General features: G+C 38.5%; 1 protein-coding gene across 3 annotated transcripts; it reads right to left on the reverse strand.

The window, feature by feature from the left end:
• Positions 1-833: 833 nt before the first annotated feature.
• On the reverse strand, positions 834-36,630 carry LOC145738102 (circadian clock-controlled protein daywake-like). Of its 3 annotated transcripts, none has more exons than XM_081992965.1 (4): positions 36,309-36,608; positions 5,436-5,676; positions 1,468-1,601; positions 834-1,174 (listed from the first exon to the last, which is right to left on the reverse strand). In XM_081992965.1, the coding sequence occupies exons 1-4, from the start codon at positions 36,478-36,480 to the stop codon at positions 870-872; spliced, it is 852 nt and encodes a 283-aa protein (XP_081849091.1). In that variant the 5' UTR covers positions 36,481-36,608; the 3' UTR covers positions 834-869. The 3 variants fall into 3 exon arrangements, with proteins under 3 accessions (XP_081849091.1, XP_081849092.1, XP_081849093.1); XM_081992966.1 differs by lacking the exon at positions 36,309-36,608 and adding an exon at positions 13,585-13,752; XM_081992967.1 differs by lacking the exons at positions 834-1,174; positions 1,468-1,601; positions 5,436-5,676 and adding exons at positions 26,545-26,946; positions 32,744-32,888 and having other exon boundaries at positions 36,309-36,630.
• Between the last annotated feature and the right edge of the window lie 35,459 nt (positions 36,631-72,089).

Raw genomic sequence — 72,089 nt, forward strand, 5'->3', positions numbered from 1 at the left:
GATTCCCCGTCCCCGAATTAGTCGAAAATGAATGGTCACTTGGGGGGTCCAAGTTGAAAAACAAAAAAGTTGTGTGCGGAAAGTGTTTTGCTCGCACTAAAAACCAACTTTTTTGCTATTCAAGCTAGAACGTTCATCTTACCGTCATTTTATGCTAAAATTTCCTAGAAAACACTCTGGTGAAGTCGGTTTGGTTATATCTCAAAAACTAACCAAGTTAGAGCAAAAAATTAACTTTTTTATGTTTCATTCGCAAGGAACTTTGTCAGGTTAGGAAATATGGGAAATTTTACTGCGGATTTGGAATCAGCGACCCCAAATTAGTCGAAAATGAGTGGTCACTTGGGGGGTCTAAATTAAAAAACAAAAAAGTTGCGTGCGAAAAGTGTTTTGCGCACACTAAAAACCAACTTTTTTGCTTTTTGAGCTAGAGCGCCCATCTTACCGTCATTTTATGTTAAAATTTCCCGGAAAACACTCTGGTGAAGTCGGTTTGGTGATATCTCAAAAACTAACCGAGTTAGAGCGAAAATTTCACTTTTTTTTGTTTCATTAGCTAGGAACTCTGTCAGGTTAGGAAATATGGGAAATTTGACTGCGGATTCGGAATCAGCGATCCCAAATTAGTCGAAAACGAGTGGTCACTTGGGGGGTCTAAATTAAAAAACAAAAAAGTTGCGTGCGGAAAGTGTTTTGCGCGCACTAAACCCAACTTTGTTGCTTTTTGAGCTAGAGCGCCCATCTTACCGTCATTTTATGCTAAAATTTCCCAGAAAACACTCTGGTGAAGTCGGTTTGGTGATATCTCTTAAACTAAGCAAAACACAAGAAAATTTCAATTTTCACCCATTTATTCGGAACAAATCGTATCAATCGATGAACAGTTCATCGTAAGTGAACCGTTCGGTGATCGAGTTGGCTATTTCGGTGAATTTCTGCGCCAACGACTCCTCTAGAACCGGTTTGATCTCGTTGACGAACAAATCCGAATTGTCCCGAACGACCTCGTTGGTGGCGCGCGACAACGTCGGATTTTGGCCGACAAACAAGTTGCCCAAATGCAAATGGCTGCTTCCGATGTACAGGGTGAGCGTGAATTTGCGAAAATGCAGATGGCGCTGTCCGTTTCTGGTCACCAAGTCACCTTTCATCGCGCAATCGAACTTGTAATCCGCTGAAAAATGGAGAAAATCATTTTTTTTTGGTGATTTCTTGAATCTACGTGAAATTTGCTTTAAAACGAGGTGCAACTCGATTTTTGACAGAAAAATCAAAATGGCGTCTTTCGGACGCCATTTGCAATTTCCGCCATTTTGGCGTGAGATAACCCCGGCTTTATGGTACTCGTTTTCGACTAACTCGGGGACGGGGAATCCATTCCAGCTGTCATTTTTGACATATCTGTCACCCAGTTGGAGAAACGTCATTTTTTTTTTTTTTTTTTTTTTTTTTTTTTTTTTCACTCACTGAAATTTCCGGTAATCGGTCCTTGGCCCTTGTACTTCAGTATTAGCACGCTCATGTCAATGTCGTAGTCGCCTTTGAAGTAAATCTGAGGCACGTTGACGCGAAACAGGAAACGGTTTCGTTTGAGGTTGGATCTGCAACAAAAATTCGACCATAACTCACATTCTAAACGTCCGATTTGTGTGATTTTTGCGTCAGATGGTAGCTTAGACTGTACTCAATCCACAGTAAAAAAATCAACACAATCAAGCTTAATCCAGGGGCGTAGCAGCCCTAGAAACCCAAGAAAACAGCAAAAACGTGAAATTCAGTGTCCGCGAACGGCAAAAACCTCATAACTCACATTCTAAACGTCCGATTTGAGTGATTTTTACGTCAGATGGTAGCTTAGAGTGTACTCAATCCACAGTAAAAAAATCAACACAATCACAGTTAATCCAGGGGCGTAGCAGCCCTAGAAACCCAAGAAAACAGGAAAAATGTGAAATTTAGTGTCCGCGAACGGCAAAAACACCATAACTCACATTCTAAACGTCCGATTTGAGTGATTTTTGCGTCAGATGGTAGTTTAGACTGTACTCAATCCACAGTAAAAAAATCAACCCCATCACAGTTAATCCAGGGGCGTAGCAGCCCTAGAAACCCAAGAAAACAGCAAAAACGTGAAATTCAGTGTCCGCGAACGGCAAAAACGCCCTAACTCACATTCTAAACGTCCGATTTGAGTGATTTTTGCGTCAGATGGTAGCTTAGACTGTACTCAATCCACAGTAAAAAAATCAACCCCATCACAGTTAATCCAGGGGCGTAGCAGCCCATGGAACCCAAGAAAACAGCAAAAACGTGAAATTCAGTGTCCGCGAACGGCAAAAACACCATAACTCACATTCTAAACGTCCGATTTGAGTGATTTTTGCGTCAGATGGTAGTTTAGACTGTACTCAATCCACAGTAAAAAAATCAACCCCATTAGACTTAATCCAGAGGCGTAGCAGGCTTAGAAACCCAAGAAAACAGGAAAAATGTGAAATTTAGTGTCCACGAACGGCAAAAACGTCATAACTCACATTCTAAATGTCCGATTTGAGTGATTTTTGCGTCAGATGGTAGTTTAGACTGTACTCAATCCACAGTAAAAAAATCAACACAATCACAGTTAATCCAGAGGCGTAGCAGGCTTAGAAACCCAAGAAAACAGCAAAAATGTGAAATTTAGTGTCCGCGAACGGCAAAAACGCCATAACTCCCATTCTAAACGTCCGATTTGAGTGATTTTTGCGTCAGATGGTAGTTTAGACTGTACTCAATCCACAGTGAAAAAATCAACACAATCACAGTTAATCCAGGGGCGTAGCAGGCTCAGAAACCCAAAAAAACAGCAAAAATGTGAAATTCAGTGTCCGCGAACGGCAAAAACGCCATAACTCACATTCTAAACGTCCGATTTGAGTGATTTTTACGTCAGATGGTAGCTTAGACTGTACTCAATCCACAGTAAAAAAATCCCTACTATCAGACTTAATCCAGAGGCGTAGCAGGCTCAGAAACCCAAGAAAACAGGAAAAATGTGAAATTTAGTGTCCGCGAACGGCAAAAACGCCATAACTCACATTCTAAACGTCCGATTTGAGTGATTTTTGCGTTGGATGGTAGTTTAGACTGTACTTAATGCACAGTAAAAAAATCAACACAATCAAGCTTAATCCAGGGGCGTAGCAGCCCTAGAAACCCAAGAAAACAGCAAAAATGTGAAATTCAGTGTCCGCGAACGGCAAAAACGCCATAACTCCCATTCTAAACGTCCGATTTGAGTGATTCTTGCGTTGGATGGTAGTTTAGACTGTACTTAATGCACAGTAAAAAAATCAACACAATCAAGCTTAATCCAGGGGCGTAGCAGCCCTAGAAACCCAAGAAAACAGCAAAAATGTGAAATTCAGTGTCCGCGAACGGCAAAAACGCCATAACTCCCATTCTAAACGTCCGATTTGAGTGATTCTTGCGTTGGATGGTAGTTTAGACTGTACTCAATCCACAGTAAAAAAATCAACACAATCAAGCTTAATCCAGGGGCGTAGCAGTCTCAGAAACCCAAGAAAACAGCAAAAACGTGAAATTTAGTGTCCGCGAACAGCAAAAACGCCATAACTCACATTCTAAACGTCCGATTTGAGTGATTTTTGTGTGAGCTGGTAGCTTAGACTGTACTTAATCCACCGTAAAAAAATCAACCCCATCAGACTTAATCCAGAGGCGTAGCAGGCTCAGAAACCCAAGAAAACAGAAAAAATGTGAAATTCAGTGTCCGCGAACGGCAAAAACGCCATAACTCACATTCTAAACGTCCGATTTGAGTGATTTTTGCGTCAGATGGTAGCTTAGACTGTACTTAATCCACACTAAAAAAAATCAACACAATCACAGTTAATCCAGGGGCGTAGCAGCCCCAGAAACTTAAGAAAACAGGAAAAATGTGAAATTTAGTGTCCGCGAACGGCAAAAACGCCATAACTCACATTCTAAACGTCCGATTTGAGTGATTTTTGCGTCAGATGGTAGCTTAGACTGTACTTAATCCACAGTAAAAAAATCAACCCCATCAGAGTTAATCCAGGGGCGTAGCAGCCCAAGAAACCCAGGAAAACAGCAAAAACGTGAAATTTAGTGTCCGCGAACGGCAAAAACGTCATAACTCACATTCTAAACGTCCGATTTGAGTGATTCTTGCGTTGGATGGTAGTTTAGACTGTACTCAATCCACAGTAAAAACATCAACACAATCAAGCTTAATCCAGGGGCGTAGCAGCCCTAGAAACCCAATAAAACAGGAAAAATGTGAAATTTAGTGTCCGCGAACGGCAAAAACGCCATAACTCACATTCTAAACGTCCGATTTGAGTGATTTTTGCGTCAGATGGTAGCTTAGACTGTACTCAATCCACAGTAAAAAAATCAACACAATCAGAGTTAATCCAGGGGCGTAGCAGCCCTAGAAACCCAAGAAAACAGGAAAAACGTAAAATTCAGTGTCCGCGAACGGCAAAAACGCCATAACTCACATTCTAAACGTCCGATTTGTGTGATTTTTGCGTGAGGTGGTAGCTTAGACTGTACTCAATTCACAGTAAAAAAATCAACCCCATCAGACTTAATCCAGAGGCGTAGCAGGCTCAGAAACCCAAGAAAACAGCAAAAACGTGAAATTTAGTGTCCGCGAACGGCAAAAACGCCATAACTCACATTCTAAACGTCCGATTTGAGTGATTTTTGCGTCAGATGGTAGCTTAGACTGTACTTAATCCACAGTAAAAAAATCAACACAATCACAGTTAATCCAGGGGCGTAGCAGCCCTAGAAACCCAAGAAAACAGGAAAAATGTGAAATTTAGTGTCCGCGAACGGCAAAAACTCCATAACTCACATTCTAAACGTCGGATTTGAGTGATTTTTGTGTGAGCTGGTAGCTTAGACTGTACTCAATCCACAGTAAAAAAATCTGCTTTGTCAAGCTTAATTTACGGTCGCTAGAGGGCGCCAAAGGCGCACCCATCACCTTTCCGGTGCACCAACTCACTTAACCTCAAATAACTCGCTTATTTGACACTTGACGTCAAAATGTCACTGAAGCAAATCGACAGTACACATTCTAAGCTATCCAAATATGTGATTACTTCAGTTGATCGGTTAAGTGGTTTGGCCGCTAGAGGGCGTCAAAGTTGCTTCAGCAACTTTGATCGAAAGTGCACCGACTCACTTAACCTCAAATAACTCCCTTATTTGGGACACTTTGTATAGACTTTTATGCATCAATGGAAAGCCCATGAAATGGGCTTTCCATTGATGTATAAAAATCTATGGGTTAGTGGCACGGTTTGGCCGCTAGAGGGCGTCAAACTTTGTTTTCGTCATATCTCCTAAACGGTTCGAGATAGAAGGCTGAAATTTGGCTTGTAGGGATGGGCGCTCACTTTAAATCGATAATTTCGAATCCGGATGGTCCCCAGACCTGCGCATTAGTGATGTTTGCGTCGATTTTCGCCTGATTCGGTCCACTTTTCAGCCGAATCTCGTCCAATCGGAGCGGTTCGATTGGGGGCACGTTCAGCTCTGGAATTCCACTTTTCAGCTTGGAACGCAATCGTTCCACGGAATCGACGATGCATCGATCGATTTCCGGCTCGTTCCTACTGCACGCGCGAATGTACGGCGCTGAAACAAAATGTCTCAACTTTGACATTTTTTTCCGCCAAAACTACGACAGGTACGGACTTGAAATTTTGCCTGGAAATACACCAGGGCCGTACCTATGATCGGTAAAAATTTCAGGTCCGTACTGCAAATAGTTTCGGAGATATTCAATTTTTAAGTACTCGCAGCCCTTTTCGATGCACACACTTTGACAGCCGCGTAACTCGATTATTTTGACAGTTATCGAGCTGATTTTTTTGACAGATTGTAGCCTGGAGTGTCTTCTACAAACTGTCAAAAGAGAAATTTTTCCGTAAAATGTCAAATAACCGAGTTATTGACAGTTGAAAAGTGATTAACCAAAATTAAAAACTGATTAGTCTGAATATGACAGTTGTCACGTTGACAGCTTGTAACTCGGTTATTTTGACAGCTAGCGAGTTGATTTTTTTGACAAATTGTAGCTCAGGGTGTCCTCTATAAATTGTCAAATGTCAAATTTGTCCGAAAAATGTCACCTAACCGAGTTATTGACAGTTGAAAAACGATTTGACAGTTGTCACTTTGACAGGTTTGCAAGTCGGTTATTTTGACAGTTACTGGGTGGACAATTTAAAGAACTGCAATTTAGTCGACGTAACTGTCAAATTGACAGAATTGCGAGCTGTCAAACTCGATCATTTCAGTTGAAAGTATGGAATTGACAGGCGCTTCTTTGAATGTCAATAACTCGGTTATTTTGACAGTTATCGAGTTGATTCTTGTGACAGATTGTAGCTCAGAGTGTCCTCTACAAACCGTCAAATGAGAAGTTTTTACGAAAAACGTCAACTAACCGAGTTAATGACAGTTGAAAGGTGACTTGACAAAATTGACAGTTGTCACTTTGACAGCTTGTAACTTTGTTATTCTGACAGTTACAGGGTGGTTAAAAAAAGCAAATTAAAGCCTTTTCAATTCTCTTTCGATCACTTTCTATAGTAATTTTCCGAAAAACGTCAAATAACCGAGTTATTGACAGTTATTGAGTTATTGACAGTTTCGCCACTTTCCCCTTTTAATTGCGGCACGGTTGCGTCACGCGTGACCCAGGGACGGACTAGTGAAACTTTAAAAATTCATAACTTCCAAACTAAGACAGGTACGGACCTGGAATTTTCACGAGAAGACACCGCAGGGTGTTGGCTGTGACCGGTAAAAATTTCATTGAAATCTCTCAGAAAACGGGCACGTACCGACCGAAAAACCGCGGTGATGTCCCTGAGTTGGCACGTGCACCCTGCCGGAATTTCCCTCACTACGTCCCTGTTTTCTGAGCAATTTTCGTGAAATTTTTACCGATCACAGCCAACACCCTCCACTACCTCCATGCAAAATTTCAGGTCCGTACTCCGAGTAGTTTCGGAGATATTCGTTTTTAAAGCACTCGCCGCACTTTTCAGTGCTCAGAAGACAGTTTGAGAGCCGCTGATGCTTTTTTGTGGGCTTCTGAGCGGTTCAAAACCGCTTTTTCACTCTTCGATAACATTTTAAGCCTTCTGAGCTGCGAAAAAAACCGTTTTAGAACCTCCTGTAACCCTCTCGAAGCTCAGAAGACAGTTTAAATGCAAAAAAACAGTTTTAAAACTTCTGGTGTCATTTACATGCTTCTGAGTGGCAAAAACAGTTTGAGAAACCCTTGAAACAATTCTGGAGGCTCAGAAGACAGTTTGAGCGCCACTGATACAATTTACTTGGCTCAGAAGACCGTTTTCAGAGTCACTGACTGTATTTTTGTGTTTCTGAGCTATTCGAAATTTTGGAAACTTCTGGTGGTACACTCGAGGCTCAGAAGACAGTTTGAAAGCCGTAGATGGCGTTTTGGTGTTTCTGAGCCACCAAAAACAGTTTACAAAGCTCTGGTAACATTTTGAATGCTCAGAAGACATGTTGAATGCTTCTGAGCTGCAAAAAACAGTTGGAGAACCTGTTGTAACACTCTCGAAGCTCAGAAGACAGTTTAGATGTAGAAAAACAGTTTTAAAAGTTCTGATGTCATTTACATGCTTCTGAGTGACAGAAACTGTTTGAGAAACTCTTTAAACAATTTTTCGGGCTCAGAAGACAGTTTGAGAGCCGCCGGTAGCATTTTGGTATTTCTGAGTCACTAAAAACCGTTTGAGAACCTCTGGTAACATTTTTGTTTCTCAGAAGACAGTTTTAGAGCCGATGGTGGTTTTTTGGTGCTCCTGAGCCATCAAAGACAGTTTGGGAACTACTTTCTACGATATTTCATGTTTCTGAGCGGAAAAACAGTTTTTAATTAATTTTTGACTACTTTTGTGTTTCTGAGCTACTGGAAACCGTTTGTAAACTTTTGTTAACATTTCTGTTGCTCAGAAGACAGTTTGAGCGTTTTTGATCAAATTTTGGTGTTTCTGAGCCATCACAAACTCCTTTTTATGACATTTGATGTTTCTGAGCGGCAAAACAGTTTGTACATTTTTTACTATTTTTGTGTTTCTGAGCAACTAAAAACTGTTTAGAAAGCTCTGGTAACACTTTGAATGCTCAGAAGACATTTTGAGTGCTTCTGAGCTGTTAAAAAAGGTTTTCGACTTTTTGATATAATTTTGAGGTTTCTGAGCTGCAAAAAACCGTTTGAGAACTTCCTGTAACACTTTCGAGGCTCAGAAGACAGTTTAAATGTAGAAAAACAAATTTTGAACTTCTGATGTCATTTACATGCTTCTGAGTGAGAGAAACTGTTGAAACAATTTTTCGGGCTCAGAAGGCAGTTTGAGAGCCGCCGGTGGCATTTTAATGCTTCTGAGCCATAAAAAACAGTTTTCGATTTTTTTTGAGATTTTAGTGTTTCTGAGCCACTGGAAACATTTTAAGTTCTTCAGTGGTTTTTTAGTGGATCAGAAACATCAAAATACCGTTTGTAGCACTAAAACTGTCTTCTGAGGCATTAAGGTAACATCTGAAGTTCAAAAACTGTCTTCTGAGCTACAAAAGTAGTGACAGTGACGCACAAATTGTCTTCTGAGTCTAAAAAATTTGTTTCAAAAGATTGTCAAACATTCTCACACAGTTTTAGTAGCTCAGAAACACCAAAATGTCATCAGAAGCTCTTATCCAGTCTTCTGAGCATCAAATATGCCACAAGTTCTAAAATTGTCTTCTGAGCATTAACAATGTTACCAGAGATTCTCACACGGTTTCTAGTGGCTCAGAAACACCAAAATTTCATCAAAAGCCTTCAAACTGTCTTCTGAGCAACATAAATGTTTATAAACGGGTTTCAGTAGCTCAGAAACCAAAAAATAGTGCAAACTGTTTTTGCCGCTCAGAAACATCAAATGTCATAAAAAGGCGTTTCCAAACTGTGTGTTATGGCTCAGAAACACCAAAATTTGATCAAAAGCGCTCAAACTGTCTTCTGAGCAACAGAAATGTTAACAGAAGTTTATAAACGGTTTCCAGTAGCTCAGAAACACAAAAATAGTAAAAAAATGTAGAAACTCTTTTTTCCGCTCAGAAACATCAAATGTCATAAAAAAGCGTTTCCAAACTGTTTGTGATGACTCAGAAACACCAAAATTTGATCAAAAGCCTTCAAACTGTCTTCTGAGCAACAGAAATGTTAACAAACGGTTTTCAGTAGCTCAGAAACAAAAAAATAGTCAAAAATGAATTAAGAAATGTTTTTTTTCGCTCAGAAACATGAAATATCGTAAAAAGTAGTTCCCAAACTGTCTTTGATGGCTCAGAAGCACCAAAAAAACACCATCGGCTCTAAAACTGTCTTCTGAGAAACAAAAATGTTACCAGAGGTTCTCAAACGGTTTTTAGTGACTCAGAAGCATTAAAATGCCACCGGCGGCTCTCAAACTGTCTTCTGAGCCTTCAAAATTGTTTAAAGAGTTTCTCAAACAGTTTCTGTCACTCAGAAGCATTGAAATGATACCAGAAGCTCTAAAACTGTTTTTATGTTTTTAAATTGTCTTCTGAGCCTCTAAAGTGTTACAGGAGGTTCTCAAACGGTTTTTTTGCAGCTCAGAAACCTCAAAATTATATAAAAAAATCGAGAACCTTTTTTAACAGCTCAGAAGCACTCAAAATGTCTTCTGAGCATTCAAAGTGTTACCAGAGCTTTCTAAACAGTTTTTAGTTGCTCAGAAACACAAAAATAGTAAAAAATGTACAAACTGTTTTTGCCGCTCAGAAACATCAAATGTCATAAAAAGGAGTTTGTGATGGCTCAGAAACACCAAAATTTGATCAAAAACGCTCAAACTGTCTTCTGAGCAACAGAAATGTTAACAAAAGTTTATAAACGGTTTCCAGTAGCTCAGAAACACAAAAGTAGTCAAAAATTAATTAAAAACTGTTTTTTCCGCTCAGAAACATGAAATATCGTAAAAAGTAGTTTCCAAACTGTCTTTGATGGCTCAGAAGCACCAAAAAACCACCATCGGCTCTAAAACTGTCTTCTGAGAAACAAAAATGTTACCAGAGGTTCTCAAACGGTTTTTAGTGACTCAGAAGCATTAAAATGCCACCGGCGGCTCTCAAACTGTCTTCTGAGCCTCCAAAATTGTTTCAAGAGATTCTCAAACAGTTTCTGTCACTCAGAAGCATGTAAATAACACCAGAAGTTTTAAAACTGTTTTTCTACATCTAAACTGTCTTCTGAGCTTCGAGAGGGTTACAAGAGGTTCTCCAACTGTTTTTTGCAGCTCAGAAGCACTCAAATTGTCTTCTGAGCATTCAAAGTGTTACCAGAGCTTTGTAAACAGTTTTTTGTGGCTCAGAAACGCCGAAACGCCATCAACGGCTCTCAAACTGTCTTCTGAGCCTCGAGTGTACCACCAGAAGTTTCCAAAATTTCGAATAGCTCAGAAACACAAAAATACAGTCAGCGACTCTGAAAACGGTCTTCTGAGCCAAGTAAATTGTATCAGTGGCGCTCAAACTGTCTTCTGAGCCTCCAGAATTGTTTCAAGGGTTTCTCAAACTGTTTTTGCCACTCAGAAGCATGTAAATGACACCAGAAGTTTTAAAACTGTTTTTTTGCATTTAAACTGTCTTCTGAGCTTCGAGAGGGTTACAGGAGGTTCTCAAACGGTTTTTTTTGCAGCTCAGAAACCTCAAAATGTTATCGAAGAGTGAAAAAGCGGTTTTGAACCGCTCAGAAGCCCACAAAAAAGCATCAGCGGCTCTCAAACTGTCTTCTGAGCACTGAAAAGTGCGGCGAGTGCTTTAAAAACGAATATCTCCGAAACTACTCGGAGTACGAACCTGAAATTTTGCGTGGAGGTAGTGGAGGGTGTTGGCTGTGATCGGTAAAAATTTCACGAAAATTGCTCAGAAAACAGGGACGTAGTGGGGGAAATTCCGGCAGGGTGCGCGTGCCAACTCAGGGACACCAGCGCGGTTTTTCGGTCGGTACGTGCCCGTTTTCTGAGCGATTTCGATGAAATTTTTACCGGTCACAGCCAACACCCTGCGGTGTCTTCTCGTGAAAATTCCAGGTCCGTACCTGTCTTAGTTTGGAAGTTATGATTTTTTGAAATTTCACTAGTCCGCCCCTGGGTCACGCGTGACGCAACCGTGCCGCAATTAAAAGGGGAAAGTGGCGAAAATGCCGTAAAAGTGGGTTTTCCGGTCGCGTTTGAATTTTGCGTAATTTGCGCGACGTTGCCGCTTACCTACACCTGGCCGGTTGGGGTTTTTAGATGTGCGGCGTTGCCAAATTGCCGCCCGAGGTTAATCGCTTTTCAACTGTCAATAACTCGGTTATTTGACGTTTTTCGGGCAAATTTGACATTTGACAGTTTGTAGAGGACACTCTGAGCTACAATTCGTCAAAAAAATCAACTCGCTAGCTGTCAAAATAACCGAGTTACAAGCTGTCAAAGTGACAACTGTCATATTCAGACTAATCAGTTTTTAATTCTGGTTAACCACTTTTCAACTGTCAATAACTCGGTTATTTGACGTTTTTCGTAAAAAATTGTAATTTGACAGTTTGTAGAGGACACTCTCAGCTACAATTCGTCAAAAAAATCAACTCGATAACTGTCAAAATAACCGAGTTATTGACATTCAAAGAAGCACCTGTCAATTCCATACTTTCAACTGAAATAGTCGAGTTTGACAGCTAGCAATTCTGTCAATTTGACAGTTACGTCAGTCCAGTTTTGACCAAATTGCAGTTCTTTAAATTTTCCACCCAGTAACTGTCAAAATAACCGACTTGCAAACCTGTCAAAATGACAACTGTCAAATTGTTTTTCAACTGTCAATAACTCGGTTAGGTGACATTTTTCGCAAAAACTTGACATTTGACAGTTTGTAGAGGACACTCTGAGCTACAATTCGTCAAAAAAATCAACTCGCTAGCTGTCAAAATAACCGAGTTACAAGCTGTCAAAGTGACAACTGTCATATTCAGACTAATCAGTTTTTAATTCTGTTAAGTCACTTTTTAACTGTCAATAACTCGGTTATTTGACGTTTTTCGGGCAAATTTGACATTTGACAGTTTGTAGAGGACACTCTGAGCTACAATCTGTCAAAAAAATCAACTCGCTAGCTGTCAAAATAACCAAGTTAGAAGCTGTCAAAGTGACAACTGTCATATTCAGACTAATCAGTTTTTAATTCTGGTTAATCACTTTTCAACTGTCAATAACTCGGTTATTTGACGTTTTTCGTAAAAAATTGTAATTTGACAGTTTGTAGAGGACACTCTCAGCTACAATCTGTCAAAAAAATCAACTCGATAACTGTCAAAATAACCGAGTTATTGACATTCCAAGAAGCGACTGTCAATTCCATACTTTCAACTGAAATTGTCGAGTTTGACAGTTCCCAATTCTGTCAATTTGACAGTTACGTTGACCAAATTGTCGTTCTTTAAATTGTCCACCCAGTAACTGTCAAAATAACCGACTTGCAAACCTGTCAAAATGACAACTGTCAAATCGTTTTTTAACTGTCAATAACTCGGTTAGTTGACGTTTTTCGAAAAAATTTGTTATTTGACAGTTTGTAGAGAATACTCTTAGCTACAATCTGTCAAAAAAATCAACTTGATAACTGTCAAAATAACCGAGTTACAAGCTGTCAAAGTGACAACTGTCATATTCAGACTAACCAGTTTTTAATTCTGTTAAGTCACTTTTTAACTGTCAATAACTCGGTTAGTTGACGTTTTTCTAAAAAATTTGTTATTTGACAGTTTGTAGAGAATACTCTTAGCTACAATCTGTCAAAAAAATCAACTTGATAACTGTCAAAATAACCGAGTTACAAGCTGTCAAAGTGACAACTGTCATATTCAGACTAATCAATTTTTAACTGTGTTTAATCACTTTTCAACTGTCAAAAACTCGGTTATTTGACATTTTTTGGAAAATTACTGTAGAAAGTAATCGAAAGAGAATTAAAGGAGCTTTAAACTGGTTTTTGGAACCACCTTGTAACTGTCAGAATAACCGAGTTAGAGGCTGTCAAAGTGACAACTGGCAATTTTGTCAAGTCACCCTTCAACTGTCAATAACTCGGTTAGTTGACGTTTTTCGCAAAAACTTGTCAGATGACAATTTGTAGAGGACACTCTCAGCTACAACATGTCAAAAAAATCAACTCGCTAACTGTCAAAATAACCGAGTTACTAGCTGTCAAAATGACAGCTGTCACATCAAGAATAATTTTTTTTCAATTTTGTCAAGTCACCTTTCAACTGTCAATAACTCGCTTATTTGACGTTTGTCAGAAAATTACCATAGAAAGTGATCGAAAGAGAATTAAAAGGGCTTTCGAATGACGTTTGAACGCGCTCCGTAGCTGTCAAACTAACCGAGTTATTGACAGTTAAAGTGTCAGCCGCCGAAACGCGGCAATATGGGTACTATCGGGTACCGCGATGGTACTTACGTATCGCCGCCAGGGAAATGGTACCAGAACCCATCACGAACGTCACTAGAACCAGAATGGCGGCCATTTTTTTTTTACCAAAAATTTGGAACCAAAAATCGATGGTACCGTTGCACTGGTACCACGCTGGTACCACCGGTCAAGTCGATGGTACTACACGATATGGTACCCCCCAGATCGGCGCCAACTAGATTTTGCTCGTTTTAGTCGTTTTTTTGCTCCGGGGGAACCGTGAGTGGTACCCAAACGGGTACCCGATGGTTCGAGATGGTACCAGTCCAGTTGACGGTCAACCGGATAATTAATAACACCGGTACCATCTTGTTTACCACCAAATTCGACGTCAGTCAAGGTGAATTGACTGACGTACGTCTGCGAAATGGTGGCCGATGCAATCTGTACTTTGACGGCTCGTAACTCGGTTATTTTGACAGTTATCTAGCTGATTCTTGTGACAGGTTGTAGCTGGGAGTGTCCTCTACAAACTGTCAGATGTCAAGTTTTTGCAAAAAACGTCAACTAACCGAGTTATTGTCAGTTGAAGGGTGACTTGACAAAATTGACAGTTGTCACTTTGACAGCCCGTAACTTCGTTATTCTAGCACCTACAGGGTGGTTCAAAATACCATTCGAAAGCCCTTTTAATTCTCTTTCGATTACTTTCTATAGTAATTTTCCGAAAAATGTCAAATAACCGAGTTTTTGACAGTTAAAAAACGATTAACCAGACTTCAAAATTGATTAGTCCAAATATGACAGTTGTCACTTTGACAGCTTGTAACTCGGTTATTTTGACAGTTAGCGAGTTGATTTTTTTGACAAATTGTAGCTGAGAGTATCCTCTACAAACTGTCAGATGACAAGTTTGTCCGAAAAATGTCAACCAACCGAGTTATTGACAGTTAAAAAACGATTTGACAGTTGTCACTTTGACAGGTTTGCAAGTCGGTTATTTTGACAGTTACTAGGTGGACAATTTAAAGAACGACAATTTGGTCAAAACTGGACTGACGTAACTGTCAAATTGACAGAATTGCGATCTGTCAAACTCGACCATTTGAGTTGAAAGTATGGAATTGACAGTCGCTTCTTTGAATGTCAATAACTCGGCTATTTTGACAGATATCGAGTTGATTTTTTTGACAGATTGTAGCCGAGAGTATTCTCTACAAACTGTCAAATAACAAGTTTTTGCAAAAAACGTCAACTAACCGAGTTATTGACAGTTGAAGGGTGACTTGACAAAATTGACAGTTGTCACTTTGACAGCTTGTAACTCCGTTATTCTGACAGTTACAGGGTGGTTTAAAAAACCAGTTTAAAGCCCTTTTAATTCTCTTTCGATCACTTTCTATAGTGATTTTCCGAAAAATGTCAAATAAGCGAGTTTTTGACAGTTGAAAAGTGATTAACCAGAATTAAAAACTGATTAGTCTTGATATGACAGCTATCACTTTGACAGCTAGTAACTCGGTTATTTTGACAGTTATCGAGTTGATTTTTTTGACAGATTGTAGCTCCGAGTATTCTCTACAAAGTGTCAGATGACAAGTTTTTGCAAAAAACGTTAACTAACCGAGTTATTGACAGTTAATCGGGGACTGGACAAAATTGACAGTTGTCACTTTGACAGCCTGTAACTCCGTAATTTGACACTTGACAGGAAAAAGTCACTGAAGCAAAAAGATAGTCCAGATCGAGGGCTTGTCAAAAATGTCATTACTCGAGTTGATTGGTTCAGTGGTTTGGCCGCTAGAGGGCGTCAAAGTTTTCTCTCTTTTCCTCCCTGAACTTTCCCCCCTCCCCTCCGCCCTTGTTACCCCTCCTTCCCCCCTCCACCACGTGTCAGTGTATAATGCAACACGGTTACATCACGTGTCGCGCCTACTTTGATCCTCCCCTCCCTCCCCACCCTTCCCGCCCCCTCCAATCCCTTTTTTTTCCCCTCTCCCCCCCTTTTCACCCCCTCCACCCCCCCTCCAAACCGCCCCCGCCCACTTTCTCCTCCAAGATCCACCAAAACCGCTTTGTCTCCACCGAGGAGTAAAGATAATGTTTGTTGGGGGGCGGCGTTGCCACGTTTTGCGCTTTAATTACGCCCACATTGGGAAGAAATCTTCCCGTCACTTTGACGCCCTCTAGCGGCCAAACCACTGCACCAATCGACATAAGTAATGACATTTTTGGAAAGCTCTCGATCTGGACTATCTTTTCTCTTCCACGACTTTTCGCTGTCAAACGTCAAATAACCGAGTTATTCCAAGTTAAAGCAACCGGTGTCAGGAATTGTACTTGTTTTTGTTCCAGCCACTTTGACGCCCTCTAGCGGCCAAACCACTGCACCAATCAACTTAATAAATCACATTTTTGGAAAGCTCACAGTCTGGACTATCTTTCAGTTTCAATGACATTTTGCTGTCAAACGTCAAATAACCGAGTTATTCAAGATTAAAGCGATCAGTGTCAAAAAATTCACCAATTTTTTTGTTTTAGTAACTTTGACGCCCTCTAGCGGCCAAACCACGCAACCAATCAACTTGAATAATGACATTTTTGGAAAGCTCTTGATCTGGACTATCTTTTCGCTTCTATGACTTTTTGCTGTCAACTGTCAAATAACCGAGTTATTCAAGGTTAAAGCGATCAGTGTCGGAAGCAATCATTGCTGAACCGTATTTGACACTTTTTAGACACTTTTCTGTCCTTCTGACGTCATTTCTGACAATTTTAAGACAGAAACTGTCATTTTGTCACTTTTTACCTATTTTTCGCTATTTATGACGTCACTTTTGACAGTTTTATGTCAAAAAAGCAATTTTGACGTCATTTGACACTTTTTAGACAGAAACGCTTTCTGTGACGTCATTTGACAATTCCAAGACACCAAAAACTTATTTTTGTCTTAATTTGACACTTTTAAGACATTTCCAGTCATTCTGACGTCATTCTGACGTCATTTGACAATTCCAAGACACCAAAATGACATTTTTGTCATAATTTGACACTTTTAAGACATTTTCAGTCATTCTGACGTCATTTGACAATTCCAAGACACCAAAATGACATTTTTGTCTTAATTTGACACTTTTAAGACATTTTCAGTCATTGTGACGTTATTTGACAATTCCAAGACACTAAAAAGACATTTTTGTTGCAATTTGACACTTTTAAGACATTTTCAGACATTCTGACGTTATTTGACAATTCCAAGACACCAAAAACACGTTTCTGTCACAATTTGACACTTTTAAGACATTTTCAGTCGTTCTGACGTTATTTGACAATTCCAAGACACCAAAAACACATTTCTGTCTCAATTTGACACTTTTAAGACATTTCCAGTCAATCTGACGTCATTTGACAATTCCAAGACACCAAAAAGACATTTCTGTCTCAATTTGACACTTTTAAGACATTTTTAGTCATTCTGACGTCATTTGACAATTCCAAGACACCAAAAACATATTTTTGTCTTAATTTGACACTTTTAAGACATTTTTAGTCATTCTGACGTCATTTGAAAATTCCAAGACACTAAAAAGACATTTTTGTTTCAATTTGACACTTTTTAGACATTTTTAGTCATTCTGACGTCATTTGACAATTCCAAGACACCAAAAAAACATTTTTGTTCTAATTTGACACTTTTAAGACATTTTCAGTCATTCTGACGTTATTTGACAATTCCAAGACACCAAAAAGACATTTTTGTTTCAATTTGACACTTTTAGGACATTTTCAGTCATTCTGACGTTATTTGACAATTCCAAGACACCAAAAAGACATTTCTGTCTCAATTTGACACTTTTAAGACATTTTTAGTCATTCTGACGTTATTTGACATTTCCAAGACACCAAAAAGATATTTTTGTCTTAATTTGACACTTTTAAGACATTTTTAGTCATTCTGACGTCATTTGAAAATTCCAAGACACTAAAAAGACATTTTTGTTTCAATTTGACACTTTTTAGACATTTTTAGTCATTCTGACGTCATTTGACAATTCCAAGACACCAAAAAAACATTTTTGTTCTAATTTGACACTTTTAAGACATTTTTAGTCATTCTGACGTCATTTGACAATTCCAAGACACCAAAAAAACATTTTTGTTCTAATTTGACACTTTTAAGACATTTTCAGTCATTCTGACGTTATTTGACAATTCCAAGACACCAAAAAGACATTTTTGTTTCAATTTGACACTTTTAGGACATTTTCAGTCATTCTGACGTTATTTGACAATTCCAAGACACCAAAAAGACATTTTTGTTTCAATTTGACACTTTTAAGTCATTTTTGGTCATTCTGACGTCATTTGACAATTCCAAGACACCAAAAGGACATTTCTGTCTCAATTTGACACTTTTAAGACATTTTTAGTCATTCTGACGTCATTTGACAATTCCAAGACACCAAAAAGACATTTCTGTCTCAATTTGACACTTTTAAGACATTTTTAGTCATTCTGACGTCATTTGACAATTCCAAGACACCAAAAAGACATTTCTGTCTCAATTTGACACTTTTAAGACATTTTTAGTCATTCTGACGTCATTTGACAATTCCAAGACACCAAAAACATATTTTTGTCTTAATTTGACACTTTTAAGACATTTTTAGTCATTCTGACGTCATTTGACAATTTCAAGACACCAAAAAGACATTTTTGTCTCAATTTGACACTTTTAAGACATTTTTAGTCATTCTGACGTTATTTGACATTTCCAAGACACCAAAAACACGTTTCTGTCTCAATTTGACACTTTTAAGACATTTTCACGTCATTTGACAATTCCAAGACACCAAAAACACATTTTTGTCTCAATTTGACACTTTTTAGGCATTTTAAGTTATTCTGACGTCATTTGACAATTCCAAGACACTAAAAACACGTTTCTGTCACAATTTGACACTTTTAAGACATTTTCAGTCATTTTGACATCATTTGACAATTCCAAGACACTAAAAAGACATTTTTGTTTCAATTTGACACTTTTAAGACATTTTCAGTCATTTTGACGTCATTTGACAATTCCAAGACACCAAAATGACATTTTTGTCTTAATTTGACACTTTTAAGACATTTTCAGTCATTCTGACGTCATTTGACAATTCCAAGACACCAAAAATACATTTTCAGGTCTTTTGACGTCATTTCTGACAATTTGAAGCCATAAAGCGTTAATTCAAGGCACTTTCTGTCTTTAAGTTGTCAGAAATGACGTCATAAAACGTAAAAATGTCCGAAAAGTGTCAAAAACAATGAAACACAGTTTCCCCGTCTTGCAGTTGTCAAAATTGTCATTTCCCTGAGTTTCCGGTGTCTGTAAATTGTCAAATGACGTCATAAAGACTTTTCATGTTTTCAAGTTGTCAAAAATGACGTCAGACTACCGAAAATGTCTAAAAAAACAGTCAAACGCAGTTTTTACGTCATAGCGCGCTTTTAATGTCACTTTTGACACTTGTCAGATGTCAAAAATTAGACATTTAACAACTAGGTGACAGTTACGGTAAAACTGACAGTTGCAATGGATTCCCCGTCCCCGAGTTAGTCGAAAACGAGTTGCATCAAGCCGGGTCAATTTGACAGCTGTCACTTGCTGTCAAATGTCAAAAACAACTGTCAAAACCTTCTTTCCTTCATATCTCGGTTGTTTTTAGTCGGATTTGAGTGCGGTTTTCACGGGTCGATTCAGACTGTTTAGGGGGTGCCTTAGACCCCATTTTAACACCCCTCACCCCCCCAAATAAGGGTGGGAGGGGGTGAAAAATAAAAAATCGAGTTTTGACTCGTTTTCGACTAATTCAGGGACGTAGAATCCAGTGGTCGAGTCGCTTTTTTGATAACTGCCCACGTGACTGAGTTACGCCAGTTTTCTCGAACTGGGTGACAGTTACGGTAAAACTGACAGTTGCGTTGGATTCCCCGTCCCCGAATTAGTCGAAAACGAGTACCATCAAGCCGGGTCAATTGTGACACCTGTCACTTACTGTCAGATGTCAAAAAACAGCTGTCAAAATCTTCTTTCCTTCATATCTCGGTTGTTTTTAGTCGGATTTTAGTGCGGTTTTCGCTGGTCGATTCAGACTGTTCAGGGGGTGCGTAAGACCCCACTTTAACACCCCTCACCCCCCAAATAAGGGTGGGAGGGGGTAAAAAATAAAAAATCGACTTTTGACTCGTTTTCGACTAATTCAGGGACGTAGAATCCAGTGGTCAAGTCGCTTTTTTGATAACTGCCCACGTGACTGAGTTACGACAGTTTTCTCGAACTGGGTGACAGTTACGGAAAAACTGACAGTTGCGTTGAATTCCCCGTCCCCGAATTAGTCGAAAACGAGTTGCATCAAGCCGGGTCAATTTGACAGTTGTCACTTGCTGTCAAATGTCAAAAAACAACTGTCAAAATCTTATTTTTCTCATATCTCGGTTGTTTTTAGTCTGATTTGAGTGCGGTTTTCACGGGTCGATTCAGACTGTTCAGGGGATGCTTTGCACCCTGTTTTGACACCCGTCACCCCCCAAATAAGGGTGGGAGGGGGTGAAAAATAAAAAGTCGAGTTTTGACTCGTTTTCGACTAATTCAGGGACGTAGAATCCAGTGGTCGAGTCACTTTTTTGATAACTGCCCACGTGACTGAGTTACGCCAGTTTTCTCGAACTGGGTGACAGTTACGGTAAAACTGACAGTTGCGTTCGATTCCCCGTCCCCGAATTAGTCGAAAACGAGTACCATCAAGCCGGGTCAATTGTGACACCTGTCACTTACTGTCAGATGTCAAAAGACAACTGTCAAAACCTTCTTTCCTTCATATCTCGGTTGTTTTTAGTCGGATTTGAGTGCGGTTTTCACGGGTCGATTCAGACTGTTTAGGGGGTGCCTTAGACCCCACTTTAACACCCCTCACCCCCCAAATAAGGGTGGTAGGGGGTGAAAAATAAAAAATTGACTTTTAACTCGTTTTCGACTAATTCAGGGACGTAGAATCCAGTGGTGAAGTCAGTTTTTTGATAACTGCTCACGTGACTGAGTTGTGTCAATTTTCTCGAACTGGGTGACAGATACGTCAAATCTGACAGCGGGAATGGATTCCCCGTCTCCGAATTAGTGGAAAACGAGTACAAAATGAGCGAAAAGTGATTTGGGGCGGCAACGTTGCCGCCCCCCCCCCGGGTGCGGTAAAAGGGTGGGAGGGTGGAAAAAACAGGTTTTTTTGACGCTCCGAGATCGAGGACAGCTTTGGAAATTGTCTGGTCGCCAACTAGATTGACTTTCTCCTCTCAGTTGTTATGGCAACACCGCTTTCCCACCCCCCCCTCTTTCCACCTCCCCTCCACCCCCACCCCCGATCGATCGGGCGGAAATGGTCGAACTAACCCGACCAATTTCAAAGCCAACTTGATGCTAAATGATTGTTTGTACGCGACAGTTGGAGGGGAAATAGGGGCTGGAGGGGGTGAGAGCAATACATTCCCACCCCCCTTCTTTTTTGGAAAGGGGGTGGGAAAAAGCACATTTTTGGGGTTGCAACTGTCATTTTCGGATTCGCCACCCTCGAATTAGTCGAAAAGCAGTTCAAACTCGGTTTTTTAAATTTTCATCCCCCCCACCCCCTAAATGGGGGTGGGGGGTGTCAAAATAGGGTGCAAAGCACCCCCTGAACAGTCTGAATCGAACCGTAAAAACCGCACTCAAATCCCACGGAAAACAACCGAGATATGAAGGAAAGAAGGTTTTGACAGCTGTTTTTGACATGTGACAGCAAGTGACAGCTGTCAAATTTGACCCGGCTTGATGCAACTCATTTTCGACTAATTCGGGGACGGGGAATCCAACGCAACTGTCAGTTTTACCGTAACTGTCACCCAGTTCGAGAAAACTGACGTAGCTCAGTCACGTGGGCAGTTATCAAAAAAGCGACTCGACCACTGGATTCTACGTCCCTGAATTAGTCGAAAACGAGTCTAAAATCGATTTTTTATTTTTCACCCCCTCCCACCCATATTTGGGGGGTGAGGGGTGTTAAAGTGGGGTCTAAAGCACCCCCTGAACAGTCTGAATCGACCAGTGAAAACCGCACTCAAATCCCACGGAAAACACCCGAGATATGAAGGAAAGAAGGTTTTGACAGCTGTTTTTGACATGTGACAGTAAGTGACAGGTGTCAAAATTGACCCGGCTTGATGCAACTCGTTTTCGACTAATTCGGGGACGGGGAATTCAACGCAACTGTCAGTTTGACCGTAACTGTCACCCAGTTGGAGAAAATTCAAAATGGCCGCCCATCTTAACGGTTTTAACGTTCCAATTCGATTTTGCGCGGTTTAACGTTGCGGCAAACGCTAATTTAAACAATTTCCCGTTAAATCGGTTTAAAGTGACAATCTGGCAACGTTGTCCCAATAAAAAGTGGTGGGGAGGGTGGTTGTTGACGGGGAGGGGGGGAGAAATATGCGCCAGGTGGTATAAAAAAATTCAAAAAATTCCTGCTCCCAAACTACTCAAGATATTAAGGTGGTTCAAACGCCCAAATGTAGCCAAACTATCTGGCTACCTGCGGTAAAAATTTCAGCCTTCCAGCTCAGAAGGTAAGGGAGTGGGGGGCTCAGAAGCAACCTCCTCCCTACTCAGAACAACGTAACCTCCCTGGACCCAAAAACATTCAAAAAATCACATCTCAAAAACTATAACAGATAGCGGGATGGTTCCAACGCCATTTTGTAGCCAACATTTCAGGTTATTTACCATAAAATTTTCATTTTTCTAGTCCGGTCCTGTCTGGGTCAAACTGGGGGGTGAACCCCTCTGGGGCCCTGCTGGGGAAGAACCTCCATGGACTCTTTCAGACCAAATAACTCGAAAACGGTTAGAGATACAAAAATTTTGAAAGAAAGCAAAAATGTCCGGCTCGACAAACTGATTCATACCAAGTGACTTGCGAAGGTAGTTTTTGCGGTTAGTATACAGGGTGGGCGCAAAAAGTACTTTGACCCCCAGTTTTTCGCACACCCTGTACGTAGTTTTGCAGCTAGAATTTTTTGCTTAACACCACTAAAAAGAGCAGGCCGAGACGGTTTGTTTGAGTGGTTGAACCACCCTGTACACCGCCAAATAAGGGAGATACAGGGTGTGAAACTTTTTGAACTGGCTGAAACCCAGTTTAGAGGACAGTCAGGGACAAAATCGCTTGTAAAACCCACTTGGAGTAGGAAAATGACAGTTTTAAGCACATTTTTGGAATCCTCATTAAATTTCCTATCCAATGACATAAAAAAACACTTTAAAATTTAGTACAGTCAGGGAGAAAAGTGATGTCAAAGTTAAAACTGTCAAAAAAACAGTTTGTAAGGACAGTCAAGGACAAAATCACTGGTAAAACCCACTTGGAGAGGGAAAATGACAGTTTTAAGCACATTTTTGGATTCCTCATTAAATTTCCTATCCAATGACACTAAAAAACACTCAAAAATTTAGTACAGTCAGGGAGAAAAGTGATGTCAAAGTTTAAACTGTCAGAAAGACAGTTTGAAAGGACAGTCAAGGACAAAATCGCTTGTAAAACCCACTTGGAGTGTCAAAATGACAGTTTTAAGCACATTTTTGGAATCCTCATTAAATTTCCTATCCAATGACACTAAAAAACACTCAAAAATTTAGTACAGTCAGGGAGAAAAGTGATGTCAAAGTTTAAACTGTCAGAAAGACAGTTTGAAAGGACAGTCAAGGACAAAATCGCTTGTAAAACCGACTTGGAGTGGGAAAATGACAGTTTTAAGCACATTTTTGGAATCCTCACTAAATTTCCTATCTAATGACACTAAAAAACACTTTAAAATTTAGTACAGTCAGGGAAAAAAGTGAGGTCAAAGTTTAAACTTCCAGAAAGACAGTTTGAAAGGACAGTCAAGGACAAAATCGCTTGTAAAACGCACTTGGAGTGGGAAAATGACAGTTTTAAGCACATTTTTGGAATCCTCACTAAATTTCCTATCCAATGACACTAAAAAACACTCAAAAATTTAGTACAGTCAGGGAGAAAAGTGATGTCAAAGTTTAAACTGTCAGAAAGACAGTTTGAAAGGACAGTCAAGGACAAAATCGCTTGTAAAACCGACTTGGAGTGGGAAAATGACAGTTTTAAGCACATTTTTGGAATCCTCACTAAATTTCCTATCTAATGACACTAAAAAACACTTTAAAATTTAGTACAGTCAGGGAAAAAAGTGAGGTCAAAGTTTAAACTTCCAGAAAGACAGTTTGAAAGGACAGTCAAGGACAAAATCGCTTGTAAAACGCACTTGGAGTGGGAAAATGACAGTTTTAAGCACATTTTTGGAATCCTCACTAAATTTCCTATCCAATGACACTAAAAAACACTCAAAAATTTAGTACAGTCAGGGAGAAAAGTGATGTCAAAGTTTAAACTGTCAGAAAGACAGTTTGAAAGGACAGTCAGGGACAAAATCACTTGTAAAACCCACTTGGAGTAGGAAAATGACAGTTTTAAGCACATTTTTGGAATCCTCATTAAATTTCCTATCCAATGACACTAAAAAACACTCAAAAATTTAGTACAGTCAGGGAGAAAAGTGATGTCAAAGTTTAAACTGTCAGAAAGACAGTTTGAAAGGACAGTCAAGGACAAAATCGCTTGTAAAACCGACTTGGAGTGGGAAAATGACAGTTTTAAGCACATTTTTGGAATCCTCACTAAATTTCCTATCTAATGACACTAAAAAACACTTTAAAATTTAGTACAGTCAGGGAAAAAAGTGAGGTCAAAGTTTAAACTTCCAGAAAGACAGTTTGAAAGGACAGTCAAGGACAAAATCGCTTGTAAAACGCACTTGGAGTGGGAAAATGACAGTTTTAAGCACATTTTTGGAATCCTCACTAAATTTCCTATCCAATGACACTAAAAAACACTCAAAAATTTAGTACAGTCAGGGAGAAAAGTGATGTCAAAGTTTAAACTGTCAGAAAGACAGTTTGAAAGGACAGTCAAGGACAAAATCGCTTGTAAAACCGACTTGGAGTGGGAAAATGACAGTTTTAAGCACATTTTTGGAATCCTCACTAAATTTCCTATCCAATGACACTAAAAAACACTCAAAAATTTAGTACAGTCAGGGAGAAAAGTGATGTCAAACTTTAAACTGTCAAAAAGACAGTTTGAAAGGACAATCAGGGACAAAATCGCTTGTAAAACCCACTTGGAGTGACAAAATGACAGTTTTAAGCACATTTTTGAAATCCTCACTAAATTTCCTATCCAATGACTCTAAAAAACACTCAAAAATTCAGTACAGTCAGGGAGAAAAGTGATGTCAAAATTTAAACTGCCAAAAAGACAGTTTGAAAGGACAGTCAAGGACAAAATCGCTTGTAAAACCCACTTGGGGTGACAAAATGACAGTTTTAAGCACATTTTTGGAATCCTCACTAAATTTCCTATCTAATGACACTAAAAAACACTCAAAAATTCAGTACAGTCAGGGAGAAAAGTGACGTCGAAGTTTAAATTGTCAGAAAGACAGTTTGAAAGGACAGTCAGGGACAAAATCACCTGTGAAACCCACTTGGAGTGGGAAAATGACAGTTTTAAGCACATTTTTGGAATCCTCACTAAATTTCCTATCCAATGACACTAAAAAACACTCAAAAATTTAGTACAGTCAGGGAGAAAAGTGAGGTCAAAGTTTAAACTTCCAGAAAGACAGTTTGAAAGGACAGTCAAGGACAAAATCGCTTGTAAAACCCACTTGGAGTAGGAAAATGACAGTTTTAAGCACATTTTTGGAATCCTCACTAAATTTCCTATCCAATGACACTAAAAAACACTTTAAAATTTAGTACAGTCAGGGAGAAAAGTGAGGTCAAAGTTTAAACTGTCAGAAAGACAGTTTTGGTCCCTTGTAAGGGGGTTGCTTCTGAGCCCCCCACTCCCTTACCTTCTGAGCTGGAAGACTGAAAATTTTACCGAAGGTAGCCAGTTAGTTTGGCTACATTTGGGCGTTTGGACCACCTTAATATCTTGAGTAGTTTGGGAGCAGGAATTTTTTGAATTTTTTTTATACCACGTGGCGCATATTTCTCCCCCCCACCCCGTCAACAACCTCCCCCCCCCACCACCACTTTTTACTGGAGCAACGTTGCCAAATTGTCACTTTAAACCGATTTACCGGGAAATTGTTTAAATAAGCGTTTGCCGCAACGTTAAACCGCAAAAAATCGAGTTGGAACGTTAAAACCGCCGAAATGGGCGGCCATTTTGAATTTTCTCCAACTGGGTGACAGTTACGGTAAAACTGACAGTTGCGTTGGATTCCCCGTCCCCGAATTAGTCGAAATCGAGTTGCATCAAGCCGGGTCAATTTTGACAGCTGTCACTTGCTGTCAAATGTCAAAACATAGCTGTCAAAACCTTCTTTTCTTCATATCTCGGTTGTTTTCCGTCCGATTTGAGTGCGGTTTTCGCTGGTCGATTCAGACTGTCCAGGGGGTGCGTAAGACCCCACTTTAACACCCCTCACCCCCCAAATAAGGGTGGTAGGGGGTGAAAAATAAAAAATCGAGTTTTGACTCGTTTTCGACTAATTCGGAGACGTAGAATCCAGTGGTGCGGTCACTTTTTTTATAACTGCCCCCGTTACTGAGCTACGTCAGTTTTCTCGAACTGGGTGACAGTTACGGTAAAACTGACAGTTGCGTTGAATTCCCCGTCCCCGAATTAGTCGAAAACGAGTGGTCACTTAGTGGGTCTCCGATGCCAAATAACCAAGTTACAGATTGTGCAACGTTGCCAAGCCGCAAATCGCAACTTTTTTGTTTGTAGCGCTAGAAACCTCATCTCAAATTCGTTCTATGTTAATTTTTTCCAGGAAACACGCTGGTTTGGTCGGTTTTGCGATATCTCGAAAACCGGCAGAGTTACCAGAATTTCAACGCTAATCCAGGGTGTAGAAAAACTAGAACAATTTTTATTATCAAAACAGAATCACAATTGGTCGGCAATCACGCTGCACTCGGCTTCGGTCACAATTTGACAGATTTTCAGTTTGACTTCGGCGATTTTTTGCGGCGGAAATTTGACAACGGTGCGCGCCATGCTGTCAAAAAATGTGACGGTCGGATCGTCGCGCATGCGCGCCATATTGACCAGTTCGCGCAGCAATTCCAACACGCCCGAATTGTCGTAGCTGACGTAGTGCTCGTCCTGCTTGAAGCGCTTTTGGGGTGGCGCTTCCTCCACGTAAGCGTACGTGCTGGTGGTGGGAATGTCCGGATCGAATTCCTGCTTGATATCGATCGGGGAGTCCTCTTCGATTTCCTCGTGGACGGAGTTCTCCACGTTCCTGGTGGGGGGGGGAGAAAAAAATTGCAAAAAATCAGGTTAGGTTTGGGCCGGACGCCATTTTGCTGGTCATTTTCGGAATCTACGCGAAATTCCCTTTAAAATGAGGTGCATAATCGATTTTTGACAGAAAATTCAAAATGGCGTCCTCGGACGCCATTTTGCTTGTCATTTCCTGAAACTACGTGAAATTCCCTTTAAAATGAGGTGCATCATCGTTTTTTGACAGAAAATTCAAAATGGCGACCTTGGACGCCATTTTGTATCATTTTAATGTCAAACCGCCATTTTGAATTTTCTGTCAAAAAACCATGTGACCCCTCATTTTAAAGGGAATTTCACGTAGATTCAGGAAATGACAAGCAAAATGGCGTCCGAGGACGCCATTTTGAATTTTCTGTCAAAAAACCGTTATTTTTACAGTGCCAACATTGACACCGCTTTTCTCGCTGACCGTACCGAATTTTTTCGTGTTTTTTCCGGTCACTGGATAGGAAATTTAATGAGGATTCCAAAAATGTGCTTAAAACTGTCATTTTGTCACCCCAAGTGGGTTTTACGAGCGATTTTGTCCCTGACTGTCTTTACAAACTGACTTTTTGGAAGTTTCAACTTTGACCTCACTTTTCTCCCTGACTATACTAAATTTTAAAGTGTTTTTTAGTGTCATTGGATAGGAAATTTAGTGAGGATTCCAAAAATGTGCTTAAAACTGTCATTTTGTCACCCCAAGTGGGTTTTACGAGCGATTTTGTCCCTGACTGTCTTTACAAACTGTCTTTCTGGAAGTTTAAACTTTGACCTCACTTTTCTCCCTGACTGTACCAAATTTTTGAGTGTTTTTTAGTGTCATTAGATAGGAAATTTAGTGAGGATTCCAAAAATGTGGTTATAACTGTCATTTTCCTATTCCAAGTGGGTTTTACAAGCGATTTTGTCCCTGACTGTCCTTTCAAACTGTCTTTATGACAGTTTAAACTTTGACATCACTTTTCTCCCTGACTGTACTAAATTTTTGAGTGTTTTTTAGTGTCATTGGATAGGAAATTTAGTGAGGATTCCAAAAATGTGCTTAAAACTGTCATTTTGTCATTCCAAGTGGGTTTTACAGGTGATTTTGTCCCTGACTGTCTTTACAAACTGTCTTTTTGGAAGTTTCAATTTTGACCTCACTTTTCTCCCTGACTGTACCAAATTTTTGAGTGTTTTTTAGTGTCATTAGATAGGAAATTTAGTGAGGATTCCAAAAATGTGCTTAAAACTGTCATTTTGACACTCCAAATGGGTTTAACAGGCAATTTTGTCCCTGACTGTCCTTTCAAACTGTCTTTCTGACAGTTTCAAATTTGACCTCACTTTTCTCCCTGACTGTACTAAATTTTTGAGTGTTTTTTAGTGTCATTAGATAGGAAATTTAGTGAGGATTCCAAAAATGTGCTTAAAACTGTCATTTTGTCATTCCAAGTGGGTTTTACAGGCAATTTTGTCCCTGACTGTCCTTTCAAACTGTCTTTTTGGCAGTTTAATCTTTGACCTCACTTTTCTACTTGACTGTACTTGATTTTTTAGTGTTTTTTTATGTCATTGGATAGGAAATTTAGTGAGGATTCCAAAAATGTGCTTAAAACTGTCATTTTGTCATTCCAAGTGGGTTTTACAAGCGATTTTGTGCCTGACTGTCCTTTCAAACTGTCTTTCTGACAGTTTAAAGTTTGACCTCACTTTTCTACTTGACTGTACTTGATTTTTTAGTGTTTTTTAGTGTCATTAGATAGGAAATTTAGTGAGGATTCCAAAAATGTGGTTAAAACTGTCATTTTGTCATTCCAAGTGGGTTTTACAGGCAATTTTGTCCCTGACTGTCCTTTCAAACTGTCTTTCTGACAGTTTAAACTTTGACCTCACTTTTCTACTTGACTGTACTTGATTTTTTAGTGTTTTTTTACGTCATTGGATAGGAAATTTAGTGAGGATTCCAAAAATGTGCTTAAAACTGTCATTTTGTCATTCCAAGTGGGTTTTACAGGCAATTTTGTCCCTGACTGTTCTTTCAAACTGTCTTTCTGACAGTTTAAACTTTGACCTCACTTTTCTACTTGACTGTACCAAATTTTTGAGTGTTTTTTAGTGTCATTGGATAGGAAATTTAGTGAGGATTCCAAAAATGTGCTTAAAACTGTCATTTTGACACTACAAATGGGTTTTACAAGTGATTTTGTCCCTGACTGTCTTTACAAACTGTCTTTCTGGAAGTTTAAACTTTGACCTCACTTTTCTCCCTGACTGTACCAAATTTTTGAGTGTTTTTTAGTGTCATTAGATAGGAAATTTAGTGAGGATTCCAAAAATGTGCTTAAAACTGTCATTTTGTCATTCCAAGTGGGTTTTACAAGCGATTTTGTCCCTGACTGTCTTTACAAACTGTCTTTTTGGAAGTTTTAATTTTGACCTCACTTTTCTCCCTGACTGTACCAAATTTTTGAGTGTTTTTTAGTGTCATTAGATAGGAAATTTAGTGAGGATTCCAAAAATGTGCTTAAAACTGTCATTTTGTCATTCCAAGTGGGTTTTACAGGTGATTTTGTCCCTGACTGTCCTTCCAAACTGTCTTTCTGACAGTTTAAACTTTGACCTCACTTTTCTGCCTGACTGTACTAAATTTTAAAGTGTTTTTTAGTGTCATTGGATAGGAAATTTAGTGAGGATTCCAAAAATGTGCTTAAAACTGTCATTTTCCTACTCCAAGTGGGTTTTACAGGTGATTTTGTGCCTGACTGTCCTTTCAAACTGTCTTTCTAGAAGTTTCAACTTTGACCTCACTTTTCTACTTGACTGTACTTGATTTTTTAGTGTTTTTTAGTGTCATTAGATAGGAAATTTAGTGAGGATTCCAAAAATGTGGTTAAAACTGTCATTTTCCCATTCCAAGTGAGTTTTATGAGTGATTTTGTCCCTGACTGTCCTTTCAAACTGTCTTTTTGGCAGTTTAAACTTTGACCTCACTTTTCTCCCTGACTGTACCAAATTTTTGAGTGTTTTTTAGTGTCATTGGATAGGAAATTTAGTGAGGATTCCAAAAATGTGCTTAAAACTGTCATTTTCCTACTCCAAGTGGGTTTTACAGGTGATTTTGTCCCTGACTGTCCTTTCAAACTGTCTTTTTGGCAGTTTAATCTTTGACCTCACTTTTCTACTTGACTGTACTTGATTTTTTAGTGTTTTTTTATGTCATTGGATAGGAAATTTAGTGAGGATTCCAAAAATGTGCTTAAAACTGTCATTTTGTCATTCCAAGTGGGTTTTACAGGCAATTTTGTCCCTGACTGTCCTTTCAAACTGTCTTTCTGACAGTTTAAACTTTGACCTCACTTTTCTACTTGACTGTACCAAATTTTTGAGTGTTTTTTAGTGTCATTGGATAGGAAATTTAGTGAGGATTCCAAAAATTTGCTTAAAACTGTCATTTTGACACTACAAATGGGTTTTACAAGTGATTTTGTCCCTGACTGTCTTTACAAACTGTCTTTCTGGAAGTTTAAACTTTGACCTCACTTTTCTCCCTGACTGTACCAAATTTTTGAGTGTTTTTTAGTGTCATTGGATAAGAAATTTAATGAGGATTCCAAAAATGTGCTTAAAACTGTCATTTTGTCACCCCAAGTGGGTTTTACAAGCAATTTTGTCCTTGACTGTCCTTTCAAACTGTCTTTCTGACAGTTTAAACTTTGACCTCACTTTTCTACTTGACTGTACCAAATTTTTGAGTGTTTTTTAGTGTCATTGGATAGGAAATTTAGTGAGGATTCCAAAAATGTGCTTAAAACTGTTATTTTGTCATTCCAAGTGGGTTTTACAGGTGATTTTGTCCCTGACTGTCCTTCCAAACTGTCTTTCTGACAGTTTAAACTTTGACCTCACTTTTCTGCCTGACTGTACTAAATTTTAAAGTGTTTTTTAGTGTCATTGGATAGGAAATTTAATGAGGATTCCAAAAATGTGCTTAAAACTGTAATTTTTCCACCCCAAGTGTGTTTTACAAGCGATTTTGTCCCTGACTGTCTTTACAAACTGTCTTTTTGGAAGTTTCAACTTTGACATCACTTTTCTCCCTGACTGTACTAAATTTTTGAGTGTTTTTTAGCGTCATTGGATAGGAAATTTAATGAGGATTCCAAAAATGTGCTAAAAACTGTCATTTTGTCACCCCAAGGGGGTTTTACAGGCGATTTTGTCCCTGACTGTCCTCCAAACTGGGTTTCAGCCAGTTCAAAAAGTTTCACACCCTGTATCTCCCTTATTTGGCGGTGTACAGGGTGGTTCGACCACTCAAACAAACCGTCTCGACCCGCTCTTTTTAGTGGTGTTGAGCAAAAAATTCTAGCTGCAAAACTACGTACAGGGTGTGCGAAAAACTGGGGGTCAAAGTACTTTTTGCGCCCACCCTGTATACTAACCGCAAAAACTACCCTCACAAGTCACTTGGTATGAATCAGTTTGTCGAGCAGGACATTTTTGCTTTCTTTCAAAATTTTTGTATCTCTAACCGTTTTCGAGTTATTTGGTCTGAGAGAGTCCATCGAGGTTCTTCCCCAGCAGGGCCCAGAGGGGTTCACCCCCCAGTTTGACCCAGACAGGATCGGACTAGGAAAATGAAAATTTTATGGGAAATAACCTGAAATGTTGGCTACAAAATGGCGTTGGAACCATCCCGCTATCTGTTATAGTTTTTGAGATATGATTTTTTGAATGTTTTTGGGTCCAGGGAGGATACGTTGTTCTGAGTAGGGAGGAGGTTGCTTCTGAGCCCCCCCACTCCCTTACCTTCTGAGCTGGAAGGCTGAAATTTTTACCGAAGGTAGCCAGATAGTTTAGCTACATTTGGGCGTTTGAACCACCTTAATATCTTGAGTAGTTTGGGAGCAGTTGAAGTTTCTACCGGAGGTAGCCAAATAGTTTTGGCTACAGACAGAAAATTCAAAATGGCGGCTATGGACGCCATTTTGTCTCTCGTCCGAGGCCGCCATTTTGAATTTTCTGTCAAAAATCGATGTTGCACCTCATTTTAAAGGGAATTTCCGGTAGATTCAGAAAATGACAGACAAAATGGCGTCCGAGGCCGCCATTTTGAATTTTCTGTCAAAAAATCATGTTGCACCTCATTTTAAAGGGAATTTCCGGTAGATTCAGAAAATGACAGACAAAATGGCGTCCGAGGCCGCCATTTTGAATTTTCTGTCAAAAAACGATTATGCACCTCATTTTAAAGGAAATTTCGCGTAGATTCCGAAAATGACAGACAAAATGGCGTCCGAGGCCGCCATTTTGAATTTTCTGTCAAAATCGATGTGACACCTCATTTTAAAGGGAATTTCACGTAGATTCAGGAAATGACAGACAAAATGGCGTCCGAAGCCGCCATTTTGAATTTTCTGTCAAAAAACGATGTTGCACCTCATTTTAAAGGGAATTTCGCGTAGATTCGGAAAATGACAGACAAAATGGCGTCCGAGGCCGCCATTTTGAATTTTCTGTCAAAAAACGATGTTGCACCTCATTTTAAAGGGAATTTCGCGTAGATTCAGAAAATGACAGACAAAATGGCGTCCAAGGCCGCCATTTTGAATTTTCTGTCAAAAAACGATGTTGCATCTCATTTTAAAGGAAATTTCCGGTAGATTCAGAAAATGACATACAAAATGGCGTCCGAGGCCGCCATTTTGAATTTTCTGTCAAAAAACTATGATGCACCTCATTTTAAAGGGAATTTCGCGTAGATTCCAAAAATGACGTCTGTTTACCGTTTTTGCGTGGTAAAACTGTCCAGAAATCGCATCTGTTCCATGTATTCCCACGCGGAACGCGCCCTTTTGCCCATTTTCTGTTCCTTCTTCTTGCGATGGTACAAATCCCGCAGACTGCGCCAGCGCGTCTTGCAGTCGACCACTGAAAATCGATTATCGATTGGATTTTGACAGTTGACAGTTGGACGCCAAAGCTGTCTAATAGAGAATTGAACGGGCTACAATACGGTCGAAACCGCACCTCTCTAGCTGTCAAAATGGCGGAGTTACGAGCTGTCAAAGTTTGACAGCTGTCAAACGTTTTTAGTGCGATAACTCTCTATTGATTGGTCTATGCCAAAACTCCCTAATAGGAGATTTGTAGACAATTCCACGGGCTACACTCCTGTCAAAATTAGACATCAGTAACTGTCAAAATGACAGAATTATTCCCTGTCAAAGTTTGACAGCTATATTTAACGTTTTAAGTGCGATAACTCCCTATCTATTACCGTTACGCTAAAACTCCCTAATAGGAAATTTGTAGACAATTCCACGGGCTACACTCCTGTCAAAACTAGACATTTTTAACTGTCAAAATGACAGAATTATCACCTGTCAAAGTTTGACAGCTATATTTAACGTTTTAAGTGCGATAACTCCCTATCTATTACCGTTGCGCGAAAACTCCCTAATAGGAAATTTCTAGACAATTCCACGGGCTACGCTCCTGTCAAAACTAGACATTTTTAACTGTCAAAATGACAGAATTATCCCCTGTCAAAGTTTGACAGCTATATTTAACGTTCTCAGTGCGATAACTCCCTATCTATTACCGTTGCGCGAAAACTCCCTAATAGGAAATTTCTAGACAATTCCACGGGCTACGCTCCTGTCAAAACTAGACATTTTTAACTGTCAAAATGACAGAATTATCCCCTGTCAAAGTTTGACAGCTATATTTAACGTTCTCAGTGCGATAACTCCCTATCTATTACCGTTGCGCGAAAACTCCCTAATAGGAAATTTCTAGACAATTCCACGGGCTACGCTCCTGTCAAAACTAGACATTTTTAACTGTCAAAATGACAGAATTATCCCCTGTCAAAGTTTGACAGCTATATTTAACGTTCTCAGTGCGATAACTCCATATCTATTACCGTTGCGCGAAAACTCCCTAATAGGAAATTTCTAGACAATTGCACGGGCTACGCTCCTGTCAAAACTAGACATTTTTAACTGTCAAAATGACAGAATTATCCCCTGTCAAAGTTTGACAGCTATATTTAACGTTCTCAGTGCGATAACTCCCTATCTATTACCGTTACGCTAAAACTCCCTAATAGGAAATTTGTAGAAAATTCCACGGGCTATACTCCTGTCAAAACTAGACATTTTTAACTGTCAAAATGACAGAATTATCCCCTGTCAAAGTTTGACAGCTATATTTAACGTTTTAAGTGCGATAACTCCATATCTATTACCGTTGCGCGAAAACTCCCTAATAGGAAATTTCTAGACAATTCCACGGGCTACGCTCCTGTCAAAACTAGACATTTTTAACTGTCAAAATGACAGAATTATCCCCTGTCAAAGTTTGACAGCTATATTTAACGTTCTCAGTGCGATAACTCCATATCTATTACCGTTGCGCGAAAACTCCCTAATAGGAAATTTCTAGACAATTCCACGGGCTACGCTCCTGTCAAAACTAGACATTTTTAACTGTCAAAATGACAGAATTATCCCCTGTCAAAATTTTGACAGCTATATTTAACGTTCTCAGTGCGATAACTCCCTATCTATTACCGTTGCGCTAAAACTCCCTAATACAAAATTTGTAGACAATTCCACGGGCTACACTCCTGTCAAAACTAGACATTTTTAACTGTCAAAATGACAGAATTATCACCTGTCAAAGTTTGACAGCTATATTTAACGTTCTCAGTGCGATAACTCCCTATCTATTACCGTTGCGCAAAAACTCCCTAATAGGAAATTTGTAGACAATTGCACGGGCTACACGCCTGTCAAAACTGGACATCGGTAACTGTCAAAATGACAGAAATACGAGCTGTCAAAGTTTGACAGGGACCATCAAAGTTACTAGCTAAAAAACAGTGATTTTCAGTTTTGACACTTGACGATTCAACCTTGAATAACTCGCTTATTTGACACTTGACGTCAAAACGTCATAGAATCGAAAAGACAGTCCACGCTGAGGGCTTTCGGAAAATGTCATTTTTTTTGTCAATACCTGGCACCGTTTGGCCGCTAGAGGGCGTCAAAGTTACGGAAAAGAAAAAACCACCAACGTTTCAGACACTAGTCGATTCAACCTTGAATAACTCGCTTATTTGACACTTGACGTCAAAACGTCATAGAATAGAAAAGACAGCCCACATTAAGAGCTTTCGGAAAATGTCATTTTTTTTGTCAAAACCTTGCACCGTTTGGCCGCTAGAGGGCGTCAAAGTTACGGAAAAGAAAAAACCACCAACGTTTCAGACACTTGTTGCTTTGACCCCGAATAACTTGGTTACTTGACATCTGACGGCAAAATGTCATAGAATCGAAAAGATGGCCCACACTTAGGGCTTTCCGAAAATGTCATTTCTTTTGTCAATACCTTGCACCGTTTGGACGCTAGAGGGCGTCAAAGTTACGGAAAAGAAAAAACCACCAACGTTTCAGACACTAGTCGATTCAACCTTGAATAACTTGCTTATTTGACACTTGACGTCAAAACGTCATAGAATAGAAACGACAGTCCACACCGAGAGCTTTCGGAAAATGTCATTTTTTTTGTCAATACCATGCACCGTTTGGCCGCTAGAGGGCGTCAAAGTTACGGAAAAGAAAAACCACCAACGTTTCAGACACTTGTTGCTTTGACCCCGAATAACTCGCTTATTTGACACTTGACGTCAAAACGTCATAGAATCGAAAAGATAGCCCACACTGAGAGCTTTCCAAAAATGTCATTTTTTACGGTGGTTGGTTAAGCGGTTTCGCCGCTAGAGGGCGTCAAAGTCGCGATAACAAAACCTGCAGTCGCTGTAACAAAACCAGCAACTTTCCAGACACTGGTCGCTTTGACTCCGAATAACTTTGTTATTTGACACCTGACGGAAAAATGTCATAGAATCGAAAATGTAGCCCACACTGAGCGGTTTCAGAAAATGTGATTTTTTCTGGTGGTCGGTTAAGCGGTTTGGCCGCTAGAGGGCGTCAAAGTCGCCGTAGCAAAACCAGCAACTTTCCACACACTTGTTGCTTTGACCCCCAATAACTCGCTCATTTGACACCTGACGGGAAAACGTCATAGAATCGAAAAGATGGCCCACACCGAGAGCTTTCCGAAAATGTGATTTTTTCTGGTGGTCGGTTAAGCGGTTTGGCCGCTAGAGGGCGTCAAAGTTGCCGTAGCAAAACCAGCAACCATCCAGACACCAGTCACTTTGACAGTGAATAACTCGGTTATTTTGACAGCTACAGGGTGCGGCAAAAAACCATTCGAAAGCCCACGAACCGCTCTTTCGATTGGTGCGCAAAAACCCCTCAGCAACGTTGCCGCACTTACCGCTTTTGCCAATTTCCTGCGAGATCGTTTGCCACGCGCTATCGCGCTCGTTCAGGTCCTTGTAGAGCACGTGACTCGAATCGAACAGCATTTCGGTGCGCGACACCAAATCGATCAATTGTTCGTCCAATTCGCGCGTGAATCGACACAAATTTTTCGATTTTGTCGTCATCGTATCGACCGATCGCCAGTATCGATAGTTTAGCGCCACATTATCGATTCGAACGGGGAAAAATCGATAATTTTCACCGGAACAACGGCCTACTTTGCACGAAACGGTCACACGGACTGTCTGGGACAACGCTGCGTTTGTTGGGAGTGGATTTGCGCGAGCCTACGATACGCCACGGACAGGCCGGAGTTTTTTGCAATTTTTCCCCTTCTCCACCCGATAACTCGGTTATTCAACTCGCTACGAGAAAATCGCTAAGAATGAAAGTTGTAGAGAATTTCATTCTCTACAAAACCACTCTCAATAACCTTTTCTCTACGAGGCCGTATAAGGGAGTTACAGCCCAAAAACCACTCGCACTACACTGACAGCACTTGGCAACTCCTTGAAGGAACTTATAACGGAGCGCAGCTCCGTTATTTGAGCATTTATGCCAAAAGTGCAAAGAATCAAAGTTGTAGAGAATGAAATTCTCTACAAAACCACTCTCAATAACTTTTTCCCTACGAGGTCGTTTAAGGGAGTTACAGGCCAAAAACTCTTTTTTTACGTTTGACACTTTAATTTTTACTCTTGACACTTTTCCGGATTTTTTTTTGTACTTTCGACACCTCCACTTGACATTTATGATTTTGTGAGATTAGACGCTTTTAGGTGCGACTTTTTACTTTTGACACTCGTCAGTGTCATTTTTTGACTTTTGACTACTTTTGACGTTTTTTTGTACTTTTGACAGAGCGTGACGTTTCTGACCCTTTTGGATGCATGTTTTGACTTTTGACACTCATCTGAGTCATTTTTTTACGTTTGACACTTTCAAGTACAATTTGTAACTTTTGACACTTTTACTGTCATTTTTTGACTTTTGACATCAAATTTACAATTTTCCACTTTTTAGCGTAATTTTTGACATTCTGGCTTTTTACATTTAGACTTTTGACACTTTTTAGTGTCATTTTTTACTTGTGACGTTTTTTTGTTCTTTTGACAACGCGTGACGTTTCTGACACTTTTGGGTGCATGTTTTGACTTTTGACACTCGTCAGAGACATTTTTCTACATTTTTTTACGTTTGACACTTTTATTGTCATTTTTTGACTTTTGACACTCTTTAGTGTCATTTTTTTTACTTTTGACAACTTTTTACGTTTTTTTTTGTTCTTTTGACAACGCGTGACGTTTCTGACACTTTTGGGAGCATGTTTTGACTTTTGACACTCGTCAGAGTCGTTTTTCTACTTTTTTTACGTTTGACACTTTCAAGTACAATTTGTAACTTTTGACACTTTTATTGGCATTTTTTGACTTTTGACATCAAATTTACACTTTTCCACTTTTTAGTGTATTTTTTGACATTCTGACTTTTTACGTTTGACACTACATTTGGGCTTTTAACGCTTTTTAGTGTCATTTTTTACTTTTGACGTTTTTTTGTACTTTTGACAACTCGTGACGTTTTTGACACTTTTGGGTGCAAGTTTTGACTTTTGACACTCGTGAGAGTAATTTTTCTAGTTTTTTTTACGTTTGACACTTTCAAGTACAATTTGTAACTTTTGACACATTTATTGTCATTTTTTGACTTTTGACATCAAATTTACACTTTTCCACTTTTTAGTGTAGTTTTTGACATTCTGACTTTTCACATTAAGACTTTTGACACTTTTTAGTGTCATTTTTTACTTTTGACAACTTTTGATGTTTTTTTGTACTTTTGACAACGCGTGACGTTCCTGACACTTTTGGGTGCATGTTTTGACTTTTGACACTCGTCAGAGTAATTTTTCTACATTTTTTTACGTTTGACACTTTTATTGTCATTTTTTGACTTTTGACACTCTTTAGTGTCATTTTTTACTTTTAACAACTTTTGACGTTTTTTTGTACTTTTGACAACGCGTGACGTTTCTGACACTTTTGGGTGCAAGTTTTGACTTTTGACACTCGTCAGAGTCATTTTTCTACTTTTTTTACGTTTGACACTTTCAAGTACAATTTGTAACTTTTGACACTTTTATTGTAATTTTTTGACTTTTGACATCTAATTTACACTTTTCCACTTTTCAGTGTATTTTTTGACATTTTACATTTAGACTTTTGACACTTTTTAGTGTCATTCTTTTACTTTTGACACTCTAGGACAGCGCTCTTGACAATCAATTTTTAAACTGCAATTACTCAAAAACTGAAAAAGCTAGAAAATCCGTTCAAACGCCATTTTGTAGCGTTTTTCATTCTCTTTCCAATGATGTAAAAAAAATTTAGATTCGGTTGCACCGTTTCGCCGCCAGAGGGCGTTAAACTCTCTGAGGCAATAGGAGTGCTTAGGGGGCTTTGACAGGGAATAACTCGCTTATTTGACACTTGACGTCAAAATGTCACAGAAGCAAAAAGATAGCCCACACTGAGAGCTTTCCAAAAATGTCATTACATAAGTTGATTGGTTGAGTGGTTTGGCCGCTAGAGGGCGTTAAAGTGACGCAAGTCACTTTAAAGTGCTTTTTTGACACTTTTGACATTTTAACCGTGAATAACTCGCTTATTTGACACTTGACGTCAAAATGTCACTGAAGCAAAAAGATAGCTCACACTGAGAGCTTTCCAAAAATGTCATTACTTAAGTTGATTGGTTAAGTGGTTTGGCCGCTAGAGGGCGTTAAAGTGACGCGAGTCACTTTAATATGGTTTTTTGACACTTTTGACACTTTGACCTTGAATAACTCGCTTATTTGACACTTGACGTCAAAATGTCACTGAAGCAAAAAGATAGCCCACACTGAGAGCTTTCCAAAAATGTCACTTTTTAAGTTGATTAGTTAAGTGGTTTGGCCGCTAGAGGGCGTTAAAGTGACGCGAGTCACTTTAATATGGTTTTTTGACACTTTTGACATTTTAACCGTGAATAACTCGCTTATTTGACACTTGACGTCAAAATGTCACTGAAGCAAAAAGATAGCCCACACTGAGAGCTTTCCAAAAATGTCATTTTTTAAGTTGATTGGTTGAGTGGTTTGGCCGCTAGAGGGCGTTTTAACCGCCCCAGGGCAATACCGGTGCGTTCCAGGCTTTAACCGGGAATAACTCGCTTACGCGACGTCCTACGGGAAAACGTCCGGGAACCAAAAAGATAGCCCAGAAAACGAGCTTTCCAAAAATGTAATTTTTTTTGTCGATACCTTGCACCGTTTGGCCGCTAGAGGGCGTCAAAGTGACGCGATTACTTTCGACTACTCTCGATTCTTTTGCGGTTACTTTTCGAGTAATCGCCGCGTTTCAAACGACCAAATCGAGCCCCGCGAATCGCCCAACAGGAAAAACGACGAAATTCCGGCCTGTTTTCGCGTATAGACGGTTTTGCTTGGTAATCGGTCACCTTGAGCCGATCCGCCGTGATGGGAAGTCGTGGCGCATGTCCGCAACGCTATACGGCCGTGCACGTGGTCGGAATGACGTCACATCGACCGTTTTTTGCGTCTTTCCCAAGCGGATACAGTCGGAATCAAAGTAGTTGGCCGCTATGAGACGCACGTACGTTTCGAAACAGTTTTTGGCCCGTAACTCCCTTAGACGACCTTTTAGGACGAAAGTTATTGGAAGCAATTTTGTAGAGAATTAAATTTGCTACAATTTTTGTTATTGGCACTTTTGACGTCAAGTGTCAAATAAGCGAGTTATTAAAGATTAAAGTGTCAAAAGTGTCAAAAAACCATATTAAAGTGACTTGCGTCACTTTAACGCCCTCTAGCGACCAAACCACTTAACCAATCAACACAAATAATGTGATTTTTGGAAAGCTCTCAGTGTGGGCTATCTTTTTGATTCAGTGACATTTCGACGTCAAGTGTCAAATAAGCGAGTTATTTAGGGTCAAACCTAAAACTGACAAATTTTTGGCCCAAAAACCGCAATTTTTTGACTTTTTTTCTGTTATTCGCACTCAAATTTGGATTTTTTAAAACGTCACCGTAAAGAGGATTTAAAATGCTACAAAATGGCGTTTAAACCAATTTTCTAGCTTTTTCAGTTTTTGAGATATTCCAATTCAAAAATCCCTAGATACAGTCGGAACCAAAGTAGTTGGCCGATTTGAGACGCACTATTGATTTTTCGGAAATTCGCTTTAAATTACGTTTTTCTGGATTTTTTGGGTTATTTTGGGGTGGATTACACCCCCCATGTGGGGGTGGGGGCTGCGCCCCCCCCTCCAGGGGCATGAGAGGGGGGAAGGGGTTGAAAACACTTTTTGGCCTGTAACTCCCTTAGACGACCTTTTAGGACGAAAGTTATTGGAAGCAATTTTGTAGGAAATGAAATTTACTACAATTTTTGTTATTGGCACTTTTGACGTCAAGTGTCAAATAAGCGAGTTATTCACTGTCAAGTGTCAAAAACCACTCTAGAGTGACTTGCGTCACTTTAACTCCCTCTAGCGGCCAAACCACTTAACCAATCAACTTAAGTAGTCACATTTTTGAAAAGCTCTCACTGTGAGCTATCTTTTTGCTTCAGTGACATTTTGACGTCAAGTGTCAAATAAGCGAGTTATTAAAGATTAAAGTGTCAAAAGTGTCAAAAAACCATTTTAAGGTGACTTGCGTCACTTTAACGCCCTCTAGCTGCCAAACCACTTAACCAATCAACTTATGTAATGACATTTTTGAAAAGCTCTCAGTGTGAGCCATCTTTTTGCTTCAGTGACATTTTGACCTCAAATGTCAAATAAGCGAGTTATTCAAAGTCAAAGTGTCAAAAGTGTCAAAAAACCATATTAAAGTGACTTGCGTCACTTTAACGCCCTCTAGCGGCCAAACCACCTAACCAATCAACTTATGTAATGACATTTTTGGAAAGCTCTCAGTGTGGGCTATCTTTTTGCTTCAGTGACATTTTGCCGTCAAGTGTCAAATAAGCGAGTTATTTAGGGTCAAACCTAAAACTGACAAATTTTTGGCCCAAAAACCGCAATTTTTTGACTTTTTTTCTCTTATTTTCACTCAAATTTGGATTTTTTAAAACGTCACCGTATAGAGCATTTAAAATGCTACAAAATGGCGTTTAAACCAATTTTCTAGCTTTTTCAGTTTTTGAGATATTCCAATTCAAAAATCCCTAGATACAGTCGGAATCAATGTAGTTGGCCGATTTGAGACGCACTATAGATTTTTCGGAAATTCGCTTTAAATTACGTTTTCTTGGATTTTTTGGGTTATTTTGGGGTGGATTACACCCCCAGTGTGGGGGTGGGGGCTGCGCCCCCCCCTACAGGGGGGAGGGAGAGGGAGAAAGGGGTTGAAAACACTTTTTGGCCTGTAACTCCCTTAGACGACCTTTTAGGACGAAAGTTATTGAAAGCAATTTTGTAGAGAATGAAATTTACTACAATTTTTGTTATTGGCACTTTTGACGTCAAGTGTCAAATAAGCGAGTTATTCACGGTCAAGTGTCAAAAACAACCTTAAAGTGACTTGCGTCACTTTAACGCCCTCTAGCGGCCAAACCACTTAACCAATCAACTTAAGCAATGACATTTTTGGAAAGCTCTCACTGTGAGCTATCTTTTTGCTTCAGTGACATTTTGACGTCAAGTGTCAAATAAGCGAGTTATTTAAAGTCAAAGTGTCAAAAGTGTCAAAAAACCATTTTAAAGTGACTTGCGTCACTTTAACGCCCTCTAGCGGCCAAACCACTTAACCAATCAATTTAAATAATGACATTTTTGGAAAGCTCTCACTGTGAGCTATCTTTTTGCTTCAGTGACATTTTGACGTCAAGTGTCAAATTAGCGAGTTATTAAAGATTAAATTGTCAAAAGTGTCAAAAAAACATTTTAAAGTGACTTGCGTCACTTTAACGCCCTCTAGCTGCCAAACCACTTAACCAATCAACTTATGTAATGACATTTTTGAAAAGCTCTCAGTGTGAGCCATCTTTTTGCTTCAGTGACGTTTTGACCTCAAATGTCAAATAAGCGAGTTATTCAAAGTCAAAGTGTCAAAAGTGTCAAAAAACCATATTAAAGTGACTTGCGTCACTTTAACGCCCTCTAGCGGCCAAACCACCTAACCAATCAACTTATGTAATGACATTTTTGGAAAGCTCTCACTGTGAGCTATCTTTTTGCTTCAGTGACATTTTGACGTCAAGTGTCAAATAAGCGAGTTATTTAGGGTCAAACCTAAAACTGACAAATTTTTGGCCCAAAAACCGTGATTTTTTGACTTTTTTTCTGTTATTTGCACTCAAATTTGGATTTTTTAAAACGTCACCGTAAAGAGCATTTAAAATGCTACAAAATGGCGTTTAAACCAATTTTCTAGCTTTTTCAGTTTTTGAGATATTCCAATTCAAAAATCCCTAGATACAGTCGGAACCAAAGTAGTTGGCCGATTTGAGACGCACTATAGATTTTTCGGAAATTCGCTTTAAATTACGGTTTTCTGGATTTTTTGGGTTATTTTGGGGTGTATTACACCCCCGGTGGGGGGGTGGGGGCTGCGCCCCCCCCTCAGGGGCGTGAGAGGGGGAAAGGGGTTGAAAACACTTTTTGGCCTGTAACTCCCTTAGACGACCTTTCAGGACGAAAGTTATGGAAAGCAATTTTGTAGGGAATGAAATTTGCTACAATTTTTGTTATTGGCACTTTTGACGTCAAGTGTCAAATAAGCGAGTTATTAACGGTCAAGTGTCAAAAACCACTTTAAAGTGACTGGCGTCACTTTAACGCCCTCTAGCGGCCAAACCACCTAACCAATCAACTTATGTAATAACATTTTTGGAAAGCTCTCACTGTGACCCATCTTTTTGCTTCAGTGACATTTTGACGTCAAGTGTCAAATAAGCGAGTTATTTAAAGTCAAAGTGTCAAAAGTGTCAAAAAACCATTTTAAAGTGACTTGCGTCACTTTAACGTCCTCTAGCGGCCAAACCACTTAACCGATCAACTTATGTAATGACATTTTTGGAAAGCTCTCACTGCGAACTATCTTTTTGATTCAGTGACATTTTGCCGTCAAGTGTCAAATAAGCGAGTTATTTAGGGTCAAACCTAAAACTGACAAATTTTTGGCCCAAAAACCGCAATTTTTTGACTTTTTTTCTGTTATTTGCACTCAAATTTGGATTTTTCAAAACAGCACCGTAAAGAGCATTTAAAATGCTACAAGATGGCGTTTAAACCAATTTTCTAGCTTTTTCAGTTTTTGAGATATTCCAATTCAAAAATTGGGTCACTTTGTGACAGTTATAAGCGCTGTTGTCAAGTGTCAAAAGTCAAAAAAATTGACACTTTAAAGTGTCAAAGTCAAAAATGACACTAGGGAGTGTAAAAAAGTGAAAAATTGTGTCAAAGTCAAAAAATGTCAAAATTCAAAAAGTGACAGTTGAAAAAGTCAAAAGTAAAAAATTGCACTTGAAAGCGTAAAATCTCACAATTTGAAGTAAAAAAAAACGGAAAAGCCCAGCTTGAGTTGTCAAAAGTAAAAAAAAAAAACACTGAAAAGTGTCAAAAGTAAAACTTGTAGTGTCAAACGGGTTTCCGGTCTGTAACTCCGTTAAACGGCCCTTTAGGGCAAAAGTCACTGAAATAAATCTTGTAGACAACAAAATTCCCTACAACTTCCCTTATTAACATTTTTGCGATAACTCCCCAAATAACGGAGCTACGCTCCGTTAAAACTCCACCAAGGAGTGACTTAGTGGACATGAGGTTACTTCTGAGCCCCCCACTCCCTTCCTTTCTGAGCTATCAAAGTGAAATTTTTTTCTGAGGTAACCAGGTAGTGTAGCTACAATCCAGCGTTGGAATCATCCAGATTGGTTGAGTCGTTTTGAGGGACGAATTTTTTGAATTTGGTGGTTGCAGTGAAGAAGGTTTGTACTAACTAGACATGGGGTTACTCCAGACCCCCCCACTCCCTTATTTGACCACCTAGCAAGTTGGATTTTTTTCTGGTAGTACCTGGATAGTGTAGCTACAATCCAGCGTTGGAATGATCCAGATTGGTTGAGTCGTTTTGAGGGACGAATTTTTTGAATTTGGTGGTTGCAGTGAAGAAGGTTTGTACTAACTAGACATGGGGTTACTCCAGACCCCCCCACTCTCTTATTTGACCACCTAGCAAGTTGGATTTTTTTCTGGTAGTACCTGGATAGTGTAGCTACAATACAGCGTTGGAATGATCCAAATTGGTTGAGTCGTTTCGAGGGAGGAATTTTTTGAATTTGGTGGTTGCAGTGAAGAGGGTTTGTACTAACTAGACATGGGGTTACTCCAGACCCCCCCACTCCCTTATTTGATGACCTAGTGAGTTGAAATTTTTCTTGGTAGTACCTGGATAGCGTAGCTACAATCCAGCGTTGGAATGATCCAGATTGATTGAGTCGTTTTGAGGGAGGAATTTTTTGAATTTGGTGGTTGCAGTGAAGAGGGTTTGTATTAACTAGACATGGGGTTACTCCAGGTTCCCCCACTCCCTTATTTGATGACCTAGTGAGTTGATATTTTTTGTGGTGATAGCTGGATAGTGTAGCTACAATTCAGCGTTCGAACCTCCTTAATACCTCAACTAGTTTTGACAGAGGAATTTTTTGAATTTGGTTGTTGCAGTGAAGAGGGCTTGTATTAACTAGACATGGGGTTACTCCAGGTTCCCCCACTCCCTTATTTGAAAACCTAGTGAGTTGGAATTTTTTTCTGGTAGTACCTGGATAGTGTACCTACAACCCAGTGGTGGAATCATCCAGATTGGTTGAGTCGTTTTGAGGGAGGAATTTTTTGAATTTGGTTGTTGCAGTGAAGAGGGTTTGTACTAACTAGACATGGGGTTACTCCAGACCCCCCCACTCCCTTATTTCAACACCTAGTGAGTTGGAATTTTTTTTGGTGATAGCTGGATAGTGTAGCTACAATTCAGCGTTCGAAACTCCTTAATACCTCAACTAGTTTTGACAGAGGAATTTTTTGAATTTGCTTGTTGCAGTGAAGTGAGTTTGCACTCACTTAGAAGAAGGCTCCCCCCAGCCCCCCCACACCCCCAATCGCCCCGAAACTCACCATTTAGGGGTAAAAAACTCTGATTTATTCAATTTTGCCACAAAAAAAACCGATTTAAGGCTTCCTTTTACCACTTTCGGTTAACTTATCCAGCGCTTCTTCCAGTTTGCGCCTGTCCCTCTCCAACGCTTGCCTCACGGTGGATTTTTTCTCCTTTTCGATGCGTTTTTTGAGGGAATTGAGTTGTTCCTGGGTGATTCGGCGCACGTACTCGTTTTCGAAGGCATTGCCGCGTTTTTTGAACGCATCCTCTTCGTCGAAGCGCAGAATTTCCCTCGATCCAGCCCTGGAACGGTTCGAATCGGAAAAACCTGGAAAACGGCGCAGAAAACGTGCGCAAACTGACGTTTTAGACATGGCCGACTGTGACAGTTGACATATGTCACCGGGCGACCGGCTGGCGTTGACGTAACGCCGCTGACGTAAGCTGGAGTGCGTTCGCTCGCGTTCCTCTCAACTTCTACACCCCGTAACTCGGTTATTATGCCACTTATCGGGTGATTTAAACACACCGTTCGAAAGCTCTTTCAATTCTCTTTCGATTACTTTCTACGGTATTTTTGCGAAAACGGTCAAATAACCGAGTTATTTCGAGTTAAAAGTGGCTTGGCACAATTTTGACAGTTGTCACTTTGACACCCTGTAACTCCGTTATTCTAGCACCTACCGGGTGGTTCAAAACACCATTTGAAAGCCCGTTTCATCCTCTTTCGATCACTTTCTATAGGAATTTTCCGAAAAACGTCAAATAACCGAGTTTTTGACAGTTGAAAAGTGATTAACCAGAACCAAAAACTGATTAGTCTGAATATGACTGTTGTCATTTTGACAGCTCGTAACTCGGTTATTTTGACAGTTGGCGAGTTGATTTTTTTACCAAATTGTAGCCCAGAGTGTCCTCTACAAACTGTCAAAAGACAAGTTTTTCCGGAAAACGTCAACTAACCGAGTTATTGACAGTTGAAGGGTGACTGAGCAAAATTGACAGCTGTCACTTTGACAGCCCGTAACTCCGTTATTCTACCACCTACAGGGTGGTTCGAAACACCATTCGAAAGCTCTTTTAATTCTCTTTCGATCGCCTTCTGTGGTATTTTTGCAAAAAACGTCAAATAACCGAGCTATTGTCGGTTAAAAAGTGACTTGACCAAATTTGATTATTGTCATTTAGTCATAACAAATTTACAGTTTGTGCAACGTTGCCAAGTCCAAAAAGCTCACTTAACATTGTAAAGATTCAACCCAGCCTAGCTCGGTTATTTGAAGAGTTATCGCAAAAGTGATAAGAAGAAAAGTTGTAGGGAATTTCATTCCCTACAAGATTTATTTCGGTGACTTTTGCCCTAAAGGGCCGTTTAAGGGAGTTACAGGCCAGAAACTGCAGCGGCGCACCCACAATCCTTGGTTTAACTTCAATTGAGCGTAGCTCCGTTATTTGACGAGCTAGCGCGAAAGCGCTAAGAAGTGAAATTGTAGCTTTCCCAGCTGTGAAGGTGTGGAAAAAAATTCAGCTTGGTCACCCTTTAAATAAGGGCGTAGTAGGCTTTGGAAGGGGCTGCGGCCTGGGGGCCGCAGGCCCACTCTACCCGACAATGCAAATTTAAAAAATTCATATCTCCCAAACTAGACGAGATATCGGGGCGATTCAAACGCCATCTGGTAGCCCAAACACCCCGTATTACGCTGAAAAAATTTGACGTATGTCAGTCAATTATCGGCGATATAGTAGGCCCAGTTCGGGGGGTGGCATTGTGCCGCCAAAAGGTCGTATCGATCTACGGCCTGGGGGGTGGCTTTTGCGCTACCCCCGCCGCCCCCTGCGGTAAAGTCAAACGTGTCGGTCCTTGTCGCACTCGCGCTGGTTTTGATCCGGCCGAGAGAGATGAGATCGGGCCGGTGTGAAGCTTTGAATTAACTCCATTATCCTCCTCCTCTTTCGAGAGAGGGTTTTGGCCTGTAACTCCCTTCAAAGGCCCTTTAGGGCAAAAGTCGTTGAAACAAATCTTGTAGGGAATGAAATTCCCTACAACTTTCCCTCTTAGCATTTTTGCGATAACTGCTCAAATAACGGAGCTAGGCTCTTTTGAATGTCCACAAGGAGTTACTGAAGCACTTGAGTGAATTGCGCGCAGTTTTCTTCCTGTAACTCCCTTACAAGGCCCTTTAGGGCAAAAGACACTGAAATAAATCTTGTAGGGAATGAAATTCCCTACAACTTTCCTTCTTAGCACTTTTGCGATAACTGCTCAAATAACGGAGCTAGGCTCTGTTGAATCTCCACTGAAAAATGTCGAGTGTCAAAAGTAAAAAAAAATATTATAAAAAATGTCAAAGTCAAAAATTTTATTTTAACCTGTCAAAACTCAAATTTGACGTCAAAGTTCATTATCCGCATTGGGAAACGTCAAATGTCAAAAGTAAAAACTGAATGTGTCAAAAGTCAAAAAATGACACTGCGCAGTGTCAAAAGTAAAAAGTTGCAATTAACAGTGAGAAATTTGAAAAAATGATGCCGAAAAGACAGAAATGTCAAGATTGACATGTAAAGAGTAAAAAACACTCTAAAAAGTGTCAAAAGTATAATTTGAAGTGTCAAACGTAAAAAAATGCATTTAAAAGGGTTTTTGGCCTGTAACTCCCTTAAACGGCCCTTTAGGGCAAAAGTCACAGAAACAAATCTTGTAGGGAATAAAATTCCCTACAACTTTTATTCTTAGCACTTTTGCGATAACTCCTCAAATAACGGAGATAGGCGCTGTTGAATCTTCACTTAAAAATGTCAAGAGTGTCAAAAGTAAAAAAATTGCACTTAAAAGTGTCAAAAGTAAAAAAAAAACAACAATAATGTCAAAATTAAAAAAAAAACATAAGAAAATGTAAAACGTCAAAAATTGTACTTGAAAATGTCAAAAGTCAAAAAATTGCACTTAAAAGTGTCAAAAGTAAAAAAAGACAACGATAATGTCAAAGTTAAACAAAACTCTCAAAATATGAAAAAAGCTCAAAAATTGTACTTAAAATTGTCAAAAGTAAAAAAATAACAATAAAAAGTGTCAAAAGTAAAAAATGACAACAATAATGTCAAAGTTAAAAAAAACTCTTAAAATATGTAAAACGTCAAAAATTGTACTTGAAATTGTCAAAAGTCAAAAAAAGTGTCAAAAGTAAAAAAAATGCACTTAAAAGTGTCAAAAGTAAAAAATGACAACAATAATGTCAAAATTAAAAAAAAACCATAAGAAAATGTATAACGTCAAAAATTGTACTTGAAATTGTAAAAAGTCAAAAAAAAGTGTCAAAAGTAAAAAAATTGCACTTAAAAGTGTCAAAAGTAAAAAAAGACAACAATAATGTCAAAGTTAAACAAAACTCTCAAAAAATGTAAAACGTCAAAAATTGTACTTAAAATTGTCAAAAGTCGAAAAAAAGTGTCAAAAGTAAAAAAATTGCACTTAAAAGTGTCAAAAGTATAAAATGACAACAATAATGTCAAAGTTAAAAAAAACTCTCAAAATATGTAAAACGTCAAAAATCGTACTTGAAATTGTCAAAAGTCGAAAAATAACAATAAAAAGTGTCAAAAGTAAAAAATGACAACAATAATGACAAAGTTAAAAAAAACTCTCAAAAAATGTAAAACGTCAAAAATTGTACTTGAAATTGTCAAAAGTCATAAAAAGTGTCAAAAGTAAAAAAATTGCACTTAAAAGTGTCAAAAGTATAAAATGACACCAATAATGTCAAAGTTAAGAAAAACTCTCAAAAATTGTACTTGAAATTGTCAAAAGTCAAAAAATAACAATAAAAAGCGTCAAAAGTAAAAAATGACAACAATAATGTCAAAGTTAAAAAAAACTCTCAAAATATGTAAAACGTCAAAAATTGTACTTGAAATTGTCAAAAGTCAAAAAAAGTGTCAAAAGTAAAAAAATTGCCCTTAAAAGTGTCAAAAGTAAAAAATGACAACAATAATGTCAAAGTTAAAAAAAACTCTCAAAAAATGTAAAACGTCAAAAATTGTAAAACTTGAAATTGTCAAAAGTCAAAAAAAGTGTCAAAAGTAAAAAAATTGCACTTAAAAGTGTCAAAAGTAAAAAAGACAACAATAATGTCAAAGTTAAACAAAACTCTCAAAATATGTAAAACGTCAAAAATTGTACTTAAAATTGTCAAAAGTCAAAAAATAACAATAAAAAGTGTCAAAGTAAAAAATTGTACTTTGAAATGTCAAAACTCAAATTTGACGTCAAAGTAAATTGATTGCATTCAGAAACGTCACGTGTCCAAAGTTAAAGGTGTCAAAAGTAAAAATTAAAAGTGTCAAACGTCGGTTGTCAAAAAATGGCACTGATTAGTGTCAAAAGTATAATTTAAAGTGTCAATCGTAAAAAAATGCATTTAAAAGGGTTTTAGGGCCTTTAACTCCCTTCAACGGCCCTTTAGGGCAAAAGTCATGGAAACCAATCTTGTAGGGAATAAAATTCCCTACAACTTTCCTTCCTAGCACTTTTGTCGTAGCTTATCAAATAACGGAGCTACGCTTCCTTGAACTTACACCAAGGAGTTACTGAGACACCTGAGTGCATTGGACCCAGTTTCTGGCCTGTAACTCTCTTCAACGACCCTTTAGGGCAAAAGTCATTGAAACAAATCTTGTAGGGAATGAAATTCCCTACAACTGCCCTTCTTAACACTTTTGCAGTAACCGATCAAATAACGGAGCTACGCTCCTTTGAAACTCCACAAGGAGTTACTGAACCACTTGAGTGTATTGCACGCAGTTTCTGGCCTGTAACTCCGTTAAAAGGCCCTTTAGGGCAAAAGTCACCGAAACAAATCTTGTAGGGAATGAAATTCCCTACAACTTTCCTTCTTAGCACTTTTGTCGTTACTCCTCAAATAACGGAGTTACAGCTTTGTGCACCGGTGCACTGTCTTTAAGTTAGCGCGTCTGGCTATTTGGTGAAAGCGCCCGGTTCCGAGCGTTTTAACGCAAAAATTTGCGATTTTTTTCGTTTTTCCTTTACAACTTCAGGTAACTAAAGTGGATTTATGGTTGGAATTTTTTTTTTTTTTTTTTTTTTTTTTTGGCGGCCATTTTGCGGCCTACGGCCGCCATTTTAACTGTCACTTATAGTATTCGTCATGACAAATGCAGTGGTGAAAACCACGCTCAAATCGGACGAACCGTTCGCGAGTTACGAGCGAAAAACGGCAACGTTGCCGCAAGATGGCGCCCCCGGCGCAAAATCCGAAAAAGTCGACATTGTACTCGTTTTCGACTAATTCGGGGACGGGGAATCGAACGCGACCGAAACGAACCTCGTGCGACGTCGTTTTCTGCCCGAATCGCGCTGTTGCCAAGTTGATTGACCTCCGCTCCCGCCGGATTTGTACCGTCGCGATGTAAATAGACATTGTGCGGAGAACGGGGCGATATCGAGTGGAATTCCACCGATAATCGAGGTCAATGCGCGTTTTTCAGCACGACGAGAAGTAACGGAGACGAGTAGGGATGGGCGGCGGTATCGATCGATGCAAAATCGATTTTTTTTTACGTCGATTGTTTTAAAATCGATTTTGTCTGTCATTTTCGGAATCTACGCGAAATTCCCTTTAAAATGAGGTGCATAATCGTTTTTTGACAGAAAATTCAAAATGGCGGCCTCGGACGCCATTTTGTCTGTCATTTTCGGAATCTACGCGAAATTCCCTTTAAAATGAGGTGCATAATCGTTTTTTGACAGAAAATTCAAAATGACGTCTTTGACTTTGACATTATTGTTGTCATTTTTTTACTTTTGACACTCTACATTTTTCAGTGAAGTTTCAACAGAGCCTAGCTCCGTTATTTGAGCAGATATCGCAAAAGTGCTAAGAAGGAAAGTTGTAGAGAATCTTATTCCCTACAAGACTTGTTTCAGTGACTTTTGCCCTAAAGGGCCGTTTAAGGGAGTTACAGGCCAAAAACCCTTTAAAATGCATTTTTTTACGTTTGACACTACAAATTATACTTTTGACACTTTTTAGTGTGTTTTTTACTCTTTACATGTCAATCTTGACATTTCTGTCTTTTCGGCATCATTTTTTCAAATTTCTCACTGTTAATTGCAACTTTTTTACTTTTGACACTGGTCAGTGTAATTTTTTGACTTTTGACACTTTAACATTTTGACATTTGACGTTTGTGAATGCAGATAATGAACTTTGCCGTCAAATCTGAGTTTTGACAATTTAAAGTAAAATTTTTGACTTTGAAATTTTTTTACTTTTGGCAATTTTAAGCTCAACTTTTGACTTTTGACATTTTTTATACTAATGGAGTTTTGACGGAGCCTAGCTCTGTTATTTGGGCAGTTATCGCAAAAGTGCTAAGAAGGAAAGTTGTAGGGAATTTCATTCCCTACAAGATTTGTTTCAATGACTTTTGCCCTAAAGGGCCGTTTAAGGGAGTTACAAGCCAAAAACTGCGTGCAATGCACTCAAGTGCTTCAGTAACTCCTTGTGGAGATTCAAAGGAGCGTAGCTCCATTATTTGATCAGTTACAGCAAAAGTGATAAAAAGGAAAGTTGTAGGAAATTTCATTCCCTACAAGATTTGTTTCAATGACTTTTGCCCTAAAGGGCCGTTTAAGGGAGTTACAGGCCAAAAACCCTTTAAAATGCATTTTTTTACGTTTGACACTACAAATTATACTTTTGACACTTTTTAGTGTGTTTTTTACCTTTTACATGTCAATCTTGACATTTCTGTCTTTTCGGCATCATTTTTTCAAATTTCTCACTGTTAATTGCAACTTTTTTACTTTTGACACTGGTCAGTGTAATTTTTTGACTTTTGACACTTTAACATTTTGACATTTGACGTTTGTGAATGCAGATAATGAACTTTGACGTCAAATCTGAGTTTTGACAATTTAAAGTCAATTTTTTGACTTTGACATTTTTTTACTTTTGGCAATTTTAAGCTCAACTTTTGACTTTTGACATTTTTTATACTAATGGAGTTTTGACGGAGCCTAGCTCCGTTATTTGGGCAGTTATCGCAAAAGTGCTAAGAAGGAAAGTTGTAGGGAATTTCATTCCCTACAAGACTTGTTTTAGTGACTTTTGCCCTAAAGGGCCGTTTAAGGGAGTTACAAGCCAAAAACTGCGTGCAATGCACTCAAGTGCTTCAGTAACTCCTTGTGGAGATTCAAAGGAGCGTAGCTCCATTATTTGATCAGTTACAGCAAAAGTGATAAAAAGGAAAGTTGTAGGAAATTTCATTCCCTACAAGATTTGTTTCAATGACTTTTGCCCTAAAGGGCCGTTTAAGGGAGTTACAGGCCAAAAACACTTTAAAATGCATTTTTTTACGTTTGACTCTTCAAATTATACTTTTGACACTTTTTAGTGTGTTTTTTACCTTTTACATGTCAATCTTGACATTTCTGTCTTTTCGGCATCATTTTTTCAAATTTCTCACTGTTAATTGCAACTTTTTTACTTTTGACACTGCCAGTGTAATTTTTTGATTTTTGACACTTTAACATTTTGACATTTGACGTTTGTGAATGCAGATAATGAACTTTGACGTCAAATCTGAGTTTTGACAATTATTTAAAGTAAAATTTTTGACTTTGACATTTTTTGACTTTTGGCAATTTTAAGCTCAACTTTTGACTTTTGACATTTTTTATACTAATGGAGTTTTGACGGAGCCTAGCTCTGTTATTTGGGCAGTTATCGCAAAAGTGCTAAGAAGGAAAGTTGTAGGGAATTTCATTCCCTACAAGACTTGTTTTAGTGACTTTTACCCTAAAGGGCCTTGTAAGGGAGTTACAGGCCGAAAAATGCGTGCAATTCACTCAAGTGCTTCAGTAACTCCTTGTGGAGTTTCAAAGGAGCGTAGCTCCGTTACTTGGGGAGTAACGTCAAAAGTGCTAAGAAGTAAAGTTGTAGGGAATTTCATTTCCTACAAGATTTGTTTCAGTAACTTTTGCCCTAAAGGGCCATTTAAGGGAGTTACATGCCAAAAACCCTACAAAATGTATTTTTTTACGTTTGACACTTTAAATTATACTTTTGACACTTTTTAGAGTATTCACTTACTTTCGGCTTGACATTTTCGTCTTTTCGACGCAATTTTTTCAGATTGGTCACTGTTGAGGGCAACTTTTTACTTTTGACACTAATCAGTGTCATTTTTTTGACAACCGACGTTTGACACTTTTAATTTTTACTTTTGACACCTTTAACTTTGGACACGTGACGTTTCTGAATGCAATCAGTTAATTTTGACGTCAAATCTGGGTTTTGACATTTCACATTACAATTTTTTACTTTGACACTTTTTATTGTTATTTTTTTACTTTTGACAATTTTTGACGTTTTACATTTTTTGAGTTTCATTTTTTACTTTGACACTTTTTTTTATTTTTTGACAGTTTCAAGCTCAACTATTGATTTTGACACTTTTTGACATTTTCAAATACATATTTTGTCTTTGACATTTTTTATTGTAATTTTTTAACTTTTGACACTCTTGACATTTTTAAGTGGCGACTTTTCCGAACGAAATTTCCTTGAAAATGAGATGCATCATCGTTTTTTGACAGAAAATTCAAAATGACGGCCTCGGACGCCATTTTGTCTGTCATTTTCCGAATCTACGCGAAATTCCCTTTAAAATGAGGTGCATAATCGTTTTTTGACAGAAAATTCAAAATGGCGGCCTCGGACGCCATTTTGTCTGTCATTTTCCGAATCTACGCGAAATTCCCTTTAAAATGAGGTGCATAATCGTTTTTTGACAGAAAATTCAAAATGGCGGCCTCGGACGCCATTTTGTCTGTCATTTTCCGAATCTACGCGAAATTCTCTTTAAAATGAGGTGCAACATCGTTTTTTGACAGAAAATTCAAAATGACGGCCTCGGACGCCATTTTGTCTGTCATTTTCCGAATCTACGCGAAATTTCCTTTAAAATGAGGTGCATAATCGTTTTTTGACAGAAAATTCAAAATGGCGGCCTCGGACGCCATTTTGTCTGTCATTTTCTGAATCTACGCAAAATTTCCTTTAAAATGAGGTGCATAATCGTTTTTTGACAGAAAATTCAAAATGGCGGCCTCGGACGTGTTCAAACTAGTCAAAACATGTTTAAAAGTGTCTAAAATGTTCAAATCAAGTAAAAACATGTTTAAACGTGTCTAAAACTGTCCAAAATGTTCAAAAAAGGTTCAAACATGTTCAAACCAGTCAAAACATGTTTAAAAATGTCTAAAATGTTCTAATCAAGTTAAAACATGTTCAAACGTGTCTAAAACTGTTCAAAATGTTCAAAAAAGCTTCAAACATGTTCAAACCAGTCAAAACATGTTTAAAAGTGTCTAAAATGTTCAAATCAAGTTGAAACATGTTCAAACGTGTTTAAAACTGTCCAAAATGTTCAAAAGGCTTCAATCATGTTCAAACCAGTCAAAACATGTTTAAAAGTGTCTGAAATGTTCAAATCAAGTTAAAACATGTTCAGACGTGTTTAAAACTGTCCAAAATGTTCAAAACAGCTTCAAACATGTTCAAACCAGTCAAAACATGTTCAAAAGTGTCTAAAATGTTCAAATCAAGTTGAAACATGTTCAAACGTGTTTAAAACTGTCCAAAATGTTCAAAACAGAGTCAAACCTGTCAAAACATGTTTAAAAGTGTCTAAAATGTTCCAAATGACTTAAAACATGTTCAAATTAGCCAAAATATATTCAAACTAGTCAAAACATGTTTAAAAGCGTCTAAAATGTTCAAATCATGTAAAAACATGTTCAAACGTGTCTAAAACTGTCCAAAATGTTCAAAACATGTTCAAACCAGTCAAAACATGTTCAAAAGTGTCTAAAATGTTCAAATCAAGTAAAAACATGTTCAAGCATGTTTAAAACTGTCCAAAATGTTCAAAATAGCTTCAAACATGTTCAAACCAGTCAAAACATGTTTAAAAGTGTCTAAAATGTTCAAATCAAGTAAAAACATGTTCAAACGTGTCTAAAACTGTTCAAAATGTTCAAAAAAGCTTCAAACATGTTCAAACCAGTCAAAACATGTTTAAAACTGTCCAAAATGTTCAAAAAAGGTTCAAACATGTTCAAACCAGTCAAAACATGTTTAAAAATGTCTAAAATGTTCTAATCAAGTTAAAACATGTTCAAACGTGTCTAAAACTGTTCAAAATGTTCAAGAAAGCTTCAAACATGTTCAAACCAGTCAAAACATGTTTATAAGTGTCTAAAATGTTCAAATCAAGTTGAAACATGTTCAAACGTGTTTAAAACTGTCCAAAATGTTCAAAACAGCTTCAAACATGTTCAAACCAGTCAAAACATGTTTAAAAGTGTCTAAAATGTTCAAATCAAGTTGAAACATGTTCAAACGTGTTAAAACTGTCCAAAATGTTCAAAACAGTTTCAAACCTGTCAAAACATGTTTAAAAGTGTCTAAAATGTTCCAAATGACTTAAAACATGTTCAAATTAGCCAAAACATGTTCAAACTAGTCAAAACATGTTTAAAAGTGTCTGAAATGTTCAAATCAAGTTGAAACATGTTCAAACGTGTTTAAAACTGTCCAAAATGTTCAAAACATCTTCAAACATGTTCAAACCAGTCAAAACATGTTTAAAAGTGTCTAAAATGTTCAAATCAAGTAAAAACATGTTCAAACATGTTTAAAACTGTCCAAAATGTTCAAAACATGTTCAAACCAGTCAAAACATGTTTAAATCCAGCTAAAACATGTTGAAACGTGTTTAGAACATGTCCAACTGTCAAAAAAACTGTAAATTTCCACGTATCGATACACTGTAAACTGTATCGACGCATCGAACGACAACTATCGACCGATCGGCAAGTATCGATAGTCGCGCCCATCTCTACGGCCACGGTGTGGTATCTTTATGAGAAATCTCGATTTGTTTACATTCTTTCTCTTTCTCTCTCTCTCACTCTTTCTCTCTCTTTCTCTCTCTCTCTCACTCTAATTCAAATATACCGTGGAAACGGTCCAGTGCAACGCTCCGTATAGTGATGGTATCGAATCGGTCATTCTAAGCGGTATTAGATGCTTGGTATAAGAAATACTATCGATTTACGCCGCCGTCGGTCGATAACGTTCGCCCATCCCTACTAAAACTTCAGTTGATTTTTTGAGGTGGAATAACTCGGTTATTTGAGGTGCTACGGCAAAAGTGCTAAGAAGGAAAGTTGTAGGGAATTTCATTCCCTACAAGATTGGTTTCCATGACTTTTGCCCTAAAGGGCCGTTTAAGGGAGTTACAGGCTAGAAACGGGGTACAATGCACTCAGGTGCTCTCTAGCAAGTTCAAGGGAGCGTAGCTCCGTTATTTGACGAGTTACGACAAAAGTGCTAAGAAGGAAAGTTGTAGGGAATTTTATTCCCTACAAGATTGGTTTCTATGACTTTTGCCCTAAAGGGCCGTTGAAGGGAGTTACAGGCCAAAAACCCTTCTAAATACAACTTTTTTACGTTTGACACTACAAATTATACTTTTGACACTTGTTAGTGTGTTTTTTTTACTTTTGCGCTGTCAAACTTAACATTTCTTCCATTAGGGCACCATTTTATCAGGATTGTCACTTTTAAGTTTGACTTTTTACTTTTGACACTGGTAAGTGTCATTTTTTGACTTTTGACACTTTTTTGACGTTTCACGTTTTTTACAGTTATTTTTGACTTTGACACACTTTGTGACATTTTCAAGTACAATATTTGACTTTGACGTTTTTTTTTTGTATTTTTTTTTTACTTTTGACACTCGAACATTTTTCAGTGGAGCTTCAACAGAGCCTAGCTCCGTTATTTGAGGAGTTATCGCAAAAGTGCTAAGAAGGAAAGTTGTAGGGAATTTCATTCCCTACAAGATTTGTTTCGGTGACTTTTGCCCTAAAGGGTCGTTGAAGGGAGTTACAGGCCAGAAACTGGGTACAATGCACTCAGCTGCTCTAGTAACTCCTTGGGGTAAGTTCAAGGGAGCGTAGCTCCCTTATTTGAGCAGTTACGGTAAAAATACTTAGAATAGAAGTTGTAGGGAATTTAATTCCCTACAAGATTTGTTTCAATGACTTTTTCCCTAAAGGGCCGTTTACGGGAGTTACAGGCAAAAAACCCTTCTAAATACAACTTTTTTACGTTTGACACTACAAATTATACTTTTGACACTTGTTAGTGTAATTTTTTGACTTTTTCCGTGTCAAACTTGACATTTCTGTCTTTTCGGCACCATTTTATCAGGATTGTCACTTTAAAGTTTGACTTTTTACTTTTGACACTGGTAAGTGTCATTTTTTGACTTTTGACACTTTTTTGACGTTTTACGTTTTTTACTGTTATTTTTGACTTTGACACACTTTGTGACATTTTCAAGTACAATATTTGACTTTGACGTTTTTTTTTTGTATTTTTTTTTTTACTTTTGACACTCGACATTTTTCAGAGGAGCTTCAACAGAGTCTAGCTCCGTTATTTGAGGAGATATCGCAAAAGTGCTAAGAAGGAAAGTTGTAGGGAATTTTATTCCCTACAAGATTTGTTTCGGTGACTTTTGCCCTAAAGGGCCTTTTAAAGGAGTTACAGGCCAGAAACTGGGTACAATGCACTCAGCTGCTCTAGTAACTCCTTGGGGTAAGTTCAAGGGAGCGTAGCTCCCTTATTTGAGCAGTTACGGTAAAAATACTTAGAATAGAAGTTGTAGGGAATTTAATTCCCTACAAGATTTGTTTCGGTAACTTTTGCCCTAAAGGGCCGTTTACGGGAGTTACAGGCCAAAAACCCTTTAAATACAACTTTTTTACGTTTGACACTACAAATTATACTTTTGACACTTGTTAGTGTATTTTTTTTACTTTTTCCCTGTCAAACTTGACATTTCTGTCTTTTCGGCACCATTTTATCAGGATTGTCACTTTTAAGTTTGACTTTTTACTTTTGACACTGGTCAGTGTCATTTTTTTACTTTTGACACTTTTTACATTTTTTACTGTTATTTTCGACTTTGACACACTTTGAGACCGTTTCAAGTACAATAATTGACTTTGACATTTTTTTTCTGTATTTTTGTTTTTACTTTTGACACTAGACATTTTTCAGTGGAGATTCAACAGAGCCTAGCTCCGTTATTTGAGGAGTTATCGCAAAAGTTCTAAGAAGGAAAGTTGTAGGGAGTGAAATTTCCTACCAGATTTGTTTCGGTAACTTTTGCCCTAAAGGGTCGTTGAAGGGAGTTACAGGCCAGAAACTGGGTACAATGCACTCAAGTGCTCTAGTAACTCCTTGAGGTAAGTTCAAGGGAGCGTAGCTCCCTTATTTAAGGAGTTAGGACAAAAGTGCTAAGAAGGAAAGTTGTAGGGAATTTCATTCCCTACAAAATCACTCTCAATGACTCATGCCCTAGAGGGCAGTGTAACGGAGTTACAAGCCAAAAACCGAGTGTGATACACGGTTTTCGTTAGGGGTGGTTTTCACCCCGGTACGCCCCTGTTTTCGGAGCGATTTCAACGAAATTTTTTTTGCACCCTCCCCGGACCCGCAGCTACCTAACCTGAAAAAATCATCACTTTCAATGGGGTCGTTTCGGAGAAAATGCCCCTCAAACCCACCCCTTACCGGATGAAATGGGTGCGCCGTTGCCAAATTTGTCCAAAAGGGGGCGGTGTTGCCGTTGTGCGCCACCAACTGTTTATTTCTGTTGATTAGGGTGCTACCGCCGCCATTTTTGACCCTCTTACGTCACGGGGTGGGTGGTAAAAGGGTCTGGAAGGGGGGGGGAGGGGAAAATGGGTGGAGGGGAAGTGGGGGGGGTTACCCCCCCCACTTCCCCCACCCTGAAACCAAAACCGATGATAAAAAGCGATTCACTGATCCTTTTCCACACTCTCAGTGGCGTAGTCACTTATACAGGGTGGTACTAAAATTTTTTTTTTTTCATATTAAACGTGTTAATTGAGTTTAAACTTTGACGCCCTCTAGCGGCCAAACCACTTAACCAATCAACTTAAGTAATGACATTTTTGGAAAGCTCTTAGTGTAAGCTATATTTTTGATTCAGTGACATTTTGCTGTCAAGTATCAAATAAGCGAGTTATTCAATGTCAAAATGTCAAAAGCGTCAAAAAACCACTCAAAAGTGACTCTCGTCACTTTGACGCCCTCTAGCGCCGAAACCACTTAACCAATTTATTTAAGTAATGACATTTTTGGAAAGCCCTTCGTATGGGCTATCTTTTTGATTCAGTGACATTTTGACGTCAAGTGTCAAATAAGCGAGTTATTTAAGGTCAAAATGTCAAAAGCGTCAAAAAACCACTCAAAAGTGACTTACATAACTTTGACGCCCTCTAGCGCCGAAACCACTTAACCAATTTATTTAAGTAATGACATTTTTGAAAAGCTCTTACTGTGAGCTATCTTTTTGCTTCAGTGACATTTTGACGTCAAGTGTCAAATAAGCGAGTTATTCAAAGTCATAATGTCAAAAAACCACTCAAAAGTGACTCGCGTCACTTTAACGCCCTCTAGCGGCCAAACCACTTAACCAATCAACTTAAGTAATGACATTTTTGGAAAGCTCTCAGTGTGGGCTATCTTTTTGATTCAGTGACATTTTGCTGTCAAGTGTCAAATAAGCGAGTTATTAACTGTCAAAATGTCAAAAGCGTCAAAAAACCACTCAAAAGTGACTCGCGTCACTTTAACGCCCTCTAGCGGACAAACCACTTAACCAATCAACTTATGTAATGACATTTTTGGAAAGCTCTCAGTGTGGGCTATCTTTTTGCTTCAGTGGCATTTTGCTGTAAAGTGTCAAATAAGCGAGTTATTCAGTGTCAAAATGTTAAAAACGTCAAAAAACCACTCAAAAGTGACTTGCGCCACTTTGACGCCCTCTAGCGGCCAAACCACTTAACCAATTTATTTAAGTAATAACATTTTTGGAAAGCTCTCACTGTGGGCTATCTTTTTGATTCAGTGACATTTTGACGTCAAGTGACAAATAAGCGAGTTATTCAAGGTAAAAATGTCAAAAACGTCAAAAAACCACTCAAAAGTGACTCGCGTCACTTTAACGCCCTCTAGCGGCCAAACCACTTAACCAATCAACTTAAGTAATGACATTTTTGAAAAGCTCTCATTGTGAGCTATCTTTTTGATTCAGTGACATTTTGACGTCAAGTGTCAAATAAGCGAGTTATTCAAGATCAAAATGTCAAAAGCCTCAAAAAACCACTCAAAAGTGACTTTCATAAATTTGACGCCCTCTAGCGGCCAAACCACTTAACCAATCAACTTAAGTAATGACATTTTTGGAAAGCTCTCAGTGTGAGCTATCTTTTTGATTCAGTGACATTTTGCTGTCAAGTGTCAAATAAGCGAGTTATTTGAGGTTAAGCGAATTGGCGCACTCGCATGACACTTACTCGGATTTCACCTCGGTACGTCCCTGGTTTCGAAGCGATTTAAGCGAAATTTTTTCTGAAAGTAGCCCATTCTCGGGGCTACCTCCCACCCAAAAATCAGGGCCGTACCTGCCCCCGTTTCCGGGGGGGAATTTTTTGAAAAAATCACTTTGGGCCGAGTGCGGCCCTGCCCCGGAGGGGCAGGGGGGGGCCCAATAAGTAACACATAATTCCACAATGAAATTGTAATCGTAATGCGACGCGCGTGGACGAGTAAACAATGAAATTGAGTAGGTTGAACGAGGATGGCGATAGCGGGGATCGAAACGTCCGGAATTAGGAGAGGGGGGGGGGGAAAAAGAGGGGAGTAGGGGGGAGGGGGAAGTGGAATAATGTAGGGGAATACGGTCGAGATGCTTTCGATTCAAGGATAATGCGACATCGTCGCCAAAGCGACGTTGCCACGTTTACTAGTCCGGCAGAAAAAATAAGAAAAACTCAAAATAGTGTATAACTCGTGAGGGAAAAATTTTTTGAATTTTTTGACGTCACCATCGTGTTCCCCGTCCTCGATTTAGTCGAAAACGAGTATAATATCAAATATTTCGGAAAAGTTCAAAATGGCGCCTGCAGGCGCCATTTTGTAATTTCCGCCATTTTGTTTTGAGATAGATGGGTCTTGTTTGTACTCCTTTTCGACTAACTTGGGGTCAAGGAATCCATTTCTGAAGTCACTTTGACAGTAGCTGTCACCCAGTTCGAGAAACTTACCATAAATCAACTGGGTGAGGAGCTAGAGGAAAATTAACCCCACCATCGTATTCCCCGTCCTCGATTTAGTAGAAAACGAGTACAAACTTGATTTTTTTGAAAAAAATCAAAATGGCGGTTGTAGGCGCCATTTTGCATTTTCCGCCATTTTGGTTTGAGATAGATGGGTCTTGTTTGTACTCCTTTTCGACTAACTTGGGGTCAGGGAATCAATTTCTGAAGTCACTTTGACAGTAGCTGTCACCCAGTTCGAGAAACTTACCGTAAATCGAGTGGGTGAGGAGTTAGAGGAAAACGAACCCCACCATCGTATTCCCCGTCCTCGATTTAGTAGAAAACGAGTACAAACTTGATTTTTTTGAAAAAAATCAAAATGGCGGTTGTAAACGCCATTTTGCATTTTCCGCCATTTTGGTTTGAGATAAATGGGTCTTGTTTGTACTCCTTTTCGACTAATTTGGGGTCAAGGAATCCATTTCTGAAGTCACTTTGACAGTAACTGTCACCCAGTTCAAAATGGCGGTTGTCAAAATTTCTAAGCAATTTTGTGGAATCAGTTTTTACCGAATAACTCGCTTATTTATCGTTTGTGGGCAAAAACCTTAAGAAGCTTTTTTGTAGAGAATTCCATTCTCTACAACTTTCATTCTTTCCAATTTTTTTTTAAACCGTCGAGTAACGGAGTTAGAGAGGATTAAAGTGGATTGGGTCAGTTTACATTAAAAATTACCCTCGCTGCGCCCCTGTTTTTACGGAATAACTCGCTTATTTATCGTTTGTGGGCAAAAACCTTAAGAAGCTTTTTTGTAGAGAATTCCATTCTCTACAACTTTCATTCTTTCCAATTTTTTTTTAAACCGTCGAGTAACGGAGTTAGAGAGGATTAAAGTGGATTGGGTCAGTTTACATTAAAAATTACCCTCGCTGCGCCCCTGTTTTTACGGAATAACTCGCTTATTTGTCGTTTGTGGGCAAAAACCTTAAGAAGCTTTTTTGTAGAGAATAAAATTCTCTACAACTTTCATTCTTTCCAGTTTTCCTTTAAACCGACCAATAACGGAGTTAGGGAGGATTAAAGTGGGTTGGGTCAGTTTACATTAAAAATTACCCTCGCTGCGCCCCTGTTTTTACGGAATAACTCGCTTATTTATCGTTTGTGGGCAAAAACCTTAAGAAGCTTTTTTGTAGAGAATGAAATTCTCTACAACTTTCATTCTTTCCAATTTCTTTTTAAACCGTCCAGTAACGGAGTTAGGGAGGATTAAAGTGGATTGGGTCAGTTTACGATAAAAATTACCCCTGCGCCCCTGTTTTTCGAGGGATTTCCACGAAAATTTTTCTGCACCCCCCTGACACTTTTAGCAACTTAACCTGAAAAAATTACAAAATTCCTTCAACCCCTTTAGGGGCAATTAAATGTCAAACCTGTCAAACGCAGAAAAAAGTGTTATTTTTGTCCCTGTCTAGTTTTACCCCAATTTCCCCCCCCCTTGGTGCCCCAAAAAAATAAAGGAAAATTAACCCCACCATCGTATTCCCCGTCCTCGATTTAGTAGAAAACGAGTATAAACCTGATTTTTTCGAAAAAAATCAAAATGGCGGTCGTAGACGCCATTTTGTAATTTCCGCCATTTTGGTTTGAGATAGATGGGTCTTGTTTGTACTCCTTTTCGACTAATTTGGGGTCGGGAAATCCATTTCTGAAGTCAGTTTGATAGTAACTGTCACCCAGTTCGAGAAACTTACCATAAATCGAGTGGGTGAGGAGTAAGAGGAAAATTGACCCCACCATCGTATTCCCCGTCCTCGATTTAGTAGAAAACGACTACAAATTTGATTTTTTTGAAAAACTTCAAAATGGCTTCTGTAGGCGCCATTTTGTAATTTCCGCCATTTTGGTTTAAGATAGATGGGCCGTGTTTGTACTCGTTTTCGACTAACTTGGGGTCAAGGAATCCATTTCTGAAGTCAGTTTGACAGTAGCTGTCACCCAGTTCGAGAAACTTACCATAAATTGAGTGGGTGAGGAGTTAGAGAAAAACGAACCCCACCATCGTATTCCCCGTCCTCGATTTAGTAGAAAACGAGTACAAACTTGATTTTTTTGAAAAAAACTTCAAAATGGCGGTCGTAGACGCCATTTTGTGATTTCCGCCATTTTGGTTTGAGATAGATGGGTCTTGTTTGTACTCGTTTTCGACTAATTTGGGGTCAAGGAATCCATTTCTGAAGTCACTTTGACAGTAACTGTCACCCAGTTCGAGAAACTTACCATAAATCGAGTGGGTGAGGAGTTAGAGAAAAATTAACCCCACCATCGTATTCCCCGTCCTCGATTTAGTAGAAAACGACTACAAATTTGATTTTTTTGAAAAACTTCAAAATGGCTTCTGTAGGCGCCATTTTGTGATTTCCGCCATTTTGGTTTGAGATAGATGGGTCTTGTTTGTACTCCTTTTCGACTAATTTGGGGTCAAGGAATCCATTTCTGAAGTCAGTTTGACAGTAACTGTCACCCAGTTCAAAATGGCGGTTGTCAAAATTTCTAAGCAATTTTGTGGAATCAGTTTTTACCGGATAACTCGCTTATTTATCGTTTGTGGGCAAAAACCTTAAGAAGCTTTTTTGTAGAGAATGAAATTCTCTACAACTTTCATTCTTTCCAATTTTTTTTTAAACCGTCCAGTAACGGAGTTAGGGAGGATTAAAGTGGATTGGGTCAGTTTACATTAAAAATTACCCTTGCTGCGCCCCAGTTTTTACGGGATAACTCGCTTATTTGTCGTTTGTGGGCAAAAACCTTAAGAAGCTTTTTTGTAGAGAATGAAATTCTCTACAACTTTCATTCTTTCCAATTTTTTTTTAAACCGTCCAGTAACGGAGTTAGGGAGGATTAAAGTGGGTTGGGTCAGTTTAAGTTCAAATTACCCTCGCTGCGCCCCTGTTTTTACGGGATAACTCGCTTATTTATCGTTTCTGGGCAAAAACCTTAAGAAGCTTTTTTGTAGAGAATGAAATTCTCTACAACTTTCATTCTTTCCAATTTTTTTTTAAACCGACCAGTAACGGAGTTAGGGAGGATTAAAGTGGGTTGGGTCAGTTTACATTAAAAATTACCCTCGCTGCGCCCCTGTTTTTACGGGATAACTCGCTTATTTATCGTTTGTGGACAAAAACCTTAAGAAGCTTTTTTGTAGAGAATGAAATTCTCTACAACTTTCATTCTTTCCAATTTTTTTTTAAACCGTCCAGTAACGGAGTTAGGGAGGATTAAAGTGGGTTGGGTCAGTTTACATTAAAAACCCTCGCTACGCCCCTGTTTTTTAAGGAATTTCCACGAAAATTTTTCTGCACCCCCCTGACACTTTTAGCAACTTAACCTGAAAAAATTACAAAATTCCTTCAACCCCTTTAGGGGCAATTAAATGTCAAACCTGTCAAACGCACAAAAAAGTGTTATTTTTGTCTCTGTCTGGTTTTACCCCAATTTCCCCCCCCCCAAAGGGGGGGGGGTGGTAAAAATAGACTTGGCAACCAGGAATTCGGTTATTTAAAGCCCACAGGACCGATTTGTCACGGAAATTTATTTTTAGAAGCGGCAACACCGCTTCTGAGGGGCCGGGGGGGGCAAAACGGTACAAAAGAGGGGAGGGAAGAGCAAAAGAGGGGAGGGAAGAGCAAAAATAGTATTTACCGGCTGTTTGTGGACGCTGGCTGCTTTGATTAAGCTGGCTAGCGGCAAACGGAGGCAACGGCAACGCCGCAAAAGCGGAAACCAGAACTGAAACGGTGCAGGACCGGACTTAAATTAATTCCGACCAAACTGAACCGAGTACGGACCTGATTTTTTTACCGTGGATTGCTAGCCATCCTGGCTGCGTGCAGTAAAAATTTCGGTGAATTCGCCCGGAAAACAGGACCGTATTTGGCTAAAAACTGGTTTTTGACAGCTGTCGCTTTGACCGTGAATAACTCGCTTATTTGACACTTGACGTCAAAATGTAACTGAAGCAAAAAGATAGCACACAATGAGAGCTTTCCAAAAATGTCATTTTTTAAGTTGATTGGTTAAGTGGTTTGGCCGCTAGAGGGGGTTAAAGTGACGCAAGTCACTTTAAAATGGTTTTTTGACACTTTTGACACTTTAATCTTTAATAACTTGCTTATTTGACACTTGACGTCAAAATGTCACTGAAACAAAAAGATAGCTCACTGCGAGAGCTTTCCAAAAATGTCATTACATAAATCGATTGGTTAGGTGGTTTGGCCGCTAGAGAGCGTTAAAGTGACGCAAGTCGCTTTAAAGTGGTTTTTTGACACTTGACCGTGAATAACTCGCTTATTTGACACTTGACGTCAAAAGTGCCAATAACAAAAATTGTAGTAAATTTCATTCTCTACAAAATTGCTTTCAATAACTTTCGTCCTAAAAGGTCGTTTAAGGGAGTTACAGGCCAAAAAGTGTTTTGAACCCCTTCCCCCCTCTCGCGCCCCTGTAGGGGTGGCGCAGCCCCCACCCCCACACTGGGGGCGTAATCCACCCCAAAATAACCCAAAAAATCGAGGAAAACGTAATTTAAAGCGAATTTCCAAAAAATCTATAGTGCGTCTCAAATCAGCCAACTACTTTGATTCCGACTGTATCTAGGGATTTTTGAATTGGAATATCTCAAAAACTGAAAAAGCTAGAAAATTGGTTTAAACGCCATTTTGTAGCATTTTAAATGCTCTTTACGGTGCTGTTTGAAAAATCCAAATTTGAGTGCAAATAACAGAAAAAAAGTCAAAAAATCGCGGTTTTTGGGCCAAAAATTTGAAAGTTTTAGGTTTGACCCTAAATAACTCGCTTATTTGACACTTGACAGCAAAATGTCACTGAAGCAAAAAGATAGCCCACACTGAGAGCTTTCTAAAAATGTCATTACATAGGTTGATTGGTTATGTGGTTTGGCCGCTAGAGGGCGTTAAAGTGACGCGAGTCACTTTAGAGTGGCTTTTTGACACTTTTGACATTTTGACATTGAATAACTCGCTTATTTGACACTTGACAGCAAAAAGTCACTGAAACAAAAAGATAGCCCACACTGAGAGCTTTCCAAAAATGTCATTACTTGAGTCGATTGGTTAAGTGGTTTGGCCGCCAGAGGGCGTCAAATCAAAAAGTCACTTTAAAGTGGTTCCTGACACTTTGACCTCGAATAACTCGCTTATCTGACACTTGACAGCAAAAAGTCACTGAAGCAAAAAGATAGCCCTGACCGAGAGCTATCCAAAAATAACCCCGCTCGCGCGAATCGCGCGAGCCGTTTGGCCGCTAGAGGGCGTCAAAGTTGCCCGAGGGGTAGGGGGGGACGAGGTAAACGTATTCCGGGGAATGTGTGCGTGTGTAGGCTCTCGGGCACGTATTAGCGGCGTTCAAGACAGTTGAACATCGATTTATAACAGTGACAATTGATTTACGGGCGTCGAAAGCCATTGGCTGCCGCAAACCGACCAATGAGAATCGAGCACTGGACTAACCTCAATTTCTGCGAAATTTATATATATTTATTATTTTTTTTACCAGTTTTAGATGAAAAAAAGCATTCTAAGCATTTTTGGTCTCTTGGAAAATTTCCGTAACTCTAACCGTTTCCGAGATATTCAAATTTTTTTGATTTTTTTTTCGAAAATTGCATTGCAATTTTCAAAATTCTGTATCTCGGTTATTTTAGGGATTTCAGCCACCAAAAAAAGCTCAAAATATTCACCTTAAAATGCTCTTTAATTTTGTTTTTTTGTAAAATTTCCGTAACCCAAACCGTTTTCGAGTTATTGAATTTTTTTTATTTTTTTTTTAAACAAAATTCAAAAATTTTTAAAACTTTCTTTTTGGTTGTTTTTTAAAGTTTTCAGGTGTAAACAGGAATTCTAAGCATTTTTGCTCTCTTGAAAAATGTTGGTAACTCTAACCGTTTCCGAGATATTCAACTTTTTTGGAAATTTGCCACAAATTTTTGAAAATTCAATATCTCGGTTATTTTTTAAGTTTGGGGGAGGAAAAAAAACTCCAAATACTCGTCGCGAAAAGCCCTTTAATTTTGTTTTTGTGTAAAATTTTCGTAACCCAAACCGTTTTCGAGTTATTAAAGTTTTTTGATTTTTTTTTTGAAACAAAATTCAAAAATTTTTAAAACTTTCTTTTTGGTTGTTTTTTTAAGGTTTTTAGGTGTAAACAGGAATTCTAAGCATTTTTGCTCTCTCAAAAAATGTTGGTAACTCTAACCGTTTCCGAGATACTCAACTTTTTTGGAAATTTGCCACAAATTTTTGAAAATTCAATATCTCAGTTATTTTTTGGGTTTGGGGGAGGGAAAAAAACTCAAAATACTTGCCGCGAGAAGCCCTTTAAGTTTGCTTCCTTTGAAAATGTTCGTAACCCAAACCGTTTTCGAGTTATTGAATTTTTTTTGAAACAAAATTCAAAAATTTTTAAAACTTTCTTTTTGATTGTTTTTTTAAGGTTGTTAGGTGTAAACAGGATTTCTAAGCATTTTTGCTCTCTCGAAAAATGTTTGTAACTCTAACTGTTTCCGAGATATTCAACTTTTTTGAAAATTGTCACAAATTTTTGAAAATTCAATATCTCGGTTATTTTTTGGGTTTGGGGGAGGAAAAAAAACTCAAAATACTTGTCGCCAGAAGCCCTTTAAGTTTGTTTCCTTTGAAAATTTTCGTAACCCAAACCGTTTTCGAGTTATTGAATTTTTTTGATTTTTTTTTTGAAACAAAATTCAAAAAATTTTAAAACTTTCTTTTTGATTGTTTTTTTAAGGTTGTTAGGTGTAAACAGGATTTCTAAGCATTTTTGCTCTCTCGAAAAATGTTTGTAACTCTAACCGTTTCCGAGATATTCAACTTTTTTTGAAATTTGCCACAAATTTTTGAAAATTCAATATCTCAGTTATTTTTTGGGTTTGGGGGAGGAAAAAAAACTCAAAATACTTGTTGCGAGAAGCCCTTTAAGTTTACTTCCTTTGAAAATTTTCGTAACCCAAACAGTTTTCGAGATATTCAACTTTTTTGAGGCAAAAGTGCTGTTTTTGACTTTTTTTTGGAAAATTGCACCACAATTTTCAAAATTCCATATCTCGCTTATTTTTCAAGCTACAACGACCGTAAAAAGCTTAAAATGTTCGTCTTTAAACGCTCTTTCATCTCCCGCAAAGCGTGCCACAATTAAACATATACAGGGTGTCCAAAATGCATTGGAATTTTTAAAATTCTGTATCTCGGTTATTTTTGGGATTTCAGCGACCAGAAAAAACTAAAAATATTTGTCCTAAACCGCTCTTTATTTTTGCTTTCTTGTAAAATGTTCGTAACTGGAACCGTTTGTGAGATATTAAACTTTTTTGATTTTTTTTTTTAAAACTTTAATAAACATTTTTCAAAATTTTGAATTTTTTGTTTTTTTTTTTTACCGGTTTTAGATGCAAAAAAGCATTTTAAATATTTCTGGTCTCTTGCAAAATTTCCGTAACTCTAACCGTTTCCGAGATATTTGACTTTTTTTGAAAATTTTTGAAAACTCTGTATCTCGGTTATTTTTTGGATTTCAGCAACAAAAAAAACTCAAATTTTTTTCTCTCAAACCGCTCTTTATTTTTGTTTCTTTGAAAAATGTCCGTAACTCTAACCGTTTCCGAGATATTCAACTTTTTTGAGACTAAAGTGCTGTTTTTGACTTTTTTTTGGAAAATTGCACCCAAATTTTCAAAATACCATATCTCACTTAGTTTTCAAGCTACGACGACCGTAAAAAGCTTAAAATGTTCCTCTTTAAACGCTCTTTCACCTCCCGCAAAGTGCACCGCAATTAAACATATACAGGGTGTCCAAATTGCATTGCAATTTTTGAAATTCTGTATCTCGGTTATTTTTGGGATTTCAGCAACCAGAAAAAACTCAAAATATTTCTCTCAAACTGCTCTTTATTTTTGCTTTCATGTAAACTTTCTGTTACTCTAACCGTTTGCGAGATATTGAACTTTTTTGATTTTTTTTTTGAAACTTTAATAAACATTTTTCAAAATTTTGATTTTTTTTTGTTTTTTTTACCGGTTTTAGATGAAAAAAAGCATTCCAAACATTTGTGGTCTGTTGCAAAATTTCCGTAACTCTAACCGTTTCCGAGATATTTGACTTTTTTTTGAAAATTTTGAAAATTCTGTATCTCGGTTATTTTTGGGATTTCAGCGATCAAAAAAAACTCAAAATATTTCTCTCAACCTGCTCTTTATTTTTGTTTCTTTGTAAAATTTCCGTAACTCTAACCGTTTCCGAGATATTAAACTTTTTTTATTTTTTTTTGAAACTTTAATAAACATTTTTCAAAATTTTGAATTTTTGATGTTTTTTTACCGGTTTTATATGAAAAAAAGCATTCTAAACATTTTTTGTGTCTTGAAAAATTTCCGTAACTCTAATCGTTTCCGAGATATTCAACTTTTTTGACTTTTTTTGGAAAATTGCGTTGCAATTTTCAAAATTCTGTATCTCGGTTATTTTTGGGATTTCAGCGACCAGAAAAAACTCAAAATATTCGCCTTAAACCGCTCTTTGTTTTTGCTTTCTAGCAAAATTTCCGTAACTCTAACCGTTTCCGAGATATTGCACTTTTTTGACTTTTTTTTTGAAAATTTTTGAAAATTCGAAAAACTCCAGTTTTACGACCTCGTCGGGCCGTAAAACGTATTTCCGACCGGTTTGTCGTTTTACCGCGCGTTGGTCAGTACCAGAACCATCGTTGGTACCCAATTTGGGTACCAAACAGCATTGGCAGCATTGCGACGTTTAAAGGGCTGTAACTCGGTCACGTGACCAGTTACGAGTTTGCGCAAAGAGAGCTTTTTTGTTCTAAATAACTAGAGGAACAAAAAAGATTCCATAACTCTTCCGGCTAACTTTAACCGTTACCGAGTTAGCGGGCCCTAAAGTTTGGTTAGGGCACCAGGTGAGTTTGTACCCATGAAGCGGCTTCCAAGTCGAATATCTGGGAAACGGTTAGAGTTACGGAAATTTTGCGAGAAACCAAAATTGAAGAGCAGTCAAAAACAAACATTTCAGTTTTTTTTTGGTTGCTGAAATCCAAAAATTAACCGAGATACAAAATTTTTAAAATTTTTTCAAAAATTTTCCAGAAAAAGTCGAATATCTCGGAAACGGTTAGAGTTACAAAAATTTGCTAAGAGACCAAAAATGTTCAGAACGCTTTTTTGCAACGGACTGACTAGGTTTACCCCAGTTTGTGGCTGTCCAAACAAGGTAAACGCGGTCAATACTGGCGCACCGTAAGTTTCAAATTTAACTAACGTTCTTTCGGTAATTTTTTTGGACACCCTGTATATGTTTGATCATTTTATGCTTGCCGGGAGGTGAAAGAGCAGTTTAAGACGAACATTTTGAGTTTTTTTCCGGTCGCTGAAACCCAAAAATTAACCGAGATACAGACTTTTCAAAAATTTTAGTGTAATTTTGAAAAAAAAACTCAAAAAACTGGAATAACTTGGAAACGGCTAGAGTTACGGAAATTTTCCAAAAAACCAAAAATAAAGAGCATTTTAAGTTGAATATTTTGAGTTTTTTCCGGTCGCTGAAATCCAAAAAATAACCGAGATACGGAATTTTCTAAAAAACTCAAAAAAGTCAAATATCTCGGAAACGGTTAGAGTTAGAGAAATTTTGCAGGAGACCAAAAATGTTTGGAATGCTGTCCTGCACCTGAAACCCATAAAAAAACTACCATAAAGGAGAATTTATAAAAATTTTCAAAAAAGTTAAATATCTCAAAAACGGTTAAAGTTACGGAAATTATACAAGATAGCAAAAAGAAAGAGCGGTCCAAGAGGAATATTTTGAACTTTTTTTGGTTGCTGAAATCCCAAAAATAACCGAGATACAGAATTTTCAATATTTTGAATGTTATTTCCAAAAAAAAGTCAAAAAAGTCGAATATCTTGAAAACCGTTAGAGTAACGGAAATTTTGAACGAGATCAAAAATAATGAGCAATTCCAGGCGAGCATTTTGAGTTTTTTCCGGAAGCTGAAATCCCAAAAATAACCGAGATATAGAATTTTCGAAAAAACTCAAAAATGTCTAATATCTTGAAAATGGTTAGAGCTACAAACATTTTATGAGAAACCAAAAATAGAGAGCAGTTCAAGGCGAAAATTTTTAGTTTTTTGCGATTGCCAAAATCTAAAAATTAACCGAGATACAGAATTTTCAAAATTTTTAATGTAATTTAAAAAAAAATTCAAAAAACTCGGATATCTCGGAAACGGTTAGAGTTACTGA

This window comes from Ips typographus, linkage group LG15 (assembly GCF_016097725.1).
Source record: "Ips typographus isolate SLU linkage group LG15, UJ_Ityp_2.0, whole genome shotgun sequence".
NCBI classification, from domain to species: domain Eukaryota; kingdom Metazoa; phylum Arthropoda; class Insecta; order Coleoptera; family Curculionidae; genus Ips; species Ips typographus.

Excerpts from the sequence above, each read along its gene's own strand:
- LOC145738102 (XM_081992965.1), bottom strand. The coding sequence starts at position 36,480 with ATGACGACAAAATCGAAAAATTTGTGTCGATTCACGCGCGAATTGGAC. Across the intron at positions 5,677-36,308 it reads GCAGGAAATTGGCAAAAGCG|CGCCGTACATTCGCGCGTGC; the intron begins GTAAGTGCGGCA and ends ATTTTGTTTCAG. Across the intron at positions 1,175-1,467 it reads ACCGATTACCGGAAATTTCA|CGGATTACAAGTTCGATTGC; the intron begins GTGAGTGAAAAA and ends TCCATTTTTCAG.